Raw genomic sequence first — 72,089 nt, forward strand, 5'->3', positions numbered from 1 at the left:
CGCCTGTCTGTCTCTGTCCGTCCGTCCGTCCGTCTGTCTGTGGTATAATGCTTCAATTCACCAGTAAAAATATGCCAGAGAATATAACCCAGTGTATCTTCATGCCCCCCCCTCCAAACCATTCCTCTGTAATAGCATCATCATCCCAAGAGACATGGTCTGGAAGGTGATTGTCCTATGTACCAAACATCCCAATCAGAGATTAGGATTTAGTACACTTTATTTGGGGTTATAAGGATTCCCTGGGCCCAGTTTTTAAAACGTTATCTATCTGGATTTGGATAGGATTACTTGCATAGAAATAGAATGAATAGAACGGACAAAACACTGACTTGAATGGGAACTCCAGTTCTATTCATTATATTTCTATGCATTTAATACTATCCTATTCTCTGTATTCCTCTTTGTATTTTGGTGGAGGGTGTTTATGGTTTTTAAACACTGTTTCTCCTCTCTCTCCTGGGATGATCTTTTTCATACATCTCTATGCCCGTCTCCAAGTTGACATTGGTTTCATGTTGTCAATCCCATTGGCCAAGCCAGTGACCACATGTTCAGTTTCCCAGTCTGGCTCTCTGCTGCTCCCTGCTGTCTGAATGCTGAACTACACGTCTGTATTTTTCTTTGGTGAATCATTTCCCATACATTCCCATTAATGGATGGACAACCTTATTTTACCAGCTAAATTTACTGAGAACATATTCTCATTTGCAGGGATCGTATAGCTGTGCCTGCAAGCGTTCTGAATATAAGAGAGAGAGAGAGAGAGAGACTTGGGGCTATTTTTGCACTATTAATGAAGCTGAGTGTCGGTGTTCTGTCTATTGCTATGTGTCCCAACAGAAGAAGGATGAGATTATATTTCTATGGTTGTCCCCTGCTGCTGTGATGTCACGAGACAGACCCAGAAATGTCTGTTGTGAGGAGATAATGACAACTCACAGGCTCCGCCCTCTTACTGTACATCACCACTTCCTACTAGACCTCCACTGGACCTCCACTGGTCTGAACACTGGTCTGACTACTGTACCTCCTCCTGGTCTGACTACTCTACCTCCTCCTGGTCTGACTACTGTACCTCCTCCTGGTCTGACTACTCTTCCTCCTCCTGGTCTGACTACTCTACCTCCTCCTGGTCGGACTACTCTACCTCCTCCTGGTCTGACTACTCTACCTCCTCCTGGTCTGACTACTCTACCTCCTCCTGGTCTGACTACTCTACCTCCTCCTGGTCTGATTACTGTACCTCCTCCTGGTCTGACTACTCTACCTCCTCCTGGTCTGACTACTGTACCTCCTCCTGGTCTGACTACTCTACCTCCTCCTGGTCTGACTACTGTACCTCCTCCTGGTCGGACTACTCTACCTCCTCCTGGTCTGACTACTCTACCTCCTCCTGGTCTGACTACTCTACCTCCTCCTGGTCTGACTACTGTTCCTCCTCCTGGTCTGACTACTCTTCCTCCTCCTGGTCTGACTACTCTACCTCCTCCTGGTCTGACTACTGTACCTCCTCCTGGTCTGACTACTCTACCTCCTCCTGGTCTGACTACTCTACCTCCTCCTGGTCTGACTACTCTACCTCCTCCTGGTCTGACTACTGGACCTCCTCCTGGTCTGACTACTGGACCTCCTCCTGGTCTGACTAATCTACCTCCTCCTGGTCTGACTACTGTACCTCCTCCTGGTCTGACTACTGTACCTCCTCCTGGTCTGACTACTCTACCTCCTCCTGGTCTGACTACTGTACCTCCTCCTGGTCTGACTACTCTACCTCCTCCTGGTCTGACTACTCTACCTCCTCCTGGTCTGACTACTCTACCTCCTCCTGGTCTGACTAATCTACCTCCTCCTGGTCTGACTACTCTACCTCCTCCTGGTCTGACTACTGGACCTCCTCCTGGTCTGACTAATCTACCTCCTCCTGGTCTGACTACTGTACCTCCTCCTGGTCTGACTACTGTACCTCCTCCTGGTCTGACTACTCTACCTCCTCCTGGTCTGACTACTGTACCTCCTCCTGGTCTGACTACTCTACTCTACCTCCTCCTGGTCTGACTACTGTACCTCCTCCTGGTCTGACTACTGTACCTCCTCCTGGTCTGACTACTGTACCTCCTCCTGGTCTGACTACTGTACCTCCTCCTGGTCTGACTACTGGTCTTAGGCCTCCTGGTCCACTGGTCTGACTACTAGTCTACCTCCTGACTGGTCTGACAACTGGTCTGACAGTTCATTATCATCTCAGAATGACTCTCTGTCTGCCCAATATGTCTGTGACTAGTCAGCACCTGTATGTCTGACTAGTCTGCCCCAATATGTCTGTTGACTAGTCTGCCCCAATATGTCTGTTGACTAGTCAGCATCAATATGTCTGTTGACTAGTCTGCCCCAATATGTCTGTTGACTAGTCAGCACCAATATGTCTGTTGACTAGTCTGCCCCAATATGTCTGTTGACTAGTCAGCACCAATATGTCTGTTGACTAGTCTGCCCCAATATGTCTGTTGACTAGTCTGCCCCAATATGTCTGTTGACTAGTCAGCACCAATATGTCTGTTGACTAGTCTGCCCCAATATGTCTGTTGACTAGTCTGCCCCAATATGTCTGTTGACTAGTCTGTCCCAATATGTCTGTCCCAATATGTCTGTTGACTAGTCAGCACCAATATGTCTGTTGACTAGTCTGCCCCAATATGTCTGTTGACTAGTCTGTCCCAATATGTCTGTTGACTAGTCTGCCCCAATATGTCTGTTGACTAGTCTGCCCCAATATGTATGTTGACTAGTCTGCCCCAATATGTCTGTTGACTAGTCTGTCCCAATATGTCTGTTGACTAGTCAGCACCAATATGTCTGTTGACTAGTCTGTCCCAATATGTCTGTTGACTAGTCTGCCCCAATATGTCTGTTGACTAGTCAGCACCAATATGTCTGTTGACTAGTCAGCACCAATATGTCTGTTGACTAGTCAGCACCAATATGTCTGTTGACTAGTCTGCACCCAATATGTCTGTTGACTAGTCTGCACCAATATGTATGTTGACTAGTCTGCACCAATATGTCTGTTGACTAGTCTGTCCCAATATGTCTGTTGACTAGTCTGCCCCAATATGTCTGTTGACTAGTCTGCCCCAATATGTCTGTTGACTAGTCTGTCCCTGCAATATGTCTGTTGACTAGTCAGCACCAATATGTCTGTTGACTAGTCTGCACCAATATGTCTGTTGACTAGTCAGCACCAATATGTCTGTTGACTAGTCTGCCCCAATCAGCACCAATGTCTGTTGACTAGTCAGCACCAATATGTCTGTTGACTAGTCTGCCCCAATATGTCTGTTGACTAGTCTGCCCCAATATGTCTGTTGACTAGTCAGCACCAATATGTCTGTTGACTAGTCTGCCCCAATATGTCTGTTGACTAGTCTGCCCCAATATGTCTGTTGACTAGTCTGAATATGTCTGTTGACTAGTCAGCACCAATATGTCTGTTGACTAGTCTGCCCCAATATGTCTGTTGACTAGTCTGCACCAATATGTCTGTTGACTAGTCAGCACCAATATGTCTGTTGACTAGTCTGCCCCAATATGTCTGTTGACTAGTCAGCACCAATATGTCTGTTGACTAGTCAGCACTAGTCAGCCAATATGTCTGTTGACTAGTCAGCACCAACATGTCTGTTGACTAGTCTGTCCCAATATGTCTGTTGACTAGTCAGCACCAATATGTCTGTTGACTAGTCTGCCCCAATATGTCTGTTGACTAGTCAGCCCCAATATGTCTGTTGACTAGTCTGCCCCAATATGTCTGTTGACTAGTCAGCACCAATATGTCTGTTGACTAGTCTGTCCTAGTCAGCAATATGTCTGTTGACTAGTCAGCACCAATATGTCTGTTGACTAGTCTGCCCCAATATGTCTGTTGACTAGTCTGCCCCAATATGTCTGTTGACTAGTCTGCACTCCAGATCTAACAAATTGCGTAGCTCAATGTGTAGATAATCTTTCACGTTAATTCAGACTAGCCTACATCCTGCAGTGTAGTCCATTTGAAAACATATAACTTCACTAACAACAACAACAACAACCTCATATTGTAAACAACAACCTCAGAATTGTAAACAACAACCTCATATTGTAAACAACAACCTCATATTGTAAACAACAACCTCATATTGTAAACAACAACCTGGTAACTTGGTAACAACTTGGTAAAATTCCCTCTGTCAGTCTCCCTAAAGGCACTAAAGGCAACAATCAATCACCCTCACTGATAAGTTAAGTTTCAGTCTTGAAAGATGTCTCCTAAATATATCCTTATGATATATCATCATATATCAATCACTGTGCTTCTACACCTGCATTGCTTGCTGTTTGGGGTTTTAGGCTGGGTTTCTGTACAGCACTTTGAGATATCAGCTGATGTACGAAGGGCTTTATAAATGAATGTGATTTGATTTGATTTATCATATATATATATATATATATATATATCATATTTTCTACTGAATTCCTATCACATTCTGCAGCTGTATGTACTACTGTACTTACAGTTGTCCCAACTGTCAAAAGAACAAAGTATATTCATTGTGTGATCTAGATTTTTTTTAAATTTGACCTTTATTTAACTAGGCAAGTCAGTTAAGAACAAATTATTATTTTCAATGACGGCCTAGGAACAGTAGGTTAACTGTCTGTTCAGGGGCAGAACGACAGATTTGTACCTTGTCAGCTCGGGGATTCGAACTTGCAACCTTTTGGTTACTCGTCCAACGCTCTAACCACACTCTAGGCTACCTGCCGTCCCTACACTCTAACCACTAGGCTACCTGCCGTCCCTACACTCTAACCACTAGGCTACCTGCCGTCCCTACACTCTAACCACTAGACTACCCTGCCGCCCCAATATGAGATAACAATAGATAACCTCTAGACGCATCATCTCTGAGGGGCTTCTTGATGTGCTGCTGTTTCACTCCAGCTCTGAACAAGAGACAGGAGACAGGAGAAGTAAGGCAGTCAGACAGTGAACCCCAGGCTACTGTCTGTCTGAGCTCAGACTATCTATCTGTTATAATAATATCTAATATCCAAGGCTTCTTACAGTCTTGCATGCAAACATTTTGCCTATGGGTAGCCCAGGGAATCACCATACCCTACCAACTGAGCCATATACAGTTATTGCAATATTCTCCAGAAGAAATGATTTGCTAGCCTGGTCCCAGAGCTGTTTGTGCCGTCTTGCCAACTGCTATACATGTTTGACACGACAATGACCACAGGAGTTGGAATGACAGCACAAATAGATCTGAAACCATGCTACATGTGTTTTTCCGAACCCAGAAATCAGTGAGAGGGGGATCAATTCTGATCTCTATCTCTCTCGACCTCAAGGGGGCAGGAAAGGGATAGAGATTTACCTGTCGAGAAGATCTGAGATTTTAAATGTAAACCTGTGTGATTTACTGACGGTATCGATTTGGTCCAGGGACAGATTACCGATCAGATGTCCAGGGTGCGTTTTGGGGTAGTCACGAAAACCCAGTGGTGGGAAAAGCTCACAATCGTCATACTCAAGTAAAAGTAAAGACACCTTCATAGGAAATGACTCAAGTAAAAGTAAAGACACCTTCATAGGAAATGACTCAAGTAAAAGTAAAGATACCTTCATAGGAAATGACTCAAGTAAAAGTAAAGATACCTTCATAGGAAATGACTCAAGTAAAAGTAAAGATACCTTCATAGGAAATGACTCAAGTAAAAGTGAAAGTCACCCAGTAAAATACAACTTCTGGAAAAGTCTCAAAGTATTTGGTTTTAAATGTACTTAAGTATCAAAAGTAAATGTATAAATCATTTCAAATTCCTCATATTAAGCAAACCAGAGGTCACCATTTAATAAAAATAAAACATGTTTTTTACGTATAGCCAGGGGCACACTCCAACCCTCAGACATCATTTACAAACAAAGCATGTGTTTAGTGAGTCCACCAGATCAGAGGCAGTAGGGATGTTCTCTGTTAAATGAGTCCTCCAGATCAGAGGCAGTAGGGATGACTCTGTTTAGTGAGTCCTCCAGATCAGAGGCAGTAGGGATGACCAGGGATATTCTCTGTTTAAATGAGTCCTCCAGATCAGAGGCAGTGACCAGGGATGTTCTCTGTTTAGTGAGTCCTCCAGATCAGAGGCAGTAGGGATGACCAGGGATGTTCTCTGTTTAGTGAGTCCTCCAGATCAGAGGCAGTAGGGATGACCAGGGATGTTCTCTGTTTAGTGAGTCCTGCCAGATCAGAGGCAGTAGGGATGACCAGGGATGTTCTCTGTTTAGTGAGTCTGCCAGATCAGAGGCAGTAGGGATGACCAGGGATATTCTCTGTTTAGTGAGTCCTCCAGATCAGAGGCAGTAGGGATGACGAGGGATGTTCTCTGTTTAGTGATTCCTCCAGATCAGAGGCAGTAGGGATGACCAGGGATATTCTCTGTTTAGTGAGTCCTCCAGATCAGAGGCAGTAGGGATGACCAGGGATGTTCTCTGTTTAGTGAGTCCTCCAGATCAGAGGCAGTAGGGATGACCAGGGATGTTCTCTGTTTAGTGAGTCTGCCAGATCAGAGGCAGTAGGGATGACCAGGGATGTTCTCTGTTTAGTGAGTCCTCCAGATCAGAGGCAGTAGGGATGACCAGGGATGTTCTCTGTTTATTGAGTCCACCAGATCAGAGGCAGTAGGGATGACCAGGGATGTTCTCTGTTTAGTGAGTCCACCAGATCAGAAGCAGTAGGGATGACCAGGGATGTTCTCTGTTTAGTGAGTCCTCCAGATCAGAGGCAGTAGGGATGTTCTCTGTTTAGTGAGTCCACCAGATCAGAGGCAGTAGGGATGACCAGGGATGTTCTCTGTTTAGTGAGTCCACCAGATCAGAGGCAGTAGGGATGTTCTCTGTTTAGTGAGTCCACCATATCAGAGGCAGTAGGGATGTTCTCTGTTTAGTGAGTCCACCATATCAGAGGCAGTAGGGATGACCAGGGATTCTCTGTTTAGTGAGTCCACCAGATCAGAGGCAGTAGGGATGTTCTCTGTTTAGTGAGTCCTCCAGATCAGAGGCAGTAGGGATGACCAGGGATGTTCTCTGTTTAGTGAGTCCACCAGATCAGAGGCAGTAGGGATGACCAGGGATGTTCTCTGTTTAGTGAGTCCACCAGATCAGAAGCAGTAGGGATGACCAGGGATGTTCTCTGTTTAGTGAGTCCTCCAGATCAGAGGCAGTAGGGATGACCAGGGATGTTCTCTGTTTAGTGAGTCCACCAGATCAGAGGCAGTAGAGATGACCAGGGATGTTCTCTGTTTAGTGAGTCCACCAGATCAGAGGCAGTAGGGACGACCAGGGATGTTCTCTGTTTAGTGAGTCTGCCAGATCAGAGGCAGTAGGGATGACCAGGGATGTCTCTGTTTAGTGAGTCCACCAGATCAGAGGCAGTAGGGACGACCAGGGATGTTCTCTGTTTAGTGAGTCCACCAGATCAGAGGCAGTAGGGATAGGGATGTTCTCTGTTTAGTGAGTCCACCAGATCAGAGGCAGTAGGGATGTTCTCTGTTTAGTGAGTCCACCAGATCAGAGGCAGTAGGGATGTTCTCTGTTTAGTGAGTCCACCAGATCAGAGGCAGTAGGGATGTTCTCTGTTTAGTGAGTCCACCAGATCAGAGGCAGTAGGGATGACCAGGGATGTTCTCTGTTTAGTGAGTCCACCAGATCAGAGGCAGTAGGGATGACCAGGGATATTCTCTTGATAAGTGTGTGAATTAGGCAATTTTCCTGACCTGCTATGTAGTGAGTCTGTTTAGTGAGTGTATTCATTGGAAAATGTATGGAGTAAGAAGTACATTGTTTTCTTTAGGAATGAAGTGAAGTAAAAGTTGTCAGAAATATAAATAGTAAAGTACAGATGTAAAAATAACTACTTTAATAGTATTTTTACATCACTGTGAAAAACCGACACAAGCAACAGCAATGACTACGGTCTGACTTCAGTGACTGCGGTCTGACTTCAGTGACTACAGTCTGACATCCTTGACTACGGTCTGACTTCCATGACTGCGGTCTGACCTTAATGATGGGTCTGACTTTAATGACTACGGTCTGACTTTAATGACTACGGTCTGACTTTAATGACTACTGTCTGACTTCAATGACTACTGTCTGACTTCAATGATGGGTCTGACTTCAATGACTACAGTCTGACTTCCATGACTACTGTCTGACTTCAATGACTACGGTCTGACTTCAATGACTACCGTCTGACTTCGATGAGTGCGGTCTGACTTCAATGATGGGTCTGACTTCGGTGACTTCGGTCTGCCTTCAATGGCTGCGGTCTGGCTTCAATGACTGCAGTAAGACTTCAGTGACTGCGGTCTGACTTCAATGACTACGGTCTGACTTCAATGCCTGCAGTCTGACTTCAATGACTACAGTCTGACTTTAATGACTGCGGTCTGACTTCGGTGACTGCGGTCTGACTTTGTGACTACGGTCTGACTTCAATGACTGCGGTCTGACTTCAATGACTACGGTCTGACTTCAATGACTGCTGCCTGACTTCAATGACTACAGTCTGACTTCAATGATGGGTCTGACTTCAATGACTACAGTCTGACTTCAATGATGGGTCTGACTTCAATGACTACAGTCTGACTTCAATGATGGACTCTTTTGGCAAAGAGGAACTACGTCACTTCCTACATATGTCGGATCTTAATTCGACCCCTATTGCAACCATCGATGGCCCGAGATAATCGGCAGCTGATGTCTCGTTAAACCATCAATACATGCTAACACAGCTGATGTCTCGTTAAACCATCAATACGTGCTAACACAGCTGATGTCTACGTTAAACCATCAATACGTGATGTCTAACACAGCTGATGTCTCGTTAAACCATCAATACGTGCTAACACAGCTGATGTCTCGTTAAACTATCAATACGTGCTAACACAGCTGATGTTACGTTAAACCATCAATACGTGCTAACACAGCTGATGTCTCGTTAAACCATCAATACGTGCTAACACAGCTGATGTCTCGTTAAACCAACAATACGTGCTAACACAGCTGATGTTACGTTAAACCATCAATACGTGCTAACACAGCTGATGTCTCGTTAAACCATCAATACGTGCTAACACAGCTGATGTCTCGTTAAACCATCAATACGTGCTAACACAGCTGATGTCTCGTTAAACCATCAATACGTGCTAACACAGCTGATGTCTCGTTAAACCATCAATACGTGCTAACACAGCTGATGTCTCGTTAAACCATCAATACGTGCTAACACAGCTGATGTCTCGTTAAACCATCAATACGTGCTAACACAGCTGATCTCATTTGCAACCATTGCTGGTCCCCTCATTACCGCTCCCTGAAACATGATGTCGGCGTTACTTTAGTCCTGCTTACAACCAAAGTCTTTCAAGAAATGTTTGCCCTCTGATTGGTATTGTAAATCGGAACAACGTAGTCCTTTTTCAACAGACTACAGGTGATGGATCTATTTGACAAGAATTCTGAACGACAGAAATAAAGCATTTCAATTGTTTACCACAGAAACTCTACTGTGGCAATTTACCAGACACTTTGTATGAATGGAAACTAATGTTGGTGTTATTATTTTATTATTTTCCTATTTATTTTGTCCAACAGTGTCTGATACGGTCATTCCTTATCAAGATCGGGGGTTAAATATCCCTGGACTGTCCATATTTGACTGTTCATATTTGACTGTCTATATTTGACTGTCCATATTTGACTGCTCCAATATTTGATCCAGAGACCTTAACCGCTACACCAGAGGGTTGTGTCTGCCGAACTTCGCTTTTGAATCGCAACGTTCTGGCATGTCTGCCTCGTGATTTGCTGGGAGAGTTGCCTATCTGAAGATGATTTGCTGGGAGAGTTGTCTATCTGAAGATGATTTGCTGGGAGAGTTGTCTATCTGAAGATGATTTGCTGGGAGAGTTGTCTATCTGAAGATGATTTGCTGGGAGAGTTGTCTATCTGAAGATGATTTGCTGGGAGAGTTGTCTATCTGAAGATGATTTGCTGGGAGAGTTGTCTATCTGAAGATGATTTGCTGGGAGAGTTGTCTATCTGAAGATGATTTGCTGGGAGAGTTGTCTATCTGAAGATGATTTGCTGGGAGAGTTGTCTATCTGAAGATGATATGCTGGGAGAGTTGTCTATCTGAAGATGATATGCTGGGAGAGTTGTCTATCTGAAGAGAACCAGCCGCTAAACTTTTTTCTTCTTCTCTCTTATCAAAATTGCCAAAAGGATTCTAGCCTGGAGGAAGGTGCCTTCAGGGCCCCAGATGTGGTGGTCCGGCCCTGGATTCGGACCATTGGAAAATAAACAGACACAATACAAACACCAGAGTGCTACCTTTTGAGTTTGGGAATGTGAGGCCTTGGTCTCAAAAGGAAAATGCCAGAGATTAGTCACAGCTGTCTGATTCTTCACCGGGAAGGACTTTTGATCTCAACACATTTGAGTGTGGAAAACAACACAAAAGTGGCTGAAATCTCTTAATGTAGGTCTACTGAGTCCCTGAGGCATAACTACTGACACCTTGAGTGAGGTAGAGTGGGATGTGGGGAAAACCACTCTGAAATGTTCAGAAAGTGCCCTGATGATGTTAGGAAAAACCCTGCCTCAGCAGTTTGGTACAGTACATTACCTCTTGTTTTCAGAGCTGTTTTTACCCCTGTTGTTTCCACACTGCTTCCTGAAGCAGCAGGCCATGTTATAAAATCAATGGGAAGCACGTGCTCTCCTTTTGGGTGTACAGGTTAATAGGAACTATATCAAAACTGTGTGGGTCAGGAAGACACACTATAAACACACACACACACACACACACACACACACTGTAAACACACACTGTAAACACACACACACACTGTAAATGTAACCATATAACTTTAGACCGTCCCCTCGCCCATACCCGGGCGCGAACCAGGGACCCTCTGCACACATCAACAACAGCCACCCACGAAGCATCGTTACCCATCGCTCCACAAAAGCCACGGCCCTTGCAGAGCAAGGGGAACTACTACTTCAAGGTCTCAGAGCAAGTGACGTCACCGATTGAAACGCTATTTAGCGCGCACCGCTAACTAAGCTAGCCGTTTCACATCCGTTACATAAACACACACAAACACACTGTAAACACACACACAAACACACTGTAAACACACACACTGTAAACACACACACACACACTGTAAACACACACACTGTAAACACACACACACACACTGTAAACACACACACACACTGTACACACACACACACACACTGTAAACACACACACACACTGTAAACACACACACACACACTGTAAACACACACACACTGTAAACACACACACACACTGTAAACACACACACACACACTGTAAACACACACACACACTGTAAACACACACACACACACACTGTAAACACACACACACTGTAAACACACACACACACTGTAAACACACACACACACTGTAAACACACACACACACTGTAAACACACACAAACACACTGTAAACACACACACACTGTAAACACACACACACACTGTAAACACACACAAACACACTGTAAACACACACAAACACACTGTACACACTATACACACTCACACACACTGTACCTCCACACATACACACACACGCACTGTAAACACACACAAACACACTGTACACACTATACACACACACACACACACACTGTACCTCCACTCATACACACACTGTACACACACATGTACACACACACACTGATCAAACACACAAACAATATGTGCATTATGTCCATCACAACAAAGTGGCAGTTTCTGCTGAGCTTTCCTCTCATCAACATCCAAGCGGATTAAATGAAATACTCACCACATATCAGAGATAGTTTCCGAGGAGGTGGACAGCCAGGGGTACATAGGTCCAGGGGTACATAGGTCCAGGGGTACATGGGTCCAGGGGTACATGGGTCCAGGGTGTGTGAGAGAGGGAGAGAAAAAGACATGGTCAGACAATTCTAACTCATACACTGTAGCCTAGATATTTGTATATATACCACTTACAATACAATGGTGTTATCCTGGGTACCAGTCTGTCTGTGTAATTATGCCACTCCTTGCTGTGCCAAACAGGAGTTGACATGAGAACCTGGGACCAGGCTACAATAACGTTGCACAGTATAATGTACAATCTAGTACAATCTAGTACAATCTAGTACAATCCAATACAATCTAGTAAAATCTAGTACAATACAATACAATCTAGTACAATCTAGTAAAATCTAGTACAATCCAGTACAATCCAATACAATCTAGTAAAATCTAGTACAATACAATACAATCTAGTACAATCTAGTAAAATCTAGTACAATCTAGTACAATGATCCGCCAAGCAGGACTATAATATCACCATGTTTTTGATTATCAATATTTACTGTAATCCTTTATTCTCTATCAACTGGAGCATGTTCATCAACAAGAGTGCAGTGTGTCCATCTATACTGACCTAAAGAATCCTCCTTAGAGGAGTGCAGTGTGTCTATACTGACCTAAAGAATCCTCCTTAGAGGAGTGCAGTGTGTCTATACTGACCTAAAGAACCCTCCTCCTAGAGGAGTGCAGTGTGTCTATACTGACCTAAAGAATCCTCCTTAGAGGAGTGCAGTGTGTCTATACTGACCTAAAGAATCCTCCTTAGAGGAGTGCAGTGTGTCTATACTGACCTAAAGAATCCTCCTTAGAGGAGTGCAGTGTGTCTATACTGACCTAAAGAATCCTCCTTAGAGGAGTGCAGTGTGTCCATCTATATAAAAGCATGCTGAAGCTAGCCAAGAATACTTCCCCTATAAATACTTTATGTAGCTTACGGGAATACCACGAGGGAGACGATACAAAGATCTTAAACTGCAGAATTTATTTTCTCTTTTGAATGTATTTTCCCCTTCATCATCGCTGTTGTAATCTAACCGAATGGTGTCTTCAAATTAGACTGAATGGTATCTCCGAACGGAACCCTGATTCCTATGAAGGTAACAGGATGCCATTTGGGATGAAGCCCGTCATTAACTATCCAAATACTACACTGAGAGGGATTACATGGATTACAAGAAGAGGAGGAAGATCCAGGGTCTTAATGAGGTAGTCCTGCTCTGAACCACAGAAGGAGTCAGAAGTCCTAACTCATTAGTGAAGCTAACTTCAAACTGATTCATCAGAGTGCAGGAAAAGAGCTGCCTGCTCCGACTCCTCCATAAATACTTGAACTTGGTCTACGTCCCAAATAGCACCCTATTCCCTACATAAATGCACTACTTTTGAAGAGGACCCCATCGGCTCTGGTCAAAAGTAGTGCACTATTTAGGGAATATAGAGTTCAATTTAGGAGGCAACCTTGTTCTTATCAGGCCCACAGAGCCCAGTGCTCAATATTTAATGTACTCAGGAATGGAATATAATTCCTATTAAGTTAAGGACAGGTGGCTCATGTTTCATGTCAGTGGGCCAATCTTCTTACTGTCTCTTCTCCTATCTCAGCAGTTCCTTCCACACTTAGTTCTGTTTATTTCACTAAGGATGTTTACCAAATGGCACATTATTCCCTATAGAGTGCATTAGGGCCCATGGGACTCTGGTCAAAAGTAGTGCACCATGTAGGAAATTGGGTGCGATTTGGGACACAGCCTAAAAGTCTTCTCCAGCTGTTAATAATGGAGATTAGACCATGGTGTATGTTTCCATGAGGGTGTAAGAACAATGAGAGAGGGAGATATATCTCTCTCTCTTTCTGTCTCTTTCGTCTCTCTCTCTTTCTGTGTGTCTCTCTCTCTCTGTCTCTTCTGTGTGTCTCTTTCTCTCTCTTTCTGTGTCTCTCTCTCACTCTCTCTCTGTCTTTCTTCTGTGTGTCTCTTCTGTGTGTCTCTCTCTCTGTCTCTTTCTGTCTCTTTCTGTGTCTCTCTCTCTCTCTCTGTCTTTCTATGTCTCTCCCTCTCTCTGTCTCTTTTTCTGTCTCTCTTTCTGTCTCTGTTTCTCTCTCTCTCACTCTCTCTCTGTCTTTCTGTGTCTCTCTCTCTCTCTCTGTCTCTTTCTGTGTCTCTCTCTCTCTCTGTCTTTCTGTGTCTCTCTCTCTCTCTGTCTCTTTCTGTGTCTCTCTCTCCCTCTCTCTGTCTCTTTCTGTCTCTCTTTCTCTCTCTCTCTCTCTCTCTCTCTTTCTGTGTCTCTCTCTCTCTGTCTCTTTCTGTGTCTCTCTCTGTGTTTCTCTGTCTCTCTCTCTGTCTCTCTCTTTCTGTCTCTCTCTCTCTCTCTCTCTGTGTGTCTCTCTTTCTCTGTCTCACTCTCTGTCTCACTCTCTGCCACTCTCAACTCAATTTCAATCTAAGGGCTATATTGGCATAGGAAACCTATGTTTACATTGCCAAAGCAAGTGAAATAGATAATAAACAAAAGTGAAATAAACAATAAAAAAATAACAGTAAACATTACACTCACAAAAGTTCCAAGAGAATAAAGACATGTCAAATGTCATATTATGTATATATGCAGTGTTATAATGATGTGCAAATAGTTGAAGTACAAAAGGGAAAATAAATCAACATAAATATAGATTTTATTTACAATGGTGTTTGTTCTTCACTGGTTGACCTTTTCTTGTGGCAACAGGTCACAAATCTTGCTGCTGTGATGTCACACTGGTATTTCACCCAATAGATATGGGAGTTTATCAAAAGTGGATTTGTTTTCACATTCTTTGTGGGTCTGTGTAATCTGAGGTAAATATGTGTCGCTAATATGGTCATTATGTCCATTTTAGAGACACATATTTCCCTCAGATTACAGAGACCCACAAAGAATTTGAAAAACAAAATCCAATTTTGATAAACTCCCATTGAGGAAGTTGACGTCACAAAACTGTGATGTTTTGGTTGTACTGGCAATGAGGCACCAATAGGATGCAGCAATCACGTGATCAGCTTCCAGATTGCCGTTAGTGATCTACGTAAAGTAGGTCCAGGTTAGATGACTTCTTGAGTGCGTCTTTTCCTGTGTACGTTTCTCTTGATTTTCAGATCAGACGTGTGAGAAGGTTTTGTCTCTAGATGGTAAACAGTTGATGTCAGAATGTACTTTTCATAGCACCTGAACACACAAAAGGTCATCTGTTCTCAGTGTCTGGGTCAACTTCTCTCTGACCTTACAAAAACATGCATGTGTAGGCCTGCCTAACATAATAAGGGGTATTCATGATTAGTCATGCATTTTGCTACACTCGCATTAACATCTGCTAACCATGTGTATGTGACAAATAAAATTTGATTTGATTTGGTTATGTTACAGGCTTAAACAATTTGAGTGTATTACCTGTTTACAAGGAAATAGGGGACAATAATAATATTATTGACAGGTATGACAGACAGGAAGCAGGTGTTAATCATACATTTTCAGTTCCTTGAGTAGACAATAAATGATGTGGCCTAAAACGATGCAAACAAAAGCTCCCGAACCCACCTCCCGAGTTCTCAGACGAGCGAAGAGCCTCTGTCTGCCAAAATAGGAGAGTAGACGCTGGCTGAGGATAAGGGTGCGGATGAGAGTCGTAATTTCTCGGCGCTGTCAGCCTACCCTACATTGGGCCACTGAAGTGCGTCCTCCCTCCCTTCCGCGTCCGCCGCAAGGGAAATACGCGATGCCACCGACTGACGCGAGAGAGGCGGGGTGAGATGCTGGCATTAGCAGAAACGGACTGCCTTGGAAACGCGGCAGACAGCCACTGTATCTATGCAGCAGACAGCAAATATAATAGGCCAATGAGTCTTACCGTTCCCTCACGCCGGCGGTGTGTGGATAAAATATAACAGGAACGTAAAACCAAAGCGGAGTAATAGCCTATACTTTTGGTCCATAGTAGACCTATCATAGATTCCATGCACACGACTGAAGCATCCTCAGTCAAATGCGCGTTATTAGCATAGGCTACACCACACCTCCACTGTGTGGGTTATTTATTTCGCATGGCCCTCATATTATAATATATAATAAGGTGGCTGTTTATATTTGTCCTACCTCATACATGTACACGTTTGTTTATAAGCATGTGTGAATTTGGCAATGTGTTTGTTCATCCCAACGCCCTCAGAGAGGGGCTCAGCCATTATCAACTGCAACACCGAAGCAATTAGGCTTAATAAGTGCTTTGCTCAAGAGCACAACGGCAGTGTTCACCTTGTCGATTCGGTTAGTGGGCCCAACGTTCTAACCGTCAGGAACTCTGAACCGGACGACAGCTGTCACAACCATAGCATGAAAGCCAAAGGCGCGCGCGCTACCGTGCCAGTGGTGGCTAATCCACTTGAAATCTTCTTCACTCGGATTTATTTAGCTCCCGTGCACTAGTCCACCTGACTACTTATCCTACCTCGGCTTGCCTAGCCTATACTCTCATCGTTAACTGACAATTCTAGAACAAACTATGACGGGAGGAACGGGGAAAGAGGACCGACTCAGTGTTCGACTGACGTATGACAAAACAAACCCCATAAAATGACAGTGAAATAGTCAGCACGGAGCACATGAAAACATAGCCCTCTAAAATGTGTTCCCCGAGATATCTAGTATATCATTTTGCTAAATGATATACCCACTGCACCACAGCATTTAACTACACGACAAAACGGACTAACGTTGGCCAGACGTTGCCCATACATTCACAAATGAGACAGCTCCAGAAATAGACAAAACAACGTTTTCGATTTAATGGGTTTACCTGGGAGGATGACAGCGCGTTGTCTTCGATTCCTTCTTATTGTATGCCCGTGTAATTTACTAATTTGTGCAGTAGGGTCTTCTATTCATTTAGCCTTTCTCACCAACACAGCAGCATTCCTCTGTCAAAAACCCCCGTCACTGTGGAGTTCTGATTGTAGTCTACTGTCGGGGTCGCGACATCCATTTACCCGCCTCTGGAAGTTGGTGATTGGAGCAAAGCGCGTTATCTCAGCCAGGTACTGTGATGTCGTATGGCTAATGGTGTGCACGGACTGGGATTAGTGACTGACAACAACCACTGATTGGGGTTATTTTTGTTGTTGTTGTTGTTGTTGTTGTTGTTGAGTAGTAGAAATGTGCAATATTTTTTTAGCCAGACGTTTTTTGTGTGTAGCCAGCGCAGACCCTAAACTACAGCAGCTCTTGTTTATGCATCCAACTGACCATGTGCTGAAGTTGCTACACTGACATCAGAGGTCAAATCAAATTAAACGTTATTTGTCACATGGGCCGAATAAATACAAGTGTAGACCTTGAAATGCTTACAGGCCCTCATCCAACAGTGCAGTTCAAGAAGAGTTAAGAAAATATTTACCAAATTAACTAAAGTAAAAAATAATAAAAAGTAACACAATAAATAACAATGTGGAGGCTATATACAGGGGGTACCAGTACAGGTTAATTGAGGTAATAATGTACATATAGGTGGAGGTGAAGTGACTATGCATAGATAATAAACAGTGAGTAGCAGCAGTCTACAAAACAAATGGGGGGGGGGGTCAATGTAAATAGTCCATTTGATTAATTGTTCAGCAGTTTTATGGCTTTGGGGTAGAAGCTGTTAAGGAGCCTTTTGGTCCTAGACTTATCGCTCTGGTACTGCTTGCCGTGTGGTAGCCGGTGAGATGCACCTTTGAGGGAAAAGGTCATGGGATGGCAGGAGATCTTGACCTCTAGGCTGAATAAATATTAATTTACATTTTATCAGACACTCTTATCCAGAGCGACTTATAGGTTAAGTGCCTTTGCTCAAGGGCACATCTACACATTTAGTTCACTTAGTCGTTTCAGGGATTCAAGCCAGCGACCTTTCGGTTACTTGTCCAATCCTCTTAACCGGTCTGCCATATTCACGATAATCAATAATATTTAATCAGTCACCCGATTAAAATATCGCTTACACTTTATCACATTGTCTTTGAAATGTAGGATTTGAAAGTAGGCTATGCATTTTACTCACTGTTGTTTTTTTAAATAATAGACTATGCTCAGATGGACCTCAGTATGTGATAACAATTTTAACATAATCTACATTGAACATTCTCATGATTGTGCTTCACCTGGTGATAACCTTTCTAAATAGAAAATATGTAGAGGTGGATTTGGCTTTGAGGTGAGAGGTCAGTGAAAATATGTAGAGGTGGATTTGGCTTTCAGGTGAGAGGTCAGTGAAAATATGTAGAGGTGGATTTGGCTTTCAGGTGAGAGGTCAGTGAAAATATGTAGAGGTGGATTTGGCTTTCAGGTGAGAGGTCAGTGAAAATATGTAGAGGTGGATTTGGCTTTGAGGTGAGAGGTCAGTGAAAATATGTAGAGGTGGATTTGGCTTTGAGGTGAGAGGTCAGTGAAAATATGTAGAGGTGGATTTGGCTTTGAGGTGAGAGGTCAGTGAAAATATGTAGAGGTGGATTTGGCTTTGAGGTGAGAGGTCAGTGAAAATATGTAGAGGTGGATTTGGCTTTGAGGTGAGAGGTCAGTGAAAATATGTAGAGGTGGATTTGGCTTTGAGGTGAGAGGTCAGTGAAAATATGTAGAGGTGGATTTGGCTTTGAGGTGAGAGGTCAGTGAAAATATGTAGAGGTGGATTTGGCTTTGAGGTGAGAGGTCAGTGAAAATATGTAGAGGTGGATTTGGCTTTGAGGTGAGAGGTCAGTGAAAATATGTAGAGGTGGATTTGGCTTTGAGGTGAGAGGTCAGTGAAAATATGTAGAGGTGGATTTGGCTTTGAGGTGAGAGGTCAGTGAAAATATGTAGAGGTGGATTTGGCTTTGAGGTGAGAGGTCAGTGAAAATATGTAGAGGTGGATTTGGCTTTGAGGTGAGAGGTCAGTGAAAATATGTAGAGGTGGATTTGGCTTTGAGGTGAGAGGTCAGTGAAAATATGTAGAGGTGGATTTGGCTTTGAGGTGAGAGGTCAGTGAAAATATGTAGAGGTGGATTTGGCTTTGAGGTGAGAGGTCAGTGAAAATATGTAGAGGTGGATTTGGCTTTGAGGTGAGAGGTCAGTGAAAATATGTAGAGGTGGATTTGGCTTTGAGGTGAGAGGTCAGTGAAAATATGTAGAGGTGGATTTGGCTTTGAGGTGAGAGGTCAGTGAAAATATGTAGAGGTGGATTTGGCTTTGAGGTGAGAGGTCAGTGAAAATATGTAGAGGTGGATTTGGCTTTGAGGTGAGAGGTCAGTGAAAATATGTAGAGGTGGATTTGGCTTTGAGGTGAGAGGTCAGTGAAAATATGTAGAGGTGGATTTGGCTTTGAGGTGAGAGGTCAGTGAAAATATGTAGAGGTGGATTTGGCTTTGAGGTGAGAGGTCAGTGAAAATATGTAGAGGTGGATTTGGCTTTGAGGTGAGAGGTCAGTGAAAATATGTAGAGGTGGATTTGGCTTTGAGGTGAGAGGTCAGTGAAAATATGTAGAGGTGGATTTGGCTTTGAGGTGAGAGGTCAGTGAGCGGTCAGGTCCTCTCACTGGAGAACATCTGCAGAGGAAACCAAACATAACAGACTTCCTAAATGCATGGTTTGTGTTGACTCTGTGTGTGCTGGTCATTCAACAGCCTGCTCTTCCTCAAGGCTGCTGGTGGCATTCACTCGGCATTTACTGTAAACAAAGGTTTAAAAAAAATACAAAAAATTAAAGCTCAGTCTTTTAGCTTATTTTTTTTATTTATTTTTTTTACTAGTTTTCAAGCTCTGTCCTCTTTTGCTATGCTTTTTGCAGGTTGCCATGACATATTTGGGGATTAATTTTAGAACGCCCACACATCTGCCTACGGGGATGGATACTCTCTCGATCGTTCTGTTAAAGAGCATCTCTTTATGACTCTACGTAGCAATTTACACCTAAATAATCATTCCACTCACAACTATCCCTGTTCTAATACTCACCCACAGATAACTGCTCATAGGTTGAATACCAAAATGGCACACTATCCCCATATATAGTGCACTACTTTAGACCAGGGCCCTATTCCCTATATAGTGCACTACTTTTGATTAGCGCCCTATTGGCCCTGGTCAAAAGTAATGCACTACAGAGGGTATAGGGTGCCATTTGGGATATATCATCATATTGAAATCAAAGTGAATGCCACCTACCTACAACACAGCAGCACCAGCTCCATTAATACAAACAGAAACAGTAGCTACATCGCCCTTCCTACACAGCAGCACCAGCTCCATTAATACAAACAGAAACAGTAGCTACATCGCCCTTCCTACACAGCAGCACCAGCTCCATTAATACAAACAGAAACAGTAGCTACATCGCCCTTCCTACACAGCAGCACCAGCTACTATAAATACATTTGATTTTCAAAACAAATACGGGCTCCAGTTCAGCTCATAATACTCTCATATTACTATTACTGTAATTTCAGAATGGTGAACTGATCTCAACTTATGCACATGAGTTGAAGAGAGGAATTGCTTTGTGCTCAGTTACCTAATTCTCCATAGGTAACTATTTCTGCCAGGGTGGATTCTGAGGTTCAGGTGCATGTAGGGCACGCTCTGTGTGTGTGTGTGTGTGTGTGTGTGTGTGTGTGTGTGTGTGTGTGTGTATGTGTGTGTGTGTGAAAGTGAGAAAGTGTTTGTGTGTGTGTGTGTGTGTGTGTGTGTGTGTGTGTGTGTGTGTGTGTGTGTGTGTGTGTGTGTGTGTGTGTGTGTGTGTGAAAGTGAGAAAGTGTGTGTGTGTGTGTGTGTGTGTGCTTGCATGTGTGATCCCCTTGTGCGTGTGTGTGTGTGTGTTTTGGTGAAATGACACATGTACACAGAAAATCTATGAAATATTTAAAGCAAACACCCAAAACAACATTCCTTCCCATGAACACTAGTTCCTGGTTCCTACTCCTTGACAGCGCGTCTCCTGCAAATGCTGCAGTCGACTGTGGACCGCGTCACTCAGCCGCGTCCATAACATCATACGCAGGTACTTAGACGCTGACTGTGCATGTGGGACCCCCCCCCTCCCCCTAAGTGATAATCTGCCATTTGGGACACAACCAACTCTTGAGTTACGTAGATACAGCTACTCTGCAGATCAGCTCACTCCCCAGAGCTGTCTGGCTGCCAGTGAGTCTGATAAGAGGGGATGTGCAGCAGTAGGCGCCTCCATGGTTCACTTCCCAAACACAACCTTCTAGCAGCTTAATAAGCTCTTTTTAATGTGTTCTTCAAATCATCTTTGTCTTTGACCCCCCCATTTCTCAGATTTACATTTGAGGTCATTTAGCAGACACTCATATCCTTACAGACACTCATATCCTTACAAGGGAACGTTGTCAGATTTTTTACCTAGTTGGCTGAGGGATTCAAAGTAGCAACCTTCCACTAGGCTACCTGCTGTCCTTCTGCTGTCCTTTAGCACTAGATGACTGCTACTGTATCATTCCATTAGAACGTTCCATGTTCCATCTCATTCCATTAGAACGTTCCATCTCATTCCATTAGAACGTTCCATCTCATTCCCATTAGAACGTTCCATGTTCCATCTCATTCCATTAGAACGTTCCATCTCATTCCATTAGAACGTTCCATGTTCCATCTCATTCCATTAGAATTATAACAGCAGACAGGGAAATTATGACAGCCTGTACTGGCCACACCCTTTTCTAGACGAGACCTTCTATTTTAAGAAATGCCTCGATTTCTATGCTGCCTTTCACATTAATATTTCAGAAAATTCACAATTAGTCTCAGCGTGTAAGTCAGACAAAGCATGAAAAGTAGTTTAAGTATAAAAAATATATAATTTATTTAATTAGAAATAGACAAAAGTGCAACAATAGGAACTCGCTTGTATCTTGGCCAGGTGGTTACAGTGAAAAACAAGTATGATACAAATACAACAACAACTTACAACCTGGTGTTATTAATTAAACAACAACAACCAGGTACATAAATTATAGTACTAAACTGTACACAGTCTTACAGTATTTACACAAAGTGTATTCGTCAATGCAGAATTGATTTATTTCCTTTGTTCTTTTCTTTCCTTTTTTAAATAAACAGTAAACAATATTATTTACATTCTTCAGCCAAAAGCCACTTTTTGGTTTTTAGTGTTTTTGGACTAGAGTTTTTTTTCCTTTGGATTCTAGTCATTTTAAATGTCTCTTTTTGACCATGCTGTGAACGTGAATTCACGGTCAGACAAAGCAATTTTTTAGGGACCCAAACTCTTACGTTGGACTAAACTAAAAATATATCAGTGGTCAACAACTAATGAAGTGACTAAATAATGAGAGATATAGGTAACGTCCCCGTCGAAGTTAAAAGACTCAATCATAAACATTTCCAATAGTTTTGTGTCAGGTGTATATAATTATATATATATATATGTTCACTCAATAATATGCAGATCAGTCGAGGCACATACTAGTAGTATAATATATTCAAACTATTTCTGTATTGCTAATCTTTAACATATTAATAATGTTTTTTTTTTTTAAATATCATATTCTAACATTTTATGTCAAAATGTGACATTTGGTTGAGTAAGTACCTTCTGCTCATCTGTACACTACCATGTCATGCTCCTATAACCCTTTAGCAGTGAATATAACTATATACCTTCCTAAGTGATGTGCTACGTATCTCTAACATTGATTCCTCAGTGCGTCAGATCCACCCTATAGTATCTCTGTAGATACACAGGCAGACGAGTCAAAGAGCCAGGTGACTTTAGAGCTGCGCGTTAAAAACCCAAACCAAAAACTAAAGTAACAAAAGAAAACCGAAAGAGTCAATCTCATGCTTGAACTCACATACTTGTTTTCAGTCTCACCACTAGGTAGACATGTCTATGGGTAGTAAGGTAGAGACAGGGGTCCAGGAATTCATAAAGCTGCCTATGTGTGTGTGTGTATGTGTGTGTGTGTGTGTGTGTGTATGTGTGTGTGTGTGTATGTGTGTGTGTGTGTGTACGTGTGTGTGTGTGTGTGTGTGTGTGTGTGTGTGTGTGTGTGTGTGTGTGTGTGTGTGTGTGTGTGTGTGTGTGTGTGTGAGAGCGATGTGAAGTAGTTTTTATCAGTGTATGTATGTGTGTGTGTGTGTGTGTGTGTGTGTGTGTGTGTGAGAGCGATGTGAAGTAGTTTTTATCAGTGTGTGTATGTGTGTGTGTATATGGGCTGATGTGTTTATGTGCTTGTCAGTTTGTTTGGCAGCCATGATGTTTACATATCGTTGTCATAGTCCCCGATCATCCTGCGTGTGTGCGAAGCCAGGAAGATGTCATTGTCTCGGGGACAGTCGTGGTGACAGGAGCACGTCTTGACGAACATCATCTTGCGTCTGAAGGCGTCTCCCTCGGGACAGTGGAACTCCACCTCTGCGGTGACGGTGGTGTGGGGGGTGCAGCAGCGCCCGTCTGTACACACACCACAGAACTTGGGCTTGTAGACCCTCCTGCTGCTGCAGCCTGACAGCTGGAAACGCACGCCGCGCGGGGACTTGGGGGTCCGTACACACTTCTTCCCCCTCTGCGTAACGGAGATGACTGGAGGTTAGTTCAGGATGGGAATAACAACTTGCTACATGGTCTATCGTGCTTAGGGCAGCGTGGGTCTAACCTTTAGTAAACGATAAGGAGCCAAAGACATTCTATGCTCCTGAATTGCATGGCTTCTTGTTTACATGTGTGATGAAAATATATCTTATTTATTATAGTATTCACTTATTAAATGTGCTGAGAAATGCCATGTGATATCATCTTATGTCATGCATATATTATAGGCTATATAATATACTATATAATACATTCCTCTGTTGTTATACTATATAATACGTTCCTCTATATGTTGTTATACTATATAATATACTATATAATACGTTCCTCTCTATGTTGTTATACTATATAATATACTATATAATACATTCCTCTATATGTAGTTATACTATATAATATACTATATAATACGTTCCTCTATATGTTGTTATACTACATAATATACTATATAATACGTTCCTCTATATGTTGTTATAATATATAATACATTCCTCTGTATGTTGTTATACTATATAATATACTATATAATACGTTCCTCTATATGTTGTTATACTATATAATACGTTCCTCTATATGTTGTTATACTATATAATATACTATATAATACATTCCTTTATATGTTATAATATATAATATACTATATAATATGTTCCTCTGTATGTTGTTATACTATATAATATACTATATAATACGTCCCTCTATATGTTGTTATACTATATAATATACTATATAATACGCTCCTCTCTATGTTGTTATACTATATAATATACTATATAATACGTTCCTCTATATGTTATACTATATAATATACTATATAATACGTTCCTCTATATGTTATAATATATAATATACTATATAATATGTTCCTCTGTATGTTGTTATACTATATAATATACTATATAATACGTTCCTCTCTATGTTGTTATACTACATAATATACTATATAATATGTTCCTCTATATGTTGTTATACTATATAATACATTCCTCTATATGTTGTTATACTATATAATACACTATATAATACATTCCTCTATATGTTGTTATATTATATAATATACTATATAATACGTTCCTCTATATGTTGTTATACTATATAATATACTATATAATACATTCCTCTATATGTTGTTATACTATATAATACACTATATAATACATTCCTCTATATGTTGTTATATTATATAATATACTATATAATACGTTCCTCTATATGTTGTTATACTATATAATATACTATATAATACATTCCTCTATATGTTGTTATACTATATAATATACTATATAATACCTTCCTCTATATGTTGTTATATTATATAATATATTATATAATACATTCCTCTGTATGTTGTTATACTATATAATATATTATATAATACATTCCTCTGTTGTTATACTATATAATATACTATATAATACATTCCTCTATATGTTGTTATACTATATAATACATTCCTCTATATGTTGTTATATTATATAATATATTATATAATACATTCCTCTATATGTTGTTATATTATATAATATATTATATAATACATTCCTCTGTATGTTGTTATACTATATAATATATTATATAATACATTCCTCTGTTGTTATACTATATAATATACTATATAATACGTTCCTCTATATGTTGTTATACTATATAATATACTATATAATACGTTCCTCTGTTGTTATACTATATAATATACTATATAATACATTCCTCTATATGTTGTTATACTATATAATACATTCCTCTGTATGTTGTTATACTATATAATACATTCCTCTGTATGTTGTTATACTATATAATATACTATATAATACATTCCTCTGTATGTTGTTATACTATATAATACATTCCTCTGTATGTTGTTATACTATATAATACATTCCTCTGTATGTTGTTATACTATTAATATACTATATAATACATTCCTCTGTATGTTGTTATACTATATAATACATTCCTCTGTATGTTGTTATACTATATAATATACTATATAATACATTCCTCTGTATGTTGTTATACTATATAATATATTCCTCTGTATGTTGTTATACTATATAATACATTCCTCTGTATGTTGTTATACTATATAATATTCTATATAATACATTCCTCTGTATGTTGTTATACTATATAATATATTCCTCTGTATGTTGTTATACTATATAATACATTCCTCTGTATGTTGTTATACTATATAATACATTCCTTTGTATGTTCTAATACTATATAATGGTATTAGTCCATGTATCCACCTTGATGTCCTTCTCTTGTTCCACGTGGCAGGGCCGGATCATACAGATACGGGTCTGCCTCTCCAGCTGGCACCGCTCGTTGTCATTGGTGACGCGGGACGACACGCCCATGCCGCAGGTGGCCGAGCACTCGTCCCATTTGGTGGTCTGGACGATGCAGTTCTCCCTGGGGCTCTCCACCGGGACCGGCCCGTGGGCTGACACCTCTCTGTAGACTGACAGAGGGGAAGAAGAGACCAAGGGGTGAATTTCAGATCCTGAGAGAAGAGGAAGGGAGAGGAAAAGGTGAACAGTGGTGAAAGGGGTGAACAAGAGGGGAGGAGAAGCGGGAGAGGTGGTTAGTTTGAACTTTGGTAAAGAGAGAGACAGAGACACTGAGAGAGAGACAGAGAGAGTGAGAGAGAGAGACAGAGACACTGAGAGAGAGACAGAGAGAGTGAGAGAGAGAGACAGAGACACTGAGAGAGAGACAGAGAGAGTGAGAGAGAGAGACAGAGACACTGCGAGAGAGACAGAGACACTGAGAGAGAGACAGAGACATTGAGAGAGAGACAGAGACACTGAGAGAGAGACAGAGAGAGTGAGAGAGAGAGACAGAGACACTGAGAGAGAGACAGAGACACTGAGAGAGAGACAGAGACACTGAGAGAGAGACAGAGACACTGAGAGAGAGACAGAGACACTGAGAGAGAGACAGAGAGAGTGAGAGAGAGACAGAGACACTGAGAGAGAGACAGAGACACTGAGAGAGAGACAGAGACACTGAGAGAGAGACAGAGACACTGAGAGAGAGACAGAGACACTGAGAGAGAGACAGAGACACTGAGAGAGAGACAGAGACACTGAGAGAGACAGAGACACTGAGAGAGAGACAGAGACACTGAGAGAGAGACAGAGAGAGAGAGAGAGAGAGACAGAGACACTGAGAGAGAGACAGAGAGAGTGAGAGAGAGACAGAGACACTGAGAGAGAGACAGAGACACTGAGAGAGAGACAGAGAGGGGGAGAGAGAGAGAGAGAGAGAGAGAGAGAGAGAGAGAGAGAGACAGCGACACTGAGAGAGACAGAGAGAGAGAGACAGAGACACTGAGAGAGACAGAGACACAGAGAGACAGAGAGGAGAGAGAGAGAGAGAGAGAGAGAGAGAGGGAGAGAGAGAGAGACAGCGACACTGAGAGAGACAGAGAGGGAGAGAGACAGAGACACTGAGAGAGAGACAGAGACATTGAGAGAGAGACAGAGACACTGAGAGAGACAGAGACACTGAGAGAGAGACAGAGAGGGGGAGAGAGAGAGAGAGGGGGAGAGAGAGAGAGAGAGAGAGAGAGAGAGACAGACAGAGAGAGACACAGAGAGAGACAGAGACACTGAGAGAGAGACAGAGAGGGGAAGAGAGAGAGAGGGAGAGAGAGAGCGAGAGAGAGACAGAGACACAGAGAGACAGAGAGGGAGAGAGAGAGAGAGAGAGAGAGCGAGAGAGGGAGAGAGAGAGAGAGACAGAGATACTGAGAGAGAGACAGAGAGAGTGAGAGGGGGAGAGAGACAGAGAGAGAGACAGAGACACAGAGAGAGACAGCGAGAGAGAGGGAGAGAGAGAGAGAGAGAGAAAGTGTGAGGGCGAGAGAGTGAGACAGAGACACTGAGAGAGAGACAGAGAGGGAGATACAGAGAGAGAGAGCGAGAGACAGAGAGGGAGAGGGACAGCATTGTGGAGAAGAAAAATATGGGAGTTTAGCTTTAAAAGAGAGAGAGAAAAAGTTAAAGTGATGTAAAGAGAGAAAAGAAACCCAGACAGAGAGAGAAAAACTAGGAGGTTAGACTCACCGGCCATGGCTGACTGATAGGGGTGGTCCTGAGGGCTCTGATCACACACCCACTCCTCACAGCACCTCCCAGGGATCTGGATGCGGCGTGGGTACGGGCAGTCTGGGGAGGGCAGCCACACGTCGCTGGCACAGGTTGGCACGCAGCCGATCTCTCCGTTCATACAGACACACTGGTGCTTGCAGCTGGGCTGAAAGGTCTCTCCACTGCGGTAGATGACCCCTCCCAGGTCACACGTCTGGCCTTCCTGGGCTGAAACACAGAGGAGGAGACGCCATTTTAGATTTTTCAAAGACTTTACATTATTAGGCCAGTGATTGCCCGCTTTGGATAATGATAATCTAAGCCCTCACAAAGTCTGCACAAAATATGTAGCAATTTCTACAATAGGAGAGCCAAGAGGTGATCACAGTCTCGATAGATCTCAAAACCTCCTACCCTTTCTTTAATAGTTGACAGGAGAATTCAACTCACCCATGCAGATGCCGTGCTCAGTGTCACTCAGCATTGCATAATCACAGTAAAGCCCCCTGTGGTGGTCACATGGCTCCAGGAGGGTACAGGGCTCGCCGGCTTGCCTGGCACACACCTTACAGCAACCACAGCCATCCAGAACCAGGCTGGTACCAAACGGGCATGGAGGGGGGTCCGAGGGACAGTCACAGGGACCAGAACAGTCCTGGGCCATTGTCTGTAGACGGAAGAAAATATAACAGTCAGAAATGTTAAAGAAAACACTTAGGATAGTGTGAATAACGTGTCTGATATCAGGATTTGTCTCCAGGGAAGATGTGATAATCCACTCAACTTCAAGTCAATGAGTTAGGTCGACACTGTGTGTCAAAGAAGCGGAGACTGTTGTATGTCCGGCTTCTTCACGTTTTGAGTTAACACCTCACTTGTAATGCATCTTACTGCCACAAGATGGAGACATGACTCGATGTAGCCAAATCATATCTGGCAGTCATTTTTATGGAGAGTAATGCACTGTGGTATTACAGCAAGTACAAATCTAATCTAATCTATGTAGGCTACTCAAATGCTGTCAAATCTTGATGTGCTGTTTACCTAAATAACTTAGTAGCCTAAATTGCGACATAGGACCTACAATTTAGTGGCAAGTTGTTGTTGTCCCATTTTATTAAATAGTTTTTAATCCATGTTATCCTAACCTTTTATCACTACATGAATTAAAAACTATTTAATAAAATGGGACAACAACAACTTGGCACTAAATTGTAGGTCCTATGTCGCAATTTAGGCTACTAAATAATGTTTTACTGCTTCTCTGTACTCTGTACTTATGTTCCTTTTAGTAGCAATGAATAAGAAAAACCCCAAGAACATAGTCTTTTGAATCCAATCATTTCAGTAACAGTGACTTCCAATTATAACAACCCTACTTTTTCATAACCTTGCATTGTTTACAGAACTGCTGCTGTAGGCTACTTTATAGAGTTGCTGTAGGTTACTTTACACGCTACTTTGCAGAGCTGCTGTAGGCTACTATATAGAGCTGCTGTAGGCTACTATACAGAGCTGCTGTAGGCTACTTTATAGAGTTGCTGTAGGTTACTTTACACGCTACTTTGCAGAGCTGCTGTAGGCTACTATATAGAGCTGCTGTAGGCTACTATAGAGCTGCTGTAGGCTACTTTATAGAGTTGCTGTAGGTTACTTTACACTGCTACTTTGCAGAGCTGCTGTAGGCTACTATATAGAGCTGCTGTAGGCTACTATACAGAGCTGCTGTAGGCTGCTTTACTATATAGAGTTGCTAGGCTAGTGCTGTACACTACTATACAGAGCTGTTACTTTACACTGCTACTTTGCAGAGCTGCTGTAGGCTACTATATAGAGCTGCTGTAGAGCTGCTATATACAGAGCTGCTGTAGGCTACTATATAGAGCTGCTGTAGGCTACTATATAGAGCTGCTGTAGGCTACTATATAGAGCTGCTGTAGGCTACTATACAGAGCTGCTGTAGGCTACTATACAGAGCTGCTGTAGGCTACTATATAGAGCTGCTGTAGGCTACTATATAGAGCTGCTGTAGGCTAGAGCTGCTGTAGGCTACTATACAGAGCTGCTGTAGGCTACTATACAGAGCTGCTGTAGGCTACTATATAGAGCTGCTGTAGGCTACTATATAGAGCTGCTGTAGGCTACTATATAGAGCTGCTGTAGGCTACTATAGCTGCTGTAGAGCTGCTGTAGGCTACTATACAGAGCTGCTGTAGGCTACTATACAGAGCTGCTGTAGGCTACTATACAGAGCTGCTGTAGGCTACTATATAGAGCTGCTGTAGGCTACTATATAGAGCTGCTGTAGGCTACTATATAGAGCTGCTGTAGGCTACTATATAGAGCTGCTGTAGGCTACTATACAGAGCTGCTGTAGGCTACTATACAGAGCTGCTGTAGGCTACTATACAGAGCTGCTGTACACTACTATACAGAGCTGCTGTAGGCTACTATACAGAGCTGCTGTAGGCTACTATACAGAGCTGCTGTAGGCTACTATACAGAGCTGTTTACTGCGAGCCCATTCCCCCATGGAATGTTTTAGCTGCTATAACTGCACATTGCGTTCCCAAAGTTTGTACTTCAAATCTATGACTAAATAATAAATATGAAGACAAGACAAATCATATGACAATAGCCGGGTGAATGAGAGAGAAAGAATAGGTTATTATTGCATAAAATGCAAAGTGACAAAGTTACATAAATTAATAGATGAAAATCCAGCACTTTATTCACATCTGATACATAAAATCTGTCATATTATATATTAAACTTACCGAGCAGACGATGAGTAGAAAAAGGCACATTCTGGTAATAATTTCCTCAGACATTGTTGCTAGTTTATTTTAACAGCGTGCACACTACAACCCGTTTGTTTTCGTTCAGACAGACAGGAGTTTCCCTTTTCTCGCGCTCTACAGTCAATCGGCTGTGTTGACTCGCTGCAGGGCTCGAGGACTGAGGCACTGAGAGGAGAATCTTTAAATAGTCCGCGAGGCGGGCCGGAGCCCGGGAAACAAGAGTCATGACACGCGACCCAAAGGGGTGAAAATAATTTCAATTCCAGATGGTTTTCTTCCCTAATTCCTGAGAGAAGAGCTATTTCTACAGACAATCAATTTACTGTATCATATTTCACCTTTTCAGACACAGGCCCAGCCAAGTGGGAGTTGTTTTATGTCCTAAAGCAGGAACTGACAAGGATGCCTGTGAGTGTTATTTGACATGGACTAAAGGAGAACATTGTTCATTTTGGCCACCGTTCAGACCAACGTAGCCTACATAAAGTGGTAACAGGTAAAGGGGAAAGATTGATAGTAGGATTATGTAATAACTAGGGGTAATAACATGACAAAGAGTACGTCTCAGTACGTCTCAAATGGCACCCTATTTTCTACATAGTATGTAGGAAATAGGGTGTCATTTGGGATGAACACAAAGTATCAAACCTTTTGTTTCATCAATATTTTTTATTTCATTTATTTATATTTTTAATCCCAGTCCCCTGCAGGGTGCCTTTTTCCTTTTGGTAGGCCGTCATTGTGAATACGAATGTGTTCTTAAACTGACTTGCCTAGTTAAATAACATTCAAATAAAAAATTACATTTCATATGACACACTGAGACCATCCCAATAGTTACTGTCACCAGGTGATTCCAGGTGATTCCAGGTGATTCCAGGTGATTCCAGGTGATTCCAGGTGATTCCAGGTGATTCCAGGTGATTCCAGGTGATTCCAGGTGACATGCTGTACAGACACACAATAACAGGTAATGGTCACTTGTTTAGAAGGCATCGCTCACTATCTACCAATGTCAGATCTGTACCGTAAATCATTGTCATTTGTCAAACTTAGCCTTTTCCAACACTGTACCCCTCCTCTTGTACCTTTCTTATATGTAGTCTACAGATAGCGGGGCCACAGGGGTCTTGACCTTTCTTAGAGGTAGTCTACAGATAGCGCCGGGGCCACAGGGGTCTTGACCTTTCTTAGAGATAGTCTACAGATAGCGCCGGGGCCACAGAGGTCATGACCTTTCTTAGAGGTAGTCTACAGATAGCGCCAGGGCCACAGAGGTCATGACCTTTCTTAGAGGTAATCTACAGATAGCGCCGGGGCCACAGGGGTCTTGACCTTTCTTATATGTAGTCTACAGATAGCGCCGGGGCCACAGAGGTCTTGACCTTTCTTTATATGTAGTCTACAGATAGCGCCGGGGCCACAGGGGTCATGACCTTTCTTAGAGGTAGTCTACAGATAGCGCCGGGGCCACAGAGGTCTTTTGCATGAATAGGAAGTGAGGCTTTAGTCAAGGTAGCTTACTGTTTGAAAATGAGCATCAGTTTAAGCGTAGAGGACAAACATGGGATGTTCAAGTCCAAGACAAACATTATCCAAAAGCTTTCATTTTGAGATTTCTTAGAGAGAGAAAGAGAGGGAGGAACACAGAGAGAGAGAGGAAGAGAGAGGGAGAGCCAGAGAAAGAGAGAGAGGGAGGAAGAGAAGGAGAGGGTGGAAGAGGGAGAGAAATAGAGGAAAAGGGAGAGAGAGAGAGAGAGAGAGAGGAAGAGAAAGAGAGATAGGAAGAGAGAGAGAGGGAGAAACAGAGAGGAAGAGGAAGAGAAAGAGAGGGAGAAACATAGAGAGGAAGAGAGAGAGAGAGAAACAGAGAGAGGAAGAGGGAGAGAGGAAGAGAAAGATTGGGAGAAACAGAGAGAGGAAGAGGGAGAGATGATATGAAAGACTGCCACATGGAGTACAGAGGAATGGACAGGTGTTTCTAAGAACCAGATAGATGTCTGATCTGACATACTATGTATTTTAACCTGAGCTTATTAAAACCCACAGTAAAGGATAAAGAAGGATGGCAGGTCTGTCATGTTCTCACATAGTAGCATATACATGATATCTGAAAGTCAAAAACAGCCTGTCCACTCCACTCCTCGCTTGTGAAGTCTTAAATAGGAAACACACATGGGGAAGGAAAAAGTCAATGTTGTGCTTTTTTAAATTTATTTTTCTGTCTTGCCCGGATGGCAGCTATTTCCTGGAGCATGCCAACCTCATGAAGCTGTGTGTGTCTACCTAAAAAGTCAAGAGGTTCTGTTTGCCCAAACGCCACAGCGAGCACAATAACACCAGGGGTCATATTTGAGAACATAATGAACAAGCTAAATCTGTTTTGTACCTCTCTCTCCTCCCTCCCTCCAACCAGAGGTGAGAGAATGAGAGGTGCGGGAACCAGAGGTGAGAGAACCAGAGGTTAGAGAACGAGAGGTGCGGGAACCAGAGGTGAGAGAACCAGAGATGAGAGAACCAGAGTAATGAGAAACAGAGTTGTGGGAACCAGAGGTACAAGAACCAGAGGTGAAAGAACCAAAAGTGAGAGAATCAGAGGTGTGGGAACCAGAGGTGTGGGAATGTGAAAGCAGGCAAAGTGCCTCCTGCTCCTCAGAGACTGTCTGGCTAGAGGAAACCATGCCGTGGAAACACGAGACAGGACCAGGCCTCGGAGATGAAACATGTACATAAGTTCAAAACAGAACCCGTAACTAAGGAGGGCCGTACAAATTTCAAGACTGCAGAGCTGTGGAGTGCCTTGAGGTCTCTAGCCGAAAGACCTTCCTGCACAGAGCTCAGAGCACTGGAGGCTGATGGTTGCAATGTGTGAATTTCAGAAACACCAGCCTCAGTCTAGAGAGACAGCCAGTAGAGAGAGTTAGGACATGTAACGCTGTTGATACCTCATGGGCAGGACATGGACAGATTCAGTAAATATTACAGAGGTCAGAGAGCTCTAATTCCCTTGATACTACATGGACACTGGGCACGGGACAGAGCCCAGCAGCCAATGATTTTTCATAAAAGATCAACCGGTTGCTATTTATGTACCGTCTACCATGCAACAGGCAGGGACAACATCCAAATCCTGCAACCTATTTATGAGTAATAAACACCATCTCAACTGGAACAGGTTCAACTAGGAATGATGCCAGATTGCCAGGCAGCAAAAGTTTCAGCATCAGCTGCTATTGTTGGAACTCTCATACTCTACTATGTGTGTAACCCATGTTTACGATTAGCTTTTTGTTAACATTCATTGACCACATCACAAACTTGTTGCAGTACAGTACAGTACAGTACAGTACAGCTTTCCACACATTGTAACTCATTTATTGCTGTGGTACCACACATGACCACTAGGAGGCCAGCACCACACTGCTCGAGGAGAAAGAAGGAGGGAGAGACGGGAAGAGAGAGGGAGGTGTTCACATATTTGTGTGTAAGGTGGAACTGTGGTGGATTTAAGCATGCATAAGCATTCCTACTTGAATCAGATCTACTTCAGTTTTTATCGATTGATTTATTTTACACACGAGGTGAGATCCTGGGGACTGAGACAGGACAGGGTCTTTAAAGTCAGGGAGTAGAGCGTGGGAATAAACAGGCCAGGTATATAATCAACATTAACCCGTTACAATGTGTAGTTCAATGTCTTTGTCTGCACATGACCATAGCATGCATGTATATCCCGGTATGTTTCCACTCTGAAGTTCATTCATGGCACTAAGGGAGCTAATGGGTGTGGATGTTCATACATTTGGACATATGACCAGTGTCTGGATGTATGACCATTATCTGGAAGTATGACTAGTGTCTGGTAGTATGACCATTGTCTGGTAGTATGACTAGTGTCTGGTAGTATGACCATTGTCTGGTAGTTTGACCAGTGTCTGGTAGTATGACCAGTGTCTGGTAGTATGACCATTGTCTGGAAGTATGACCAGTGTCTGGAAGTATGACCATTGTCTGGAAGTATGACCATTGTCTGGTAGTATGACTAGTGTCTGGTAGTATGACCATTGTCTGGTAGTATGACCATTATCTGGAAGTATGACTAGTGTCTGGTAGTTTGACCAGTGTCTGGTAGTATGACCAGTGTCTGGTAGTATGACCATTGTCTGGTAGTATGACCATTGTCTGGAAGTATGACCAGTGTCTGGTAGTATGACCATTGTCTGGTAGTATGACCATTGTCTGGTAGTATGACCATTGTCTGGAAGTATGACCATTGTCTGGTAGTATGACCATTGCCCACAATACCCAGAAATCAACTTTAGAGTACAATAGAGTGGAAATATACCTGAATGTTATATTAGGAAGCCTAACGGGTGAAGATTTGATTGAGGTGACATCTCCCCTGACCTCAATCCTCTGTAAGGTCATCCAACTTGGCTCCAAAACAAACCCTTTGACTCTAACAGAGTTAATTGGTTCCTGTGTTAATAACGAACGGCGTAGACGACAAAACATCTGAGTCCCAAATGGCACCCTATTCCCTATAAAGTACACTACTTTTGACCAGAGCTCTATAACCTGTGCTCAAAAGTAGTGCACTACATAGGGAATAGGGTGTAATTTTGGACGCCTCCTAGATGTGTTTGACTGGTGTTGATCTCCACTCCGCCTGATGCTTCTGTCTGTACCACTGCACTCTGGTGACTCACACCAGCCAACAGTCAAAGCCTTGAACGCATCGACCACGGACAAAGCACCCAGGTCCCTGCCGGAATTAAGGTTGCGGCCCAAATAGCACCCTATTCCCTACATAGTACATTACTTTAGACCAGAGCCCTATTCCCTACATAGTACACTACTTTAGACCAGAGCACTATTCCCTTCATAGTACACTACTTTAGACCAGAGCCCTATTCCCTCTTTAGTACACTACTTTAGACCAGAGCCCTGTTCCCTCTTTAGTACACTACTTTAGACCAGAGCCCTGTTCCCTCTTTAGTACACTACTTTAGACCAGAGCACTATTCCCTATATGGTACACTACTTTAGACCAGAGCCCTGTTCCCTCTTTAGTACACTACTTTAGACCAGAGCACTATTCCCTATATGGTACACTACTTTAGACCAGAGCCCTGTTCCCTCTTTAGTACACTACTTTAGACCAGAGCCCTGTTCCCTCTTTAGTACACTACTTTAGACCAGAGCCCTGTTCCTTCTTTAGTACACTACTGTAGACCAGAGCCCTATTCCCTACATAGTACACTACTTTAGACCAGAGCACTATTCCCTATATAGTACACTACTTTAGACCAGAGCACTATTCCCTCTTTAGTACACTACTTTAGACCAGAGTCCTATTCCCAGATAGTCCACTACTATAGACCAGAGCCCTATTCCCTACATAGTACACTACTTTAGACCAGAGTCCTATTCCCTACATAGTCCACTACTATAGACCAGAGCCCTATTCCCTACATAGTACACTACTTTAGACCAGAGCACTATTCCCTATATAGTACACTACTTTAGACCAGAGTCCTATTCCCTACATAGTACACTACTTTAGACCAGAGCCCTATTCCCTACATAGTACACTACTTTAGACCAGAGCACTATTCCCTATATAGTACACTACTTTAGACCAGAGTCCTATTCCCTACAGAGTCCACTACTATAGACCAGAGCCCTATTCCCTACATAGTACACTACTTTAGACCAGAGCCCTATTCCCTACATAGTACACTACTTTAGACCAGAGCACTATTCCCTATATAGTACACTACTTTAGACCAGAGTCCTATTCCCTACATAGTCCACTACTATAGACCAGAGCCCTATTCCCTACATAGTACACTACTTTAGACCAGAGCACTATTCCCTATATAGTACACTACTTTAGACCAGAGTCCTATTCCCTACATAGTCCACTACTATAGACCAGAGCACTATTCCCTATATAGTACACTACTTTAGACCAGAGCACTATTCCCTATATAGTACACTACTTTAGACCAGAGTCCTATTCCCTACAGAGTCCACTACTATAGACCAGAGCCCTATTCCCTACATAGTACACTACTTTTGAATATGTTGCCATTTGGAATGCAGGCCCAGGTCTACTGTTCAGCCACTGCTCTCAGTGTCCACCGCCCTTGTGAGTCATCCTAAGTCTACACTTTTCAAATCCTTTGGAAGCCGTTGGCTGTTGAAAGCCTTCAAAGAACCTTTACTTATTGACGCATCGAACACTGTGGTAGGTCCCAGTCAGATAAATAAAAAAAAGTTCCCTCATTACTTACAGCGATGTGAGACACATCGACATCCTACGAGATTCATCTGCGTTGGGTTAGGTTGGGTTGACTCTCTCTCCCCCTCGTCTCATATCTCAGGCAGGCAGCAAAGTGTGAGGGCCAACAGGGCTTATTATCAGGGAGCTTCTTGGACCTCCTGTGGAGAAGAAGAGATGGAGGGCAGAGTTTAGGACTGAATGGCACCCTATTCCCTATATAGTGCACTACTTTTGACCAAGGCCCCCCAGTAGTGGAATGGGGTAGTGCACTTTGTAGGGTATAGGGTGCCATTTGGGACTCACAACCAGGTCACGACCACCACACAGTCAACCTCCCTTTCACACTCTTATCTCAGCTGGCTCACATTTCCTCCATGCCTGATGACCTCACTTGTTAGTGAAGCTGACCTCACCTGTTAGTGAAGCTGACCTCACCTGTTAGGGAAGCTGACCTCACCTGTTAGTGAAGCTGACCTCACCTGTTAGTGAAGATGACCTCACCTGTTAGTGAAGCTGACCTCACCTGTTAGTGAAGCTGACCTCACCTGTTAGTGAAGATGACCTCACCTGTTAGTGAAGATGACCTCACTTGTCAGATGACCTCACTTGTTAGTGAAGATGACCTCACCTGTTAGTGAAGATGACCAGCGTTAGTAGAGGAGGAGTTGGCCAGCGTTAGTAGAGGAGGAGTTGGCCAGCGTTAGTAGAGGAGGAGTTGGCCAGCGTTAGTAGATGAGGAGTTGGCCAGCGTTAGTAGAGGAGGAGTTGCCCAGCGTTAGTAGAGGAGGAGTTGGCCAGCGTTAGTAGAGGAGGAGTTGGCCAGCGTTAGTAGAGGAGGAGTTGGCCAGCGTTAGTAGAGGAGGAGTTGCCCAGCGTTAGTAGAGAAGGAGTTGGCCAGCGTTAGTAGAGGAGGAGTTGACCGGAGGAGTTGGCCAGCGTTAGTATAGGAGGAGTTGGCCAGCGTTAGTAGAGGAGGAGTTGACCGGAGGAGTTGGCCAGCGTTAGTAGAGGAGGAGTTGGCCAGCGTTAGTAGAGGAGGAGTTGGCCAGCATTAGTAGAGGAGGAGTTGGCCAGCATTAGTAGAGGAGGAGTTGGCCAGCGTTAGTATAGGAGGAGTTGGCCAGCATTATTAGAGGAGGAGTTGGCCAGCGTTAGTAGAGGAGGAGTTGGCCAGCATTAGTAGAGGAGGAGTTGGCCAGCGTTAGTAGAGGAGGAGTTGACCGGAGGAGTTGGCCAGCGTTAGTAGAGGAGGAGTTGGCCAGCGTTAGTATAGGAGGAGTTGACTGGAGGAGTTGGCCAGCGTTAGTAGAGGAGGAGTTGGCCAGCGTTAGTAGAGGAGGAGTTGGCCAGCGTTAGTAGAGGAGGAGTTGGCCAGCGTTAGTATAGGAGGAGTTGACCGGAGGAGTTGGCCAGCGTTAGTAGAGGAGGAATTGACCGGAGGAGTTGGCCAGTGTTAGTAGAGGAGGAGTTGGCCAGCGTTAGTATAGGAGGAGTTGACTGGAGGAGTTGGCCAGCGTTAGTAGAGGAGGAGTTGGCCAGCATTAGTATAGGAGGAGTTGACCGGAGGAGTTGGCCAGCGTTAGTAGAGGAGGAATTGACCGGAGGAGTTGGCCAGTGTTAGTAGAGGAGGAGTTGACCGGAGGAGTTGGCCAGCGTTATTAGAGGAGGAGTTGGCTAGCGTTAGTAGAGGAGGAGTTGGCCAGCGTTAGTAGAGGAGGAGTTGGCCAGCGTTAGTAGAGGAGGAGTTGACCATCGTTAGTAGAGGAGGAGTTGGCCAGCGCGGGAGGGCGGAGTGCTCTTCAGCCAGAGCCTAGCTGTGTGATCGGAGCCTGTCGGACAAACTGATTACGTCGCTGTAACTTTCCTGCTGAGATTAACAGAAAGTTGAGGTGGGCCATGTCTCGTTCTAGGGGGGACGCTATTCTCTGGTCAAAAGTTGTACACCGTAAAATGAAAAGGTGCTGAATATGTTTGGTGTATTTTATACGTGGACTTTGAGATAGAGGGCCCCACACAATCAGAACTAGTGCAAGGCAAAACAACATTTATTCCCACCTTATTACATTTAATTCTGTTTCATGAAGAAAACAGTGTTTTATTAATTCAGTAAATTGATGTATGTACGGTACATCCTCGCAGAAGGTCTTAACCCATAAATATCTGGATCACAATGTGATTAAACAAAGACTTGGCAGTTCTTATTATCTTACATGGGAGGCCCTACAACACGAAACTACTTGGATAACAAGTGAAAAGCAGTGGGAGTTGTAATCTACTAAACCCTCTGGAACAACCAGGCAGACAACAACAACAACAACCACCACCTCTGAATTAGTTTGATTGAGCTGAGATTTTTTGCAGCTCTCAATAATTTTACATTAACAAACTAATGAGAAGTAAGTGACAGGATAACTGAATAATAACTGAAAGGTGGTGGGAGTTGGAACAACCAGGCAGACAACAACAACAACAATAACGATGTCATTCTACCTGAGGCCCCTTGTCTTCACACCTGACCCCCAGCATGGTCCCACCCAGCCTCTGACTGCCAGCCAGACAGTCAGCCAGTCAGCCAGCATTTTCTACCTGGGCGATAAAAAAATCTCCCTTACCATGGATCAAGCCTCTAGTTGCCTCTCTCTCTCTCCCTTCCTCCCAGACCCAGACAAACCCCTTTGAACTGGCACACCAAATTTATGTCAATATTATTCTAATTGAGTCTGAACTGGACAAGGTTGCAAACACAGGACTCAATCAAAAAAATACAGTAAGCCAGGGGATTTAGTTACTGCTGAGGTGATGTAATTGTGTCTTTTCTCACACAGTGCAGGAAGGTGGGTCTCCTTCTCTTCTCCCGGCCGCTCCAGACGTTATTTCAAACACTTTAATCTACATGATACACTACTATTTAATATTTTCCAGTCATTTTCCCGCGGGACAGTTGCCCTGCTGTGAAACCTCCTTGCACTGTAAAATGCGTCCCAAATGGCACCCTATTCCCTATATAGTGGCACTACTTTTGACTGGGGGGCTCCCGAGTGACGCAGTGGTCTAAGGCACAGCATCTCAGTGCTAGCAGCGTCACTACAGACCCTGGTTCGATTCCAGGCTGTATCACATCCGGCCGTGATTGGGAGTCTCACAATTGGCCCAGCGTCGTCCGGGTTTGGCCTGGGTAGGCCGTCATTGTAAATAACAATATGTTCTTAACTAACGTAACTAGTTAAATAAAGGTTAAATAAATAAGTAAAAAACCAATAGGGCTCTGGTCAAAAGTAGTGCACTATGTTGGGAATAGGTGGGACTCTTGCTCAGCATTAGTGTTGTCCTCCCATTCCAACCAACCTCATATCCCCTGACATCAAAGTGAAGCCATGGAGGTGCTGGAATGAAGCTTTGCCACTTGATTTCCTGCCAAATGAAAACAGGGCTTCCATAGGCGTCTCCCCACCGAAAAGTTGATCCTCCTGGGAAAGGGTTGTTGATGACGGTGCTGCTGATGGAAGTACCTGTTCCCATATCACACCAGCCGGCGCCATCACAGAGAACACGAGAGTGATGACAGGCACATACAGTACCAGAACGTCTGCACCCCCTTCAACTTGTGAGTTTCATGCATTTAAATAAGGACCCCCCACTTATCTACTCACCATACTCCACACTTTTAAGAGGATTTTTGTGGAAACGTGTGGAAAATGGAAAAGTGGAACATTTGGAAAAAGTGTAGAAAATACAAAACTGAAATTGGATACATTTCCATCCCCTTCAGATAACACTTGGTGGAAGCACCTTTGTCTGTAGGGATAGATAGGGATAGAGGATAGGTAGGGATAGATCCTGTCTCAGCCTCCAGTATTTATGCTGCAGTAGTTTATGTGTCGGGGGGCTGGGGTCAGTTTGTTATATCTGGAGTACTTCTCCTGTCCTATTCGGTGTCCTGTGTGAATCTAAGTGTGCGTTCTCTAATTCTCTCCTTCTCTCTTTCTTTCTCTCTCTCGGAGGACCTGAGCCCTAGGACCTGAGCTCCAGGACTACCTGACATGATGACTCCTTGCTGTCCCCAGTCCACCTGGCCATGCTGCTGTTCCAGTTTCAACTGACCTGAGCCCTAGGACCATGCCCCAGGACTACCTGACATGATGACTCCTTGCTGTCCCCAGTCCACCTGGCCATGCTGCTGCTCCAGTTTCAACTTCCACCTGACTGTGCTGCTGCTCCAGTTCAACTGTTCTGCCTTATTATTATTCGACCATGCTGGTCATTTATGAACATTTGAACATCTTGGCCATGTTCTGTTATAATCTCCACCCGGCACAGCCAGAAGAGGACTGGCCACCCCACATAGCCTGGTTCCTCTCTAGGTTTCTTCCTAGGTTTTGGCCTTTCTAGGGAGTTTTTCCTAGCCACCGTGCTTCTACACCTGCATTGCTTGCTGTTTGGGGTTTTAGGCTGGGTTTCTGTACAGCACTTTGAGATATCAGCTGATGTACGAAGGGCTATATAAATAAATTTGATTTGATTTGGCAATATTTTACCATTCTTTTATTGTGGTTTTTTTGTTGTTGGAAATTTACCCCTTTTTCTCTCCAATTTCATGGTTTCCAATTGTTTTTAGTAGCTACTATCTTGTCTCATCGCTACAACTCCCGTACGGGCTCGGGAGAGACGAAGGTTGAAAGTTATGTGTCCTCCGATACACAACCCAACCAAGCCGCACTGCTTCTTAACACAGCGCGCATCCAACCCGGAAGCCAGCCGTACCAATGTGTCAGAGGAAACACCGTGCACCTGGCAACCTTGGTTAGCGCGCACAGGAGTCGCTGCTGCACGATGAGACAAGGACATCCCTACCGGCCAACCCCTCCCTAACCCGGACGACGCTAGGCAAATTGTGCGTCGCCCCACGGACCTCCCGGTCGTGGCCGGTTACGACAGGGCCTGGGCGCGAACCCAGAGTCTCTGATGGCACAGCTGGCGCTGCAGTACAGCGCCCTTAACCACTGCGCCACCCGGGAGGCCCATTTTTCCATTCTTAATAACGAAACTGTTCAAGCTGTTCAAGTTCTTGGGGAGCATTGGACAGCAATCTTCAAGTCATGCCACAAATTCTCAATTGGATTTATTTTGGGGCTCTGACTGGGCCACTCAAGGACATTTACCCTTTTCATTCCTTAGCCACTCCACTGTAACTTTGGCTGTGGGCTTCAATTCATTGTCATACTGAAAGGTGAACTTCCAGCCTTGTTTCAGCTTTCTTGCAGAGAGCAGCATGTTTTCCTCAAGGACTTTTATGTTCATTGCTCCATTCATCTCACCTTCTATCCTGATAAGTCAGCGGTCCGCGATGAGGAGGAACATCCCCATAACATGGTGCTGCCACCACCATGCTTCACAGTAGGGATAGTGTTCTTTGGGTGATGTGCCGTGTTGGGTTTGCGCCAAACATAACATTTGTGCATTTAGTTATTTTTTAAAGTTCCATTTTAGTTACACCAGACAACAACAAAAAATTTGCCACGTGGCTACATAATCTCCAGAGTGTTTTTTTGTTTGTCGCATGCTTCAAAACAGGATTCAAGGTGGGCTTTCTTGAGTAATGGCTTCCTTAAAGCCACCCTACCGTACATGCTAGATTTGTGGAGAGCTTGGGATATTGTTGTCACATGGACAGTTTAACAGTCATGTCCATAAACGCATAGCTTCTACACCTGCATTGCTTGCTGTTTGGGGTTTTAGGCTGGGTTTCTGTACAGCACTTTGAGATATCAGCTGATGTACGAAGGGCTATATAAATACATTTGATTTGATTTTGATTTGATTTGATTACACTGTTATTGAACAAGGAGTCCATGCAACTTATAATGTGATTATTTGTTAAGCACTTGATTTTATTTTAAGTTTGCCATAACAAAGGGTTTGAATAATTATTGACTCAAGACATTTTCCACTGAATTAAAAAAAAAATATATATATATAAAATGTTCTACATACAAAATTCCACTTTGACATTATGAGATATATCGGTGACACAACATTTCAATTTAATACTTTTAAATTCAAACTGTAACACAACAAAATGAGGAAAAAGTCAAGGGATGTGAATACTTTATGAAGGCCCTGCAGTTAATAGGGTAGCATTTGGGACGCATCCAGACCCTTCATCCACCCATCATGCTCCTTCATCCTCCATCACCCTCCATTATCCTCCATCATCCTCCCATTATTCTCCTTCATCCATCTTCATCCTCCATCATCCTCCTTTGTCCTCCCATCACTCTCCTTCATCCTCCCATTATCCTCCTTCATCCTCCTTCATCCTTCCATCATCCTCCTTCATGCTCCATCATCCTTCATCCTCCCATCTTTCTCCTTCATCCTCCTCCATCATCCTCCCATTATCATCCTTCATCCTTCCATTATCCTCATTCATTCTCCATCATCCTGCCACTATCCTCCCATCATCCTCCCATTATTCTCCATCAACATCCCATTATCCTCCTTCATCCTCCTTCATCCTCCATCATCCTCCCATCATCCTCCTTCATCCTCCCATCATCCTCCTTCATCCTCCATCATCCTCCCATCATCCTCCCATCATCCTCCCATCATCCTCCTTCATCCTCTCATCATCCTCCTTCATCCTCCATCATCCTCCCATCATCCAGCCCCATCATCCCATCCTCCTCAGGCTCTGATTATTTTTGCCTAAAAGAATGGCCTCCCTCGAGGAGACCTGCTGGGGTTACGAAAGCACCCGGTTTTTAATGAGGTGAGGTGGACGTTCTAAAAATAGAATTCAGGGAGGGCCTCCTGCTCCCCTTCCCCTCCTGCCTCCATCTCCTCCCCTCCGCTCCCGCCCCTGCCCGGCCGCTGGCTGCCTGCATTCCGTCTCTGCTGCTTCTCCCTAAGGATGTTGTTTTGAAGTCTCTGGTACATTCCTCACACGCTTGGCCAGCCTCAGTGTGTGGTCCAAATGGTACCCTATTTCCTTTGTAGTGAACTACTTTTGACCAGAGACCTATTGCTATTCCCCACTACATAGGGAATAGGGTGGCATTTGAGACAATACCTTATTTATAACATTTTGCCTCTTTTTCTCTCTACCCCCATTTCCTTTCCTCTTCTCTTTTCCCCCCTTTACCTCTCCCTCCTTCCTAGCCTTAAGAATGTTTGAGAAGGACTCTTTGTCCCATAGCTGTGGTTAGCTGGTGTTCTGTAGCATCGTCTGGTAATATTGGGCACCAGGTACGTGAAGACAGTTGACTCAACATAGCATAGAGTCCTGTCTTTAGTTCCAGTTTTCCAGAACGGTTAATTCAGTTAATACAGTATCTGTAGACTCTTCACCTGCAGAGATCCCCATCTCATATTGAATATTGGCTTATTACAGAGTTCTTCCATCTTAATATAAACGGTACTGGCAGTGTTCTTCCATCTTAATATAAACAGTACTGGCAGAGTTCTTCCATCTTAATATTAATTGTACTGGCAGCTATTTCAGTCAGGCACTGCAAATACCTGTTATGCAAAACCAAAACACTTTCCCAACAATGGCGGTTTCCTTGGACGCGGAGAAGGCATTCGACCACGTTGTTTAGAACCACGTTTAGAACCATGTTTAGAACACTCTTTCAGTTTGGTTCAGGGCCAAACTTTATTAAGAATATATCACTTTTATTCTGCCTGTTCAGGGGCAGAATGACAGATTTGTACCTTGTCAGCTCGGGGATATGAACTTGCCTTTGGGTTACTAGTCCAACTGCTCTAACCACTAGGCTACCCTGCCGCCCCATTAACGGTCTGATGTCAGATGCCTCCACAGAGGATCAGGCCAAGGGTGCGTTCTCTCACAGATGCTCTTTATTCTGTCTTTAGAACCCTTAGCTTGCTTACTCAGAGATTGTAAAAGGATACAAGGAATTAAAATAGGTAAAGAGACGTCAAACTAAGCTTCTATGCAGATGACATAGGGGAAAGTGGGTGTGTTGATCCCTGTTTTTTTACATTCAGCATCACTCCATCAAGGGAAATATAGTATTATTTCTAACACAGACATCTACATATATTTCAGGATGTTGTGTATCCCTGAGAAACAGTTTTACAATAAACCCTGAGTTTGACGGTATAATTTCACTGGTCGTGGTTATTTCGTTCACACTTTTACGTTGTCACAATTATAATTTGCATGAGTTATGTTACGGGTCTCATTACCATCCCCCCTAGACTGTCGGGCCAAAAGGGATTCGTAACATAAGTGGGAGCTCGTCCGGGATCTGTCATAACTGACACCCATGCCGCTCATGTAGATTGTTGTAGTGGTATAGTTCAGTGTTGAGCGTCATAGCTGAAGTAGCATTAGTGTTTGTAAACATTACAGTTTTGAAAACATAGGGTAAGTTAAGTTGCCTACAAATTTCTGTACTGAATGAAATATTACCGCAACCTTTTTAAAACCATGTCTATCTTTATTTCCCAAACACAATTCAACACATTCACAATCATTTTTTGTTGTATTTTAATAATTTTAAGTGTCTTTCAACACATGCTTAACACCAAACAAACACTTTTAGTTAACATAGGCCAGTCCCTGTTGTTACCAAATATACGGACGACTGTGTGATCACGCTCTCTGCAGCCAATGTGGGTAAGACCTTTAAACAGGTCAACATTCACAAGGCCGCAGGGCCAGACGGATTACCAGGACGTGTACTGCGCTGACCAACGGGCAAGTGTCTTCACTGACATTTTCAACCTCTCCCTCACTGAGTCTATAATACCAACATGATTTAAGCAGACCACTATACTCCCTGTGCCCGAGAACACTAAGGTAACCTGTCTAAATGACTACTGACCTGTAGCACTCACGTCTGTAGACATGAAATGCTTTGAAAGGCTGGTCATGGCTCACATCAACACCATTATCCCAGAAACCCTAGACCCAGTCCAATTTGCATACCGCCCTAACAGATCCACAGATGATGCAATCTCTATTGCACTCCACACTGCCCTTTCACACCTGGACAAAAGGAACACCTATGTGAGAATGCTATGCATTGACTACAGCTCAGCGTTCAACACCATTGCGCCCTCAAAGTTCATCAATAAGCTAAGGACCCTGGGACTAAACACCTCCCTCTGCAACTGGACCCTGGACTTCCTGACAGGCTGCCCCCCAGATGGTAAGGGTAGGTAACAACACATCCACCACGCTGATCCTCAACACAGGGGCCCCTCAGGGGTGCGTTCTCAGTCCCCTCCTGTACTCCCTGTTCACTCATGACTGCACGGCCATGCACGACTCCAACACCATCATTAAGTTTGCCGATGACACAACAGTGGCCTGATCACCGACAACAACGAAACAGCCTATAGCGAGGAGGTCAGAGACCTGGCCGACTCGCCAATGTCCAGTCTCTTGACAACAAGGTTGATGAAATCCGAGCAAGGGTAGCATTCCAGAGGGACATCAGGGACTGTAACGTTCTTTGCTTCACGGAAACATGGCTCACTCGAGAGACGCTATCGGAGTCGGTGCAGCCAGCTGGTTTCTCCACGCATCGCACCGACAGAAACAAACATCTTTCTGGTAAGAAGAGGGGTGGGGGCGTATGCTTTATGGTTAACGAGACGTGGTGTGGTCACAACAACATACAGGAACTCAAGTCCTTCTGTTCACCTGATTTAGAATTCCTCACAATCAAATGTCGACCGCATTATCTACCAAGGGAATTCTCTTAGATTATAATCACAGCCGTATATATCCCCCCCCAAGCAGACACATCGATGGCTCTGAACAAACTTTATTTGACTCTTTGCAAACTGGAATCCACATATCCTGAGGCTGCATTCATTGTAGCTGGGGATTTTAACAAGGCTAATCTGAAATCAAGACTCCCTAAATTGTATCAGCATATCGATTGCGCAACCAGGGCTGGTAAAACCTTGGATCATTGTTATTCTAACTTCCGCAATGCATATAAGGCCCTCCCCCGCCCTCCTTTCGGAAAAGCTGACCACGACTCCATTTTGTTGCTCCCTGCCTACAGACAGAAGCTAAAACAAGAAGCTCCCACGCTGAGGTCTGTTCAACGCTGGTCCGACTAATCTGATTCCACGCTCCAAGACTGCTTCCATCACGTGGACTGGGATATGTTTCGTATTGCGTCAAACAACATTGACAAATACGCTGATTCGGTGAGCGAGTTCATTAGAACGTGCGTTGAAGATGTCGTTCCCATAGCAACGATTAAAACATTCCCAAACCAGAAACCGTGGATTGATGGCAGCATTCACGTGAAACTGAAAGCGCGAACCACTGCTTTTAATCAGGGCAAGGTGACCGGAAACATGACCGAATACAAACAGTGTAGCTATTCTCTCCGCAAGGCAATCAAACAAGCTAAGCGTCAGTATAAAGACAAAGTAGAATCGCAATTCAACGGCTCAGACACAAGAGGTATGTGGCAGGGTGTTACGGATACAAGTATCCTGTGTGTGTATCCTGTGTGTGTTTCTTTTCTCTCCTTCTCCCCTCACAGGTGAACATCATCACTCCCCAATCAGTCAACAATCAATCATCAATCAGAAGACACACCTCCTCCTGTTTCCTACCCTATCACAGTTCCTTTCCCTTGGTTTAAAAACCCCATCAGTTCTTTGCTCTAGAGCTCAATCTCTCTGTAAATGCCATGTATGTAGATCTCTGTGTTTCACTCTCTCTTTGTGTCTTAACCTCTCTTTTGTTTGAGCACCTCCAAATCACTTTGTCATCTCCTGTGAGTATTGTTTTTGGTTATGGTGTTTGTGTTTGATTGCTGGTGGGAAAAGGGGAAACCAAGACAAGTCGCCCATGGGCATACACTACCCGTAGGTAGACTTTGTTAAAAACACGAGTTAGAACTGGGCGGACCACCCACTGTATTTTTGGTTAGTTAGTTAGCTGTTGTTAAAATAGGCTAGTCTAGCTTAGGGGTGTTTTGGATGCTTATTGTTTCTTTCCTTGGGTCCAGCTCAGCCCCTTTTCCTGCTCCCCCCATTACCGTGTGTTTATTAATAAACCCTGAGTTTGACGGTATAATTTCAGTTGTCGTGGTTATTTCGTTCACACTTTTACTTTGTCACAATTAAAATTTGCATGAGTTATGTTACGGGTCTCATTACCATCCCCCCTAGACTGTCGGGCCAGAAGGGATTCGTAACACAGGGTCTACAGTCAATCACGGATTACAAAAAGAAAACCAGCCCAGTCATGGACCAGGATGTCTTGCTCCCAGGCAGACTAAATAACTTTTTTACAGTGCCACTGACACGGCATGCAACCAAAACATGCGGACTCTCCTTCACTGCAGCCGAGGTGAGTAAAACATTTAAACGTGTTAACCCTCGCAAGGCTGCAGGCCCAGACGGCATCCCCAGCCGCGCCCTCAGAGCATGCTTAGACCAGCTGGCTGGTGTGTTTACGGACATATTTAATCAATCCCTATCCCAGTCTGCTGTTCTCACATGCTTCAAAAGGGCCACCATTGTTCCTATTCCCAAGAAAGCTAAGGTAACTGAGCTAAACGACTACCGCCCCTAGCACTCACTTCCGTCATCATGAAGTGCTTTGAGAGACTAGTCAAGGACCATATCACCTCCACCCCACCTGACACCCTAGACCCACTCCAATTTGCTTACCGCCCAAATAGGTCCACAGACGATGCAATCTCAACCACACTGCACACTGCCCTAACCCATCTGGACAAGAGGAATACCTATGTGAGAATGCTGTTCATCGACTACAGCTCGGCATTCAAAACCATAGTACCCTCCAAACTCGTCATCAAGCTCGAGACCCTGGGTCTCGACCCCGCCCTGTGCAACTGTGCAACTGGATACTGGACTTCCTGACGGGCGGTAGGCTGGTGATTACCAACGGCCTACAGGGAGGAGGTGAGGGCCCTCGGAGTGTGGTGTAAGGAAAATAACCTCACACTCAACGTCAACAAAACTAAGGAGATGATTGTGGACTTCAGGAAACAGCAGAGGGAACACCCACCTATCCACATCGATGGAACAGTAGTGGAGAGGGTAGTAAGTTTTAAGTTCCTCGGCATACACATCACAGACAAACTGAATTGGTCCACCCACACAGACAGCATCGTGAAGAAGGCGCAGCAGCGCCTCTTCAACCTCAGGAGGCTGAAGAAATTTGGCTTGTCACCAAAAGCACTCACAAACTTCTACAGATGCACAATCGATAGCATCCTGTCGGGCTGTATCACCGCCTGGTATGGCAACTGCTCCGCCCACAACCGTAAGGCTCTCCAGATGGTAGTGAGGTCTGCACAACGCATCGCCGGGGGCAAACTACCTGCCCTCCAGGACACCTACACCACCCGATGTCACAGGAAGGCCATAAAGATCATCAAGGACAACAACCACCCGAGCCACTGCCTGTTCACCCCGCTATCATCCAGAAGGCGAGGTCAGTACAGGTGCATCAAAGCTGGGACCGAGAGACTGAAAAACAAATCAAATCAAATCAAATCAAATTTTATTTGTCACATACACATGGTTAGCAGATGTTAATGCGAGTGTAGCGAAATGCTTGTGCTTCTAGTTCCGACAATGCAGTAATAATGAGCAAGTAATCTAACTAACAATTCCAAAAAACTACTGTCATACACAGTGTAAGGGGATAAAGAATATGTACATAAGGATATATGAATGAGTGATGGTACAGAGCAGCATAGGCAAGATACAGTAGATGATATCGAGTACAGTATATACATATGAGATAAGTATGTAAACCAAGTGGCATAGTTAAAGTGGCTAGTGATACATGTATTACATAAGGATGCAGTCGATGATATAGAGTACAGTATCAACGTATGCATATGAGATGAACAATGTAGGGTAAGTAACATTATATAAGGTAGCATTGTTTAAAGTGGCTAGTGATATATTTACATCATTTCCCATCAATTCCCATGATTAAAGTGGCTGGAGTAGAGTCAGTGTCATTGACAGTGTGTTGGCAGTAGCCACTCAATGTTAGTGGTGGCTGTTTAACAGTCTGATGGCCTTGAGATAGAAGCTGTTTTTCAGTCTCTCGGTCCCAGCTTTGATGCACCTGTACTGACCTCGCCTTCTGGATGGCAGCGGGGTGAACAGGCAGTGGCTCGGGTGGTTGATGTCCTTGATGATCTTTATGGCCTTCCTGTAGCATCGGGTGGTGTAGGTGTCCTGGAGGGCAGGTAGTTTGCCCCCGGTGATGCGTTGTGCAGACCTCACTACCCTCTGGAGAGCCTTACGGTTGAGGGCGGTGCAGTTGCCATACCAGGCGGTGATACAGCCCGCCAGGATGCTCTCGATTGTGCATCTGTAGAAGTTTGTGAGTGCTTTTGGTGACAAGCCGAATTTCTTCAGCCTTCTGAGGTAGAAGAGGCGCTGCTGCGCCTTCCTCACGATGCTGTCTGTGTGAGTGGACCAATTCAGTTTGTCTGTGATGTGTATGCCGAGGAACTTAAAACTTGCTACCCTCTCCACTACTGTTCCATCGATGTGGATGGGGGTGTTCCCTCTGCTGTTTCCTGAAGTCCACAATCATCTCCTTAGTTTTGTTGACGTTGAGTGTGAGGTTATTTTCCTGACACCACACTCCGAGGGCCCTCACCTCCTCCCTGTAGGCCGTCTCGTCGTTGTTGGTAATCAAGCCTACCACTGTTGTGTCGTCCGCAAACTTGATGATTGAGTTGGAGGCGTGCATGGCCACGCAGTCGTGGGTGAACAGGGAGTACAGGAGAGGGCTCAGAACGCACCCTTGTGGGGCCCCAGTGTTGAGGATCAGCTGGGAGGAGATGTTGTTGCCTACCCTCACCACCTGGGGGCGGCCCGTCAGGAAGTCCAGTACCCAGTTGCACAGGGCGGGGTCGAGACCCAGGGTCTCGAGCTTGATGACGAGCTTGGAGGGAACTATGGTGTTGAATGCCGAGCTGTAGTCGATGAACAGCATTCTCACATAGGTATTCCTCTTGTCCAGATGGGTTAGGGCAGTGTGCAGTGTGGTTGAGATTGCATCGTCTGTGGACCTATTTGGGCGGTAAGCAAATTGGAATGGGTCAAGGGTGTCAGGTAGGGTGGAGGTGATATGGTCCTTGACTAGTCTCTCAAAGCACTTCATGATGACGGATGTGAGTGCTACGGGCGGTAGTCGTTTAGCTCAGTTACCTTAGCTTTCTTGGGAACAGGAACAATGGTGGCCCTCTTGAAGCATGTGGGAACAGCAGACTGGTATAGGGATTGATTGAATATGTCCGTAAACACACCGGCCAGCTGGTCTGCGCATGCTCTGAGGGCGCGGCTGGGGATGCCGTCTGGGCCTGCAGCCTTGCGAGGGTTAACACGTTTAAATGTCTTACTCACTTCGGCTGCAGTGAAGGAGAGACCGCATGTTTCCGTTGCAGGCCGTGTCAGTGGCACTGTATTGTCCTCAAAGCGGGCAAAAAGTTATTTAGTCTGCCTGGGAGCAAGACATCCTGGTCCGTGACTGGGCTGGGTTTCTTCCTGTAGTCCGTGATTGACTGTAGACCCTGCCACATACCTCTTGTGTCTGAGCCGTTGAATTGAGATTCTACTTTGTCTCTGTACTGGCGCTTAGCTTGTTTGATAGCCTTGCGGAGGGAATAGCTGCACTGTTTGTATTCAGCCATGTTACCAGACACCTTGCCCTGATTAAAAGCAGTGGTTCGTGCCTTCAGTTTCACACGAATGCTGCCATCAATCCACGGTTTCTGGTTAGGGAATGTTTTAATCGTTGCTATGGGAACGACATCTTCAACGCACGTTCTAATGAACTCGCACACCGAATCAGCGTATTCGTCAATGTTGTTGTCTGACGCAATACGAAACATCTCCCAGTCCACGTGATGGAAGCAGTCTTGGAGTGTGGAGTCAGCTTGGTCGGACCAGCGTTGGACAGACCTCAGCGTGGGAGCTTCTTGTTTTAGTTTCTGTCTGTAGGCAGGGATCAACAAAATGGAGTCGTGGTCAGCTTTTCCGAAAGGGGGGCGGGCAGGGCCTTATATGCGTCGCGGAAGTTAGAGTAACAATGATCCAGGGTCTTTCCACCCCTGGTTGCGCAATCGATATGCTGATAAAATTTAGGGAGTCTTGTTTTCAGATTAGCCTTGTTAAAATCCCCAGCTACAATGAATGCAGCCTCCGGATAAATCGTTTCCAGTTTGCAGAGAGTTAAATAAAGTTCGTTCAGAGCCATCGATGTGTCTGCTTGGGGGGGATATATACGGCTGTGATTATAATCGAAGAGAATTCTCTTGGTAGATAATGCGGTCTACATTTGATTGTGAGGAATTCTAAATCAGGTGAACAGAAGGATTTGAGTTCCTGTATGTTTCTTTCATCACACCATGTCACGTTGGCCATAAGACATACGCCCCCGCCCCTCTTCTTACCAGAAAGATGTTTGTTTCTGTCGGCGCGATGCGTGGAGAAACCCGCTGGCTGCACCGCTTCGGATTGCGTCTCTCCAGTGAGCCATGTTTCCGTGAAGCAGAGAACGTTACAGTCTCTGATGTCCCTCTGGAATGCTACCCTTGCTCGGATTTCATCAACCTTGTTGTCAAGAGACTGGACATTGGCAAGAAGAATGCTAGGGAGTGGTGCACGATGTGCCCGTCTCCGGAGTCTGACCAGAAGACCGCTTCGTTTCCCTCTTTTTCTGAGTCGTTTTTTTTTTTGGTCGCTGCATGTGATCCACTCGGTTACACTGGTTGTAAGGCAGAACACAGGATCCGCGTCGCGAAAAACATATTCTTGGTCGTACTGATGGTGAGTTGACGCTGATCTTATATTCAGTAGTTCTTGTCGGCTGTATGTAAAGAAACCTAAGATGACCTGGGGTACTAGTGTAAGAAATAACACGTAAAAAAACAAAAAACTGCATAGTTTCCTAGGAACGCGAAGCGAGGCGGCCATCTCTGTCGGCGCCGGAAGTACCTCTATCTCAAGGCCATCAGACTGTTAAACAGCCACCACTAATATTGAGTGGCTGCTGCCAACACACTGACTCAACTCCAGCCACTTTAATAATGGGAATTGATGGGAATTGATGTAAAATATATCACTAGCCACTTTAAACAATGCTACATAATATAATGTTTACATACCCTACATTATTTATCTCATATGTATACGTACAGTGCCTTGCGAAAGTATTCGGCCCCCTTGAACTTTGTGACCTTTTGCCACATTTCAGGCTTCAAACATAAAGATATAAAACTGTATTTTTTGTGAAGAATCAACAACAAGTGGGACACAATCATGAAGTGGAACGACATTTATTGGATATTTCAAACTTTTTTAACAAATCAAAAACTGAAAAATTGGGCGTGTAAAATTATTCAGCCCCCTTAAGTTAATACTTTTTAGCGCCACCTTTTGCTGCGATTACAGCTGTACTCTATATCATCTACTGCATCTTTAGGTAATACATGTATCACTAGCCACTTTAAACTATGCCACTTTGTTTACATACTCATCTCATATGTATGTACTGTACTCGATACCATCTACTGCATCTTGCCTATGCCGCTCTGTACCATCACTCATTCATATATCTGTATGTACATATTCTTTATCCCTTTACACTTGTGTGTATAAGGTAGTAGTTTTGGAATTGTTAGCTAGATTACTCGTTGGTTATTACTGCATTGTCGGAACTAGAAGCACAAGCATTTCGCTACACTCGCATTAACATCTGCTAACCATGTGTATGTGACAAATAAAATTTGATTTGATGCCAGGACAACAACCTCTCCTTCAATGTGATCAAGACAAAGGAGATGATTGTGGACTACAGGAAAAGGAGGACCGAGCACACCCCCATTCTCATCAACGGGGTTGTAGTGAGGCAGGTTGAGAGTGTCCACATCACCAACAAACTAATATGGTCCAAGCACACCAAGACAGTCGTGAAGAGGGCACGACAAAGCCTATTCCCCCCTCAGTTGATTGAAAATATTTGGCATGGGTCCTCATATCCTCAAAAGGTTCTACAGCTCCACCATCGAGAACATCTTGACTGGTTGCATCATTGCCTGGTATGGCAACTGCTTGGCCTCCGACCGCAAGGCACTACAAAGGGTAGTGCGTATGGCCCAGTACATCACTGGGGCCAAGCTTCCTGCTATCCAGGACCTCTATACCAGGCGGTGTCAAAGGAAGGCCCTAAAAATTGTCAAAGACTCCAGCCACCATAGTTATAGACTGTTCTCTCTGCTGCCGCACGGCAAGACGTACCAGAGCTCCAAGTCTAGTCCCAAGCCATAAGACTCCTGAACATCTAATCAAATGGATACCCAGACTATTTGTGTTGAACCCCATCTCCCCTACTGAACAGGAAACAAACATATTGATCTCCCCTCCAACGTCTACTGAACAGGAAACAAATGTATTGATCTCCCCTCCAACATCTACTGAACAGGAAACAAATGTATTGATCTCCCCTCCAACGTCTACTGAACGGGAAACAAATGTATTGATCTCCCCTCCAACATCTACTGAACGGGAAACAAACGTATTGATCTCCCCTCCAACGTCTACTGAACGGGAAACAAACGTATTGATCTCCCCTCCAACGTCTACTGAACAGGAAACAAACGTATTGATCTCCCCTCCAACATCTACTGAATAGGAAACAAACGTATTGATCTCCCCTCCAACGTCCAAAACAAACATATTGATCTAGTGAACTGGAAAAAACAGTTGAGATTGAAATGTCTCCTCCAACGCTGAACGGGAAACAAACGCCTCCAACGGAACCAAACGTGATCTCCCTCCAACGTCCAACAGGGTGCTGGAACAGGAAACAAACGTGGCCCCCTCCAAAGTCTAGTGAACTGGAAAACAGTTAGATTGAAATGTCCAAGCTGAGCCTGGCCCGTGTCCAGGGTGTTGGGCCTGGCCCGTGTCCAGGGTGTTGGGCCTGGCCCGTGTCCAGGGTGTTGGGCCTGGCCCGTGTCCAGGGTGCTGGGCCTGGCCCGTGTCCAGGGTGCTGGGCCTGGCCCGTGTCCAGGGTGCTGGGCCTGGCCCGTGTCCAGGGTGCTGGGCCTGGCCCGTGTCCAGGGTGCTGGGCCTGGCCCGTGTCCAGGGTGCTGGGCCTGGCCTGTGTCCAGGGAGGATGGGCCTGTGTCCAGGGGGTTCGGCCTGGCCTGTGTCCAGGGAGGATGGGCCTGTGTCCAGGGGGTTCGGCCTGGCCTGTGCCTAGGGAGGATGGGCTTGTGTCCAGGGGGGCTGGGCCTGGATGTTTAAATATATTTACATGGCTATTTATGTCCAAGTACATGTGTGTATGTGTGTGTGTACTCCTGTAGATGATAGATACTGTATGTCAATCTTAAGAAATCATCGCTTCCTTCCTTCCTCTTTCCACATTCTAGAATGTTATCGTTATATGATGATCTATGAGAATGCTTTGTTTTGGAAAGTGACATATTTAAAGAATTTATCCAATTGGTTGAAGAAGAAAAAAAATCCCATAAAAATATTAGTCCAAAATATTTTTAAAATTGTTTAAATGTCTGTGGGGTTCTCTTGTCTTTCCATCAAGGTGGTGGTTTAGATATGTATTTTGGGGGGGTGGGGGGGGTTCAGCTTGTCAAAGAGAGAGATTCTTCTCACATGTGCCCCTGTAGCGATGAAATGGAATGTTGGTGTGATGTCCGCGCATTCCAGAACATCTGTCTGTCCTTTGACACAGCCAGCCCTGTAACAGGATGCTGGAATGAGAGACAGACGTTTGTTAAAGCATGCACACACACACACGTATCCCACATCCCAGACAACAAACTCTTTCAGTCTCTTTCTCGTTCACAAACACGTTTCCACATCCCCCCCACAACTGTCCTGCAGTCAGACCCAACGGATGGCCAGTAATGGACCTTCAGTCTCAGTGCAAGCCGAGCCAGCAGACCATTTCTAGCCCTTTCCCTTGGTTCAGGTTTGAAAATCCTGAAATCCCTAAGTGAACTCCTGTTCTATAAATATACCTCTCTCTCTGTTTAACTGGGCATTGACCCTTAGAATCAGGATGAGCCAAACACACTTTGGCTTTCTGTTCTTCAGTGAAACTTTCCAATCCCTTACTCTGCTGGACCACATTCCCGGGCGGACTGGCGGACTTAAGGATGATTCCAGTAAACCTGTGTTTCATCAGCTGCTTCCGGCCACCTTGGTGAAACACAAATCAGTGAATACCAGATTGTCATCTATCCGTTGCACTAACGGCTTAGTTTACTCATTTGGTCCTTTTACATCCTTCTCTCTCAGACTGTTCTCTGTCGTCCTGCACTCTGTCGTCCTGCACTCTGTCGTCCTGCACTCTGTCGTCCTGCACTCTGTCGTCCTGCCATCCTGCTCTCTGTCATCCTGCTCTCTGTCATCCTACTCTCTGTCATCCTACTCTCTGTCATCCTACTCTCTGTCATCCTTCTTTCTGTCATCCTGCTCTCTGTCATCATGCTATTTTATATCCTGCTATCAGTCATCCTGCCCTCTGTCATCCTACTCTCTGTCATCCTACTCTCTATCATCCTTCTCTCTGTCATCTTGCTCTCTGTCATCCTACTCTCTGTCATTCTGCTCTCTTACAGACTGCTCTCTTACAGACTGCTCTCTTACAGACTGCTCTCTTACAGACTGCTCTCTGTCATTCTGCTCTTTTACAGACTGCTCTCTTACAGACTGCTTTTACAGACTGCTCTCTTACAGACTGCTCTCTTACAGACTGCTCTCTTACAGACTGCTCTCTTACAGACTGCTCTCTGTCATTCTGCTCTTTTACAGACTGCTCTCTTACAGACTGCTCTGTATGTAACCATTCCAAAACAAACTGTCAAATCTGAAGCATATGTAACCCTGTGTTACTTTGTCATATCTTAGTGGCTTTTATGCCTTGTATTCTCGACTCCACTAGGATATGCACACGGTTACACATCATCTTGTGGTATAAATCAAAGAGGATAGGCTTTGTACAGTAGGATAATATACAGTACCCATCAGAAGAGTGTGGCTTTTATGCCTTGTATTCTCGACTCCACTAGGATATGCACACGGTTACACATCATCTTGTGGTATAAATCAAATTTATTTATATAGCCCTTCGTACATCAGCTGATATCTCAAAGTGCTGTACAGAAACCCAGCCTAAAACCCCAAACAGCAAGCAATGCAGGTGTAGAAGCACGGTGGCTAGGAAAAACTCCCTAGAAAGGCCAAAACCTAGGAAGAAACCTAGAGAGGAACCAGGCTATGTGGGGTGGCCAGTCCTCTTCTGGCTGTGCCGGGTGGAGATTATAACAGAACATGGCCAAGATGTTCAAATGTCCATAAATGACCAGCATGGTCGTATAATAATAAGGCAGAACAGTTGAAACTGGAGCAGCAGCACGGTCAGATGGACTGGGGACAGCAAGGAGTCACCATGTCAGGTAGTCCTGGGGCATGGTCCTAGGGCTCAGGTCCTCCGAGAGAGAGAAAGAGAGAATTAGAGAACGCACACTTAGATTCACACAGGACACCGAATAGGACAGGAGAGGTACTCCAGATATAACAAACTATAATCAAATCAAATTTTATTTGTCACATACACATGGTTAGCAGATGTTAATGCGAGTGTAGCGAAATGCTTGTGCTTCTAGTTCCGACAATGCAGTAATAACCAACAAGTAATCTAACTAACAATTCCAAAACTACTGTCTTATACACAGTGTAAGGGGATAAAGAATATGTACATAAGGATATATGAATGAGTGCTGGTACAGAGCAGCATAGGCAAGATACAGTAGCTGATATCGAGTACAGTATATACATATGAGATGAGTATGTAAACAAAGTGGCATAGTTAAAGTGGCTAGTGATACATGTATTACATAAGGATGCAGTCGATGATATAGAGTACAGTATATACGTATGCATATGAGATGAATAATGTAGGGTAAGTAACATTATATAAGGTAGCATTGTTTATATATTTACATCATTTCCCATCAATTCCCATTATTAAAGTGGCTGAAGTTGAGTCAGTGTCATTGTCAGTGTGTTGGCAGCAGCCACTCAATGTTAGTGGTGGCTGTTTAACAGTCTGATGGCCTTGAGATAGAAGCTGTTTTTCAGTCTCTCGGTCCCAGCTTTGATGCACCTGTACTGACCTCGCCTTCTGGATGATAGCGGGGTGAACAGGCAGTGGCTCGGGTGGCTGATGTCCTTGATGATCTTTATGGCCTTCCTGTAACATCGGGTGGTGTAGGTGTCCTGGAGGGCAGGTAGTTTGCCCCCGGTGATGCGTTGTGCAGACCTCACTACCCTCTGGAGAGCCTTACGGTTGAGGGCGGAGCAGTTGCCGTACCAGGCGGTGATACAGCCCGCCAGGATGCTCTCGATTGTGCATCTGTAGAAGTTTGTGAGTGCTTTTGGTGACAAGCCGAATTTCTTCAGCCTCCTGAGGTTGAAGAGGCGCTGCTGCGCCTTCTTCACGATGCTGTCTGTGTGAGTGGACCAATTCAGTTTGTCTGTGATGTGTATGCCAAGGAACTTAAAACTTGCTACCCTCTCCACTACTGTTCCATCGATGTGGATAGGGGGGTGTTCCCTCTGCTGTTTCCTGAAGTCCACAATCATCTCCTTAGTTTTGTTGACGTTGAGTGTGAGGTTATTTTCCTGACACCACACTCCGAGGGCCCTCACCTCCTCCCTGTAGGCCGTCTTGTCGTTGTTGGTAATCAAGCCTACCACTGTTGTATCGTCCGCAAACTTGATGATTGAGTTGGAGGCGTGCGTGGCCACGCAGTCGTGGGTGAACAGGGAGTACAGGAGAGGGCTCAGAACGCACCCTTGTGGGGCCCCAGTGTTGAGGATCAGCGGGGAGGAGATGTTGTTGCCTACCCTCACCACCTGGGGGCGGCCCGTCAGGAAGTCCAGTACCCAGTTGCACAGGGCGGGGTCGAGACCCAGGGTCTCGACCTTGATGACGAGCTTGGAGGGTACTATGGTGTTGAATGCCGAGCTGTAGTCGATGAACAGCATTCTCACATAGGTATTCCTCTTGTCCAGATGGGTTAGGGCAGTGTGCAGTGTGGTTGAGATTGCATCGTCTGTGGACCTATTTGGGCGGTAAGCAAATTGGAGTGGGTCTAGGGTGTCAGGTAGGGTGGAGGTGATATGGTCCTTGACTAGTCTCTCAAAGCACTTCATGATGACTTAGCTTTCTTGGGAACAGGAACAATGGTGGCCCTCTTGAAGCATGTGGGAACAGCAGACTGGTATAGGGATTGATTGAATATGTCCGTAAACACACCGGCCAGCTGGTCTGCGCATTCTCTGAGGGCGCGGCTGGGGATGCCGTCTGGGCCTGCAGCCTTGCGAGGGTTAACACGTTTAAATGTCTTACTCACCTCGGCTGCAGTGAAGGAGAGACCGCAAACTGACCCTAGCCCCCCGACACATTAACTACTGCAGCATAAATACTGGAGGCTGAGACAGGAGGGGTCAGGAGACACTGTGGCCCCATCCGAGGACACCCCCAGACAGGGCCAAACAGGAAGGATATAACCCCACCCACTTTGCCAAAGCACAGCCCCCACACCACTAGAGGGATATCTTCAACCACCAACTTACCATCCTGAGACAAGGCTGAGTATAGCCCAGAAAGAACTCCGCCATGGCACAACCCAAGGGGGGGCGCCATCCCAGACAGGATGACCACATCAGTGAATCAACCCACTCAGGTGACGCACCCTCAAAGAGGATAGGCTTTGTACAGTAGGATAATATACAGTACCCATCAGAAGAGTGTGCAAAGCTGTCGTCAAGGCAAAGAGTGGCGACTTTGAAGAATCTCCAATATATTGTAACGGCTGTTGGTAGGCGTGGAGGACCAAGGTGCAGCGTGGTACGTGTTCATGCTATTTTATTATGAACGAACACTAGACCAAAAATGATCAAAGCGGCACAAACGAAACAGCTCTATCTGGTGTAGACCCACAAAACAGAAAACAACTACCCACAAAACACAGGTGAGCAAAAGGCTACCTAAGTATGGTTCTCAATCAGAGACAACGATAGACAGCAGCCTCTGATTGAGAACCACACCTGGCCAAACACACAGAAATAGAAAACATAGAACAAAACAGAATGCCCACCCCAACTCACGCCCTGAACAAACCAAAAATAGAGACATAAAAAGGATCTCTCTAAGGTCAGGGCGTGACATATATTTAGTTTGTTTAACACTTTTTTTTGGTTACTACATGATTCCATATGTGATATTTCATAGTTGTGATGTCTTCATTATTATTCTACAATGTAGAAAAATAGTAAAAAAATAAAGAAAAAAACCCTTGAATGAGTCGGTGTTTCCAAAACTTTTGACTGGTACTGTACATGCTTTACATGTTAGTAGGATAACAATACTTTCGCATTGATAACTACATTTATGATTTTTTTATTTATTTTACCTTTTATTTAACCAGGCAAGTCAGTTAAGAACAAATTCTTATTTACAATGACGGCCTAGGATCAGTGGGTTAACTGCCTTGTTCAGGGGCAGAACGACAGATTTGTACCTTGTCAGCTCGGGGGTTTGAACTTGCAACCTTCCGGCTACTAGTCCAACACTCTAACCACTAGGCTGCCCTGCTGATAAACTGTCTGTTCCTTTCTAAAGATCATATCTACATTCCTGTTACTGTTGTTCCAAGTGAGCCTCCCTTTCACCGACCACATTGTCTCAGTGTTGGAAAGGGGGAAGGCCCTGCTAAGCTTTTTATTTCAAACAGATATCTGTGAATTATGAAGGTTTGACATTCATGTTCTATTCCTGTGGGGGAACCCCACCAAAGCTCAGGGGTGGTCCTGTTCATTTCAGGCCCGTGCAGAGGCATGCGATATGACATCAGCCAAAGCACTGTGAATGTCTGTGGTTGGAGTTCTGGGGACCTTTGAAGTCTTCCCTCACTCCCTAGCTTAGTGAGTTAGGTTTGCCTCTACTGTATCTATACACTAACCCACGGCCATGGTAACAGCAGGGATTCATTGATTTATTGGACATTCTCCATTCTTTAGAGGAAATGGATAACTGCATATTTTCTGGGGTGTGTTACCAGCTTAGAAAAGAAGGAGAAGCAGGAAAAGAAGGATCATAACTGACTGACTGGGAGGGACTCGAGCTGAGACTGACTGGGAGGGACTCGAGCTGAGACTGACTGGGAGGGACATGACCTGAGACTGACTGGGAGGGACTTGACCTGAGACTGACTGGGAGGGACTTGACCTGAGACTGACTGGGAGGGACTGAGCTGGGACTGGGAGGGACATGACCTGAGACTGACTGGTACGGAGTCGATCTGAGACTGACTGGTATGGACTCGAGCTGAGACTGACTGGGAGGGACTCGACCTGAGACTGACTGGCAGGGACTCGACCTGAGACTGACTGGCAGGGACTCGACCTGACACTGACTGGGAGGGACATGACCTGAGACTGACTGGGAGGGACTCGACCTGGACTGACTGGCAGGGACTCGACCTGAGACTGACTGGCAGGGACTCGACCTGACACTGACTGGGAGGGACATGACCTGAGACTGACTGGGAGGGACTCGAGCTGAGACTGACTGGGAGGGACATGAGCTGAGACTGACTGGGAGGGACATGACCTGAGAATGACTGGGACAGAGTCGATCTGAGACTGACTGGGAGGGACTCGACCTGAGACTGACTGGGAGGGACATGACCTGAGACTGACTGGGAGGGACATGACCAGAGACTGACTGGGAGGGACTCGACCTGAGACTGACTGGGAGGGACTCGACCTGAGACTGACTGGGAGGGACTCGAGCTGAGACTGACTGGGAGGGACATGACCTGAGACTGACTGGTAGGGACTCGATCTGAGACTGACTGGTAGGGACTCGACCTGAGACTGACTGGGAGGGACTCGACCTGAGACTGACTGGGAGGGACTCGACCTGAGACTGACTGGGAGGGACTCGACCTGAGACTGACTGGGAGGGACTCGACCTGAGACTGACTGGGAGGGACTCGACCTGAGACTGACTGGGAGGGACTGACCTGAGACTGACTGGGAGGGACTCGACCTGAGACTGACTGGGAGGGACTCGACCTGAGACTGACTGGGAGGGACTCGACCTGAGACTGACTGGGAGGGACTGACCTGAGACTGACTGGGAGGGACTCGACCTGAGACTGACTGGGGAGACTGACCTGAGACTGACTGGGAGGGACTAGACCTGAGACTGACTGGGCTCTAATGGCAACGAGATTACGAAGGATTTGACCTGAGACTGACTGGGCTCTAATGGCAACCAGATTGGGAAGGACTCGACCTGAGACTGACTGGGCTCTAATGGCAACCAGATTGGGAAGGACTCGACCTGAGACTGACTGGGCTCTAATTGCAATCAGATTGGGAAGGACTAGACCTGGGACTGACTCAAAAAGCAACCAGATTGGGAGGGAGTAGACCTGACTCTAATGGCAACCAGATGGGGTCAGACTCAACCTGAGACTGACTCTGATGGCAACCAGACTGGGAGGGACTCGACCTAAGACTGACTCTAATGGCAACCAGACTGGGAGGGACTCGACCTGAGACTGATTCTAATGGCAATCAGACTGGGAGGGACTCGACCTGAGACTGATTCTAATGGCAATCAGAATGGGAGGGACTCGACCTGAGACTGACTTTGCTCTAATGGCAACCAGATTGGGAGGGACTCGACCTGAGACTGTCTCTAATGGAAATCAGACTGGGAGGGACTCGACCTGAGACTGATTCTAATGGCAATCAGACTGGGAGGGACTCGACATAAGACTGACTCTAATGGCAACCAGACTGGGAGGGACTCGACCAAAGACTGACATCAAGTTCATAAATTGCCTGGCTGGGCTGATGAGACAGTGGATTGCAGCAGTCAGATTAAACAGAGTAAATAGGCATTTTAACGTCAGATTTAGCCGGTGGCAACTTATGGAATAGACACCGGCTGGAATGCGGTTTTAACCAATCAACATTCAGGATTAGAACCAACCGTTGTATAAAACTTTGCACGTACGAGTGTGCATGAGTGTTTTTTATTTATATAAAAAAAAAAACTTTATTTATACAGGTTTTTCTCATTGAGATAACATCTCTTTCCCAAGAGAGACCTGGTCCAATGGCAACAGGGGGAACAAAGTTTCAGACAGAACAACTTACATACACTAACACAACATTAAACAAAACTATAAACACACATACAGTACAGTTTATATGAGTGTGCAGGAGACTGTAGAAGTGTGTAGAAGAGTGTATGAGTGTGTATGAGTGTGTATGAGTGTGTAGGAGAGTGTATGAGTGTGTAGGAGAGTGAATGAGTGTGTAGGAGAGTGAATGAGTGTGTAAGAGAGTGAATGAGTGTGTAAGAGTGAATGAGTGTGTAAGCGAGTGAATGAGTGTGTATGAGTGTGTAGGAGAGTGTATGAGTGTGTAGGAGAGTGTATGAGTGTGTAGGAGAGTGTATGAGTGTGTAGGAGAGTGTAGGAGTGTGTATGAGGAGAGTGTGTGTAGGAGAGTGAATGAGTGTGTAAGAGAGTGAATGAGTGTGTAAGAGTGAATGAGTGTGTAAGAGAGTGAATGAGTGTGTATGAGTGTGTAGGAGAGTGTATGAGTGTGTAGGAGAGTGTATGAGTGTGTAGGAGAGTGTATGAGTGTGTAGAGTGTGTAGGAGTGTGTAGGAGAGTATATGAGTGTGTAGGAGAGTGTAGTAGTGTGTAGGAGAGTGTAGGAGAGTGTAGGAGAGTGTATGAGTGTGCATGAGTGTGTATGAGTAAAGCCCTGAGTTTTTCCTGACTAAATAACCTGACCCGGAAAATCTCCTGGCCCTAGTTATGTACCTTAGTGATGTATGGAAAAGGTAAGCAGCCCAAACAGCAGTCCCCATCATTTGGCATAGTTGATTCATTTATTACTCTGTTCATATCCAGGCTTGACTATTGAGAAGACAGACAGGCCAACATTTCCCGGGGTGGTCAAGTTAAAGGGAAAATCTGTGATTGCTACATAAACATTTTGAATTTTAAATGTAATATATACTGTATATCCATACATTTTGAACTGCAGTTTTGCCCTTTAAATCTCCATGTTGAAAGAGGACAGTAGGTGACTCTGAAACTCTATACGCTCTATGGCCATGTAAACACATTGTCCAATTACAGACTGTCACTGTAGCACAGGTGGTAGCCATTAAGAATAGGCTACTGCTTAGCTGCCGCCGAATGAGAAGAAGTTTAAACCTGAATTCAAAGTTATGGCAACTGGCTTAAATCTATTTGCGGTTGAACTTTCATTGCTATTGATGGTTTGCATTTTATTAGAGAAGACCAGGTCTTCCTAAATTTAGCTGTCATCGAGCCGACTCCTTCGTGAATAACACACACACACACACACACACACACCAGAGCCAGGTCAGTGCAATGACTGTCCGTCTGTCTCCAAGCAGAATCCAGGAGTAATACACAGCTGTTGTGCCCTCCCCTCCCTCGCTCTGAAAATCTGCAGCTGTAAAATTGGATTACAGAGTCGGTGTGTGTGTGTGTGTGTGTGTGTGTGTGTGTTCGCAGAGGGAAAAGGGCAACCAGTAAGTCAGGAACAAAGCAGGGTTTACAGGCAGGTGCATGAAAAACAGAAAATGTAAAAGGAGAGCAATCAGCCCCATTGTAAGTGGCTTCCTGTTCCTGACACTATCAAGAGCTTTGTTGTCAATGATTCTACCTTTATTCAGTCTGTGGTCAGTCAGTCAGTAGCCCCACTGTGAGAGACCTTGGTTAACAGTATTTTTATGTCTGTCAAATCAAATCAAATCAAATGTTATTGGTCACATGCACATATTTAGCAGATGTTATTGCGAGTGTAGCGAAATGCTTGTTTTCCTAGCTCCAACAGTGCAGTAGTATCAAACAATTTACAACAATACACAAATCTAAAAGTAAAATGATGGAATTTTTTCAGCCTCCTGAGGTTGAAGAGGCACTGCTGTGCCTTCTTCACCACACTGTCTATGTGGGTGGACCATTTCAGATTGTTAGTGATGTGTACACCGAGGAACTTAACATTTTCTACCTTCTCCACTGCGGTCCCGTCGATGTGGATAGGGGCGTGCTCACTCTGCTGTTTCCTGAAGTCCACGATCAGCTCCTTCATTTTGTTGACGTTGAGGGAGAGGTTATTTCCCTGGCACCTCTCCGCCAGGGCCCTCACCTCCTCCCTGTAGGCCGTCTTGTCATTGTTGGTAATCATGCCTACTACTGTTGTGTCGTCTGAAAACTTGATGATTGAGTTGGAGGCGTGCGTGGCCACGCAGTCATGGGTGAAGAGGGAGCACAGGAGGGGCTGAGCACACATCCTTGTGGGGCCCATATTGAGGATTAGCTAAGTAGAGGTGTTGTTTCTGACCCTTGACCCCCTGGGGTTCGGCCCGTCAGGAAGACCAGGACCCAGTGGTACAGGGTGGGGTCCGGACCCAGGGCCCGGAGCTTAATGATGCGCTTGGAGGGTTACTATTGAGTTGAAGGCTGAGCTATAGTCAATGTACGGTTGTTACATTCCATAGGTGCACATAAGCATGGAAGGTGATGCGGACATGTGTGTGTGTGGGGGGGGTTCAGTGTGTTTGTTCAGCATATGTTTGTGTGAGTGCACATGCGTGTACTGTGTGGGGACGTCGAATGAGACAGTGTAACCTTGTGGTTGTACTGCAAGTATTAGCTAGCGTTGAAATTGGCTTGTGGTTCTTCTACTAGTACCTACAGTCCCATTTCACTCTCTGTGAATCATCTCATACAAAACATGCCTTAAGTCTACAATTAGGCATACGCCTGCTGTTATTATGCCAGTGAACAAACAACGCTCATTTAAAGACTAAATAAATACATTAGAGACTTACTTACGAAGCGGATATTTTTTTCATTCAACAAACTGAACTAATAAAAAGAAGGAAAATAACAGAAACATCTAGAAGACTGTAGGAATGTTCTTTACTGCAGCCGTGCTTCTCGTTCAGGACAGGAAGTGCCAGTCAAACCGCAAAAATGCCAAGCACTACAGCAGACATGGTTTTCCACAGGAGAAACAGAGGGAGGGAGGGAGGGAGGGAGGGAGGGAAATAGAGAGGGAGGGATAAAGGGAGGGAGAAATAGGGGGAGGGAGGGAGGGAGGGAGAAATAGAGAGGGAGGGAGGGAGGGAAAATAGAGAGGGAGGGAGGAGAAGGATAGAGAGGGAGGGAGGAATAGAGGGAGGGAGGAATAAATAGGGGGAGGGAGGAATAGAGGGGAGGGAGAAATAGAGAGGGAGGGAGAAATAGGGAGGGAGGGAGGGAGAAATAGAGAGAAAGAGAAATAGAGAGAGAAATAGAGAGAGAAATAGAGAGAAAGACACAGACAGACAAATGTGATGTGAGAAAATCATAGCAGGGCAAAAAAAATATCAAAACATCGACAAGAACATAAGCTAACCGCTTTACTACACCTGACGACAGACTGATAACATCACCACACCTACAGGTGCTCACACAGACTCAATGGGGCTTTCCTATGGAGTGCAGATACATCATGAATAGGGCTTTCCTATGGAGTGCAGATACAGCATGAATAGGGCTTTCCTATGGAGTGCAGATACATCATGAATAGGGCTTTCCTATGGAGTGCAGATACAGCATGAATAGGGCTTTCCTATGGAGTGCAGATACATCATGAATAGGGCTTTCCTATGGAGTGCAGATACAGCATGAATAGGGCTTTCCTATGGAGTGCAGATACATCATGAATAGGGCTTTCCTATGGAGTGCAGATATACTGTATCATGAATGGGTCTAGCATGTCTATGTATGAAAACATAATATCTGGGTGTTATGGTCTATTTTCTTTAAGTCATCTCCTATGATATTAATACATGCTGAGTGGTGACTATCACTACCCAGAGATGGAACCCACTGATGAAGGTCATTACTTCAACAACAGCCAGGACATAGTTCCCTTCCCAAAATGTCTAATATTATGTTACACTTTAATGGAGGAAATCTTAGATCTCAACTGCAGTCAATTTTAGCTCTGAATAACTGTTAACTGTGTGAACGAGTCAGACACCTCTGTGAGAACGAGTTAGAGCCCTCTGTGTGAGCGAATCATAGCCCTCTGTGTGAGCGAGTCAGAGCCCTCTGTGTGAGCGAGTCAGAGCCCTCTGTGTGAGCGAGTCAGAGCCCTCTGTGTGAGCGAGTCAGAGCCCTCTGTGTGAGCGAATCATAGCCCTCCGTGTGAGTGAGTCAGAGCCCTCTGTTAATAATATAACACCCCCTAGCGTTGGGGAATAGATCCATTTATCCAGACAGGAAGCAGTCCATATATCCAGACAGGAAGCAGTCCATATATCCAGAAAGGAAGCAGTCCATAAATCCAGACAGGAAACCCTGTGCAACTACACTACCAGTCAAACATTTTAAAACACCTACTCATTCAAGGGTTTTTCTTTATTTTTACTATTTTCGACATTGTAGAATAATAGCAAAGACATCAACACTATGAAATGACACATATGGAATCATGTAGTAACCAAAAAAGTGTTAAACAACTAAATATATTTTATATTTGAGATTCTTCAAATAGCCACCCTTTGCCTTGATGACAGCTTTGCACACTCTTGACATTCTCTCAACTAGCATCACCTGGAATGCTTTTCCAACAGTCTTGAAGGAGTTCCCACATATGCTGAGCACTTGTTGGCTGCTTTTCCTTCACTCTGCGGTCCGACTCATCCCAAACCATCTCAATTGGGTTGAGGTTGGGGGATTGTGGAGGCCAGGTCATCTGATACAACACTCCGTCACTCTCTTTCTTGGTAAAATAGCCCTTGCACAGCTTGGAAGTGTGTTTTGGGTCATTGTCCTGTTGTCCCACTAAGCTCAAACCCGATGGGATGGTGTATCGCTGCAGAATGCTATAGTAGCCATGCTGGTTAAGTGTGTCTTGAATTCTAAATAAATGACAGACAGTGTCACTAGCAAAGCACCTCCACACCATAACGCCTCCTCCTCCATGCTTAATGATGGGAACCACACATGCAGAGATCATCCGTTCACCCACACCACATCTCACAAAGACATGGCAGTTGGAACCAAAAATTTCCAATTTGGACTCCAGACCAAAGGACAAATTTCCACCGGTCTAATTCCCAAGCAAGTCTCTTCTTCTTATTGGTGTCCTTTATAAGTGGTTTCTTTGTAGCAATTCAACCATGAAGGCTGATTCGCACAGTCTCCTCTGAACAGTTGATGTTGAGATGTGTCTGTTACTTGAACTCTGAAGCATTTATTTGGGCTGCATTTTCTGAAGGCTGGTGACTCTAATGAACTTATCCTCTGCAGTAGAGAACTCTGGGTCTTCCTTTCCTGTGGCGGTCCTCATGAGAGCCAGTTTCATCATAAAGCTTGATGGTTTTTGCGACTGCACTTGAAGAAACTTTCAATGTTCTTTAAATGTTCCATATTCACGTCTTAAAGTAATGATGGACTGTCATTTCTCTTTGCTTATTTGAGCTGTTCTTGCCATAGTATGGACTTGGTCTTTTACCAAATAGGGCTCTCTTCAGGCACACCTGTTAATTGAAATGCATTCCAGGTGACTACCTCATGAAGCTGGTTGAGAGAATGCCAAGAGTGTGCAAAGCTGTCATCAAGGCAAAGGGTGGCTATTTGAAGAATCTCAAATATTTAAAAAAATATTTTGATTAGTTTAACACTTTTTTGGTTACTACATCATTCCATGTGTTATTTCATAGTTTTGACGTCTTCACTATTATTCTACAATGTAGAAAATAGTAAAAATAAAGAAAACGAATGAAATGAGTAGGTGTTCTGAAGTGTTTGACTGGTAGTGTAGAAAGAAGCCCCCTGCTGAGGAACTAATTACAGTCATTCTCACACAGCTTAGTTACACACACACACAATCACACACACACACACACACACACAGCTATGTAGAGTTACACAACACACAGATGCTCTGATAAACATGATGCTCAGCTCTGTAGGAAATGTGGACAGGAGAAAACCGATCACCTTCAGATCAAACACTGTGTAGTTAGTTGCTGGTCTTTTGTACATATTTTGGCTTAAATTAGGCTTGTTTAGTTTATTCTGTTTTACTATTGTGTGACAACACTATTATATCACATTGTATGTACATTTCATAGTATACAATAAATAACAATCACTCTGTTATTTATCATCAGAGCATTCAAAATGGTAGTTTCAGTTGGTTCAAGACAAAACATCCCAACTGCATTGGTTTGACCTGTCTGCCAGAGAGTCTCAGTTGTCCTGGTACATGGTGACTGCCTGGAGCAGAGAGCTGTTTTGACTGCTTAGTTCTGGCAGAGGTCGCCGTGACCCCTTGGGATTTCAACTGGAGAGAATCTGGGAGGAAATACCACTGGCAAGGAGAGAGGACAGGCTGGGCATGGCTCGGGGGTGGGCCTCCATTGAGCTCCTCGGATAAAAGTCATTGGAGTGTGAGGGGGCTGGAGTGGCGGGAGAGCTGGGGTGGTGGGAGGGCTGGGGTGGCGTCGCACACCGTTTGCTGCCTGTGAGCTGACAGCCTTCAAGGGTGAAGGAGGGGATTTTTCAGACCAAATCCCACAGGTGCGCCCCCCTCTCCTCCTCTCTAAGCCATCTCATAGTTTCCTCCGAGCACGTTCACACACCCTGGCTACGTCCCAAATGGCACCCTATTCCCTATAAAGTACACTACTTTAGACAAGAACCCCTATTCCTTATATAGTGCACTACATTAGACCAGAACCCTATGGGTTCCTAGTGCACGATTTAGGGAATAGGGTGCCATTTTGGGATGAGATCCAAGACAGGAGAGACTCTTGAAGGCCTTCCAGCTTCAACATTTGGCCCGTCTGGAAGGAATTAAGAGGAGGGGGGTGGTGTATGAGGTGGTCGGACCAATTTCCCAGAGTCAGGGAGACACACCCAAAATACTGCACCATCGTATCCAGAGTTCTGTCCCTTTCTCTCCCTGCCTAGCGCCACCGTTCTCTGTTCCCTCTCCTCCCTGCCATGTCCCCCCTGAAACATCATGCCATTTCCACTTTCTCATCTTCACGCAGAAAGAATACATCGATATTGGACATGTTGTACTGGACATGTTGTCCAGTCCTCAAGGTTCCTTCCTCTAGCCGGTCCCTGATTAGACCCTTTACTCAGACTGCATGGGTCTGATGATTGGTCAGACTCAGAGGGTGTGTCCCAAAATGGCACCCCTGTTACCTATGGGGGGCCCTGGTCAAAAGTAGTGCACTATATAGGGAATAGGGTGTTATTTGGGATACAGATCTGAGAGCCAGTGACTGTGACTGCAGCTCCATTACGGTAAGTCTTGCTCAGTCTCTAGGGCTGGTAGAGTAAGAATATCACAGAGAGAGAGAGAGAGGCCAACTGGCCCAGGATCAATCAGACACACTGCCAGATAGGATCAACAACATTTTTATGTATGCCTTTAAGCAAGGTATTTTCTCTCTCTCTCTCACACTCCTCCTCTATCTCTCACACTCCCCCACTCTCGATCTCGCCTGCTCTCTCTCTCACACCCCCTCTCTCGATCTCGTCTGCTCTCTCTCTCACTACCCCCCCTCTCTTTCTCTCTCCGGCTCTCTCTAACACTCTCTCTCTCCTGCTCTCTCTATCTCGCCTGCTCTCTCTCTCTCACTACCCCCTCTCTTTCTCTCTCCGGCTCTCTCTAACACTCTCTCTCTGCACTCCCCCTCTTTCTCTCTCCGGTTCTCTCTAACACTCTCTCCTGCTCTCTCTCTCCCCATCTCTCTCTCACTCCCCCCTCTCTCTCTCTCTTGCACTCCCCCTCTTTCTCTCTCCGGTTCTCTCTAACACTCTCTCCTGCTCTCTCTCTCCCCATCTCTCTCTCACTCCCCCTTTCTCTCTCTCTCTCAAACTCCCCTCTTTCTCTCTCTCCAGTTCTTTCTCTCCTGCCCCTCCTTCCTCTCTCTCTCTCTCTGCTCTCTCACACTCCCCCTCTTTCTCTCTCTCTCCAGTTCTTTCTCTCCTGCCCCTCCCTCCCTCTCTCTCTCTCTCTCTCTTTCTTCTCTTTTTCCTCCACCATTTATCATCTCTTTTTATTTGTGGTGTTCTTGTACTTCTTGGCAGGGACCAGGAGAACTGGAGGCTTTGAGAAGGACTGCCCTGTCATCCTGTGGCACTAATATCTGGGCGAGGCCACCACAATAGTTGACACCAGCTGTGAGGTGAGCTGGAGAGGGTCTGGGGTGGTGTTCGAGTAATGATGACGGCTTACTGACATGAGCCGCGTTACCGAACGTATGATAAGTGAACACTACTGTTGTTTGAAAAAGAGCAAGCACAGTGCTTTCTCAGCCCCATAATATAAGGGTAAGGGCCTGAGGACTCACATGGCTGAGGGGAAATAAGGAAACCTGTGACAAGGCCTTAGAATGGGGCGGCAGGGTAGCCTAGTGGTTAGAGCATTGGACTAAACGAAAGGTTGCAAGTTCAAATCCCCGAGCTGACAAGGTACAAAATCTGTCGTTCTGCCCCCTGAACAGGCAGTTAACCTACTGTTCCTAGGCCGTCATTGAAAATAAGAATTTGTTCTTTAACTGACTTGCCTAGTAAAATAAAGGTAAAAAAATTAAAAGAATCCACAGAGTGGATGACTGAGCTGCAATATTTACACATAGGATGTGTCCTAAACAGAACCATATTCCCTTTAAAGGGCACTACTTCTGACCGCCCCATAGGGCCCTGGTCAAAAGTAGTGCACTATACATGGACTAGGTTGCCATTTGGAACGCAGAAAAGACAGAGAAGATGGATGTTACTGCTGAGAACAGCATTCTAGATGAAGAGCACACTCAGGGAGAGATAGAGGAGAATGACCGTAGTTAAAACTCTGCCAAAGAGCTTGTGTGCGTCCCAAAAATCATCCTATTCATAGGGGCCTTGATGAAAAGTAGTAGGGAATAGGGTACTATATAGGGAATAGGGTACACTATTTGGAACGCGGCCATTTTCGTTAGCATAGCATCTCAGTATTACGGGGAATTAACGTCACTACCATAGTGTGTGTACAGTACGTCCTGTTAAGTCCTGCTGGATATACTATTACATGTCAGCAGTGGTAGAAAAACAACTGTCATACTTGAGTACAAGA

General features: G+C 44.7%; 1 protein-coding gene across 2 annotated transcripts; it reads right to left on the bottom strand.

Annotated features, from left to right (window-relative positions):
• Window positions 1-23,127: 23,127 nt before the first annotated feature.
• ccn2b (cellular communication network factor 2b) lies at window positions 23,128-30,782 on the bottom strand. Of its 2 annotated transcripts, none has more exons than XM_042310287.1 (5): window positions 30,479-30,782; window positions 28,152-28,368; window positions 27,678-27,929; window positions 25,854-26,110; window positions 23,128-23,575 (listed from the first exon to the last, which is right to left on the bottom strand). In XM_042310287.1, the coding sequence occupies exons 1-5, from the start codon at window positions 30,530-30,532 to the stop codon at window positions 23,270-23,272; spliced, it is 1,086 nt and encodes a 361-aa protein (XP_042166221.1). In that variant the 5' UTR covers window positions 30,533-30,782; the 3' UTR covers window positions 23,128-23,269. The 2 variants fall into 2 exon arrangements, with proteins under 2 accessions (XP_042166221.1, XP_042166222.1); XM_042310288.1 differs by having other exon boundaries at window positions 25,854-26,068; window positions 30,479-30,771.
• Between the last annotated feature and the right edge of the window lie 41,307 nt (window positions 30,783-72,089).

The sequence above is a fragment of the Oncorhynchus tshawytscha genome, linkage group LG31 (assembly GCF_018296145.1).
Source record: "Oncorhynchus tshawytscha isolate Ot180627B linkage group LG31, Otsh_v2.0, whole genome shotgun sequence".
NCBI classification, from domain to species: Eukaryota; Metazoa; Chordata; class Actinopteri; order Salmoniformes; family Salmonidae; genus Oncorhynchus; species Oncorhynchus tshawytscha.

Excerpts from the sequence above, each read along its gene's own strand:
- ccn2b (XM_042310287.1), bottom strand. The coding sequence starts at position 30,532 with ATGTCTGAGGAAATTATTACCAGAATGTGCCTTTTTCTACTCATCGTC. Across the intron at positions 27,930-28,151 it reads TGAGCACGGCATCTGCATGG|CCCAGGAAGGCCAGACGTGT; the intron begins GTGAGTTGAATT and ends TCTGTGTTTCAG. Across the intron at positions 23,576-25,853 it reads AACAAGAGAAGGACATCAAG|AGGGGGAAGAAGTGTGTACG; the intron begins GTGGATACATGG and ends TCCGTTACGCAG.